This window comes from Neltuma alba, unplaced genomic scaffold (genome assembly GCF_004799145.2).
Source record: "Neltuma alba isolate B1F8T4 unplaced genomic scaffold, ASM479914v2 tig00010875_pilon, whole genome shotgun sequence".
Classification (NCBI taxonomy): Eukaryota; Viridiplantae; Streptophyta; class Magnoliopsida; order Fabales; family Fabaceae; genus Neltuma; species Neltuma alba.
This window is the reverse complement of record NW_021635666.1, coordinates 3,671-75,759: the sequence shown is the minus strand read 5'-3', so window position 1 is coordinate 75,759 and position 72,089 is coordinate 3,671. Positions and strand designations below refer to the sequence as shown.

At 33.9% G+C, this 72,089-nt stretch overlaps 2 protein-coding genes and 1 pseudogene across 3 annotated transcripts; all 3 read left to right on the top strand.

Annotated features, from left to right (window-relative positions):
• The first annotated feature begins 3,511 nt into the window (after positions 1–3,511).
• Positions 3,512–4,539, top strand: LOC114759658 (uncharacterized). Its single transcript, XM_028948875.1, has 2 exons — positions 3,512–3,760; positions 3,962–4,539. The coding sequence occupies exons 1-2, from the start codon at positions 3,660–3,662 to the stop codon at positions 4,275–4,277; spliced, it is 417 nt and encodes a 138-aa protein (XP_028804708.1). The 5' UTR covers positions 3,512–3,659; the 3' UTR covers positions 4,278–4,539.
• A 21,498-nt stretch (positions 4,540–26,037) lies between these two features.
• LOC114759664 (ATP synthase subunit alpha, chloroplastic-like) lies at positions 26,038–27,911 on the top strand (annotated as a pseudogene).
• Positions 27,912–43,763: 15,852 nt separating this feature from the next.
• On the top strand, positions 43,764–66,873 carry LOC114759600 (CCR4-NOT transcription complex subunit 1). 2 transcript variants are annotated; one of them, XM_028948802.1, is made up of 51 exons: positions 43,764–43,965; positions 45,165–45,462; positions 45,626–45,854; positions 45,967–46,306; positions 46,406–46,519; positions 46,658–46,786; positions 46,866–47,057; positions 47,147–47,341; positions 47,527–47,664; positions 47,822–47,941; positions 48,036–48,286; positions 48,999–49,102; positions 50,538–50,632; positions 50,723–50,962; positions 51,944–52,135; positions 52,241–52,322; positions 52,432–52,499; positions 52,733–52,878; positions 53,323–53,431; positions 53,520–53,666; positions 53,804–53,851; positions 53,961–54,089; positions 54,180–54,419; positions 54,495–54,626; positions 54,732–54,817; positions 54,902–55,007; positions 55,934–56,029; positions 56,143–56,295; positions 57,063–57,245; positions 57,347–57,570; positions 57,651–57,783; positions 57,860–57,982; positions 58,725–58,769; positions 58,935–59,012; positions 59,138–59,254; positions 59,885–60,011; positions 60,085–60,185; positions 60,257–60,394; positions 60,505–60,594; positions 61,567–61,713; positions 61,794–61,925; positions 62,010–62,039; positions 62,132–62,278; positions 62,954–63,015; positions 64,165–64,318; positions 64,426–64,617; positions 64,703–64,807; positions 64,982–65,116; positions 65,408–65,644; positions 66,241–66,342; positions 66,451–66,873. In XM_028948802.1, the coding sequence occupies exons 1-51, from the start codon at positions 43,867–43,869 to the stop codon at positions 66,598–66,600; spliced, it is 7,230 nt and encodes a 2,409-aa protein (XP_028804635.1). In that variant the 5' UTR covers positions 43,764–43,866; the 3' UTR covers positions 66,601–66,873. The 2 variants fall into 2 exon arrangements, with proteins under 2 accessions (XP_028804635.1, XP_028804636.1); XM_028948803.1 differs by having other exon boundaries at positions 51,947–52,135; positions 66,451–66,600.
• The last annotated feature ends 5,216 nt before the right edge of the window (positions 66,874–72,089 follow it).

Here is a 72,089-nt window from a genome sequence, read left to right as displayed (position 1 = left end):
TTAAATTTGTTTTCCGTTGCGCGTTTTTTAATTCCTTCAGGGACGGGGTCTTTACTTGCTATTTTCCAAATTGAGGGTCTCAAATCGTAATTTCACATATTGGGGTCTTTATTTGCCATTTTTCCTTATATCATTTGTGTAGATTGTTCCTGACCATTTGGCTTGAGCACAAGATCTCTATTATGATAATTTTTGTCATTGTTTTAGTAAGAGGTGATTACTTTTCGCTTATTATATGTGTTAATATATTATTTGTGTATATCTTGGTAGCATGAGAATATGAATTGCTACATGATACTTTCTACATTATAAAAACTGTCTTATGGGACATTGGACATAAATGAAGAGTTTTCATAAAGGGAGGATTTAACTCCAACTATTATTTGGTTGCATCTTTGATGACTAAATCTTGTTTAGAGTTTAATCCTACTTTGTAATAAGGCTACCATCATAATAGTTTTGTACAATTAAGGTTTACCCTTTTCTAGTTAACTTTTCAATTGAAAAATGTTTGATTAACTAATACAGATTTAAATATTAAACTCAGAAACTAATTATAATTACAAATAAAATAAAAGAAATAACCAACACTAATTACTTTAATTATTTTTCATTATTTTTAAATTAATAAAAATTCTCTTTCCTTAGGCTTTATGAATAATGAGCCTATGAAGACCATCAAATTTGGCAGTATTTTTATTTATTTATTTGGGAAAATCCTGAAAAATACTTTTTAAATTTCAAATTTTCAAATGAGAAATTATTACAAAAATGAGTTGTAATTTACTTTTAAGTATAATTAATTATTATTAAAATATAGTAGTAAAGGGAGAATCCTAATAAAATTTGACTGAAATACCTAAATCCAAATTAAGGCTTACATTTTTAACAAATTCTTAATGAGGCCATGAGGCCTAATTTAGAATTTTTGAATGTTGTCAAATGGTTAAAATACCTCCCTTTAATTAAAAATAAAAATTAATTATTTTACTCCTCCCAAGTAATCTCTCATCTCTTACGATTATTTTGTAGGAGTAAAAAAACACAAGTGATTTTATAGTTTTCAAAATTTGTATGTTTCACTAAAAGCTTTAAAAATATTCTAATAAAACATTTTAAATTACAACATAAATAGCTTGAAAATAAATATTTTTTATTTTTGTTGATAAATATTTATTTTAAGATTTTAAAATGTCTTAATTACAAGAAATATTTAATACTGAGTTATTATAAATAACCTTTTTGGGTTGGAATCGCTTAAGTAAATGAAACTAACAAAATTATGAGAACTTAGTGTTAAATATTTTTTTGTAATTAATATATTTTAAAATTTTAAAATAAATATTTACCAACAAAAAACAAAAAAAATTATTTCAAGACTATTTATGTTGTAATTTAAAATATTTTATTAGAATACTTTTGAAAGTTTTGTTTATATACACAAATTCTAAATATTGTAAAATTGCGAATATGTTTTTTAGTCCCAAAAATAATTATAAGATATGAGGGACAACTTGAAAAGATAAAAAAATCAAATTTTCTTTTTAATTAATGAGGGGCATTCTGGTTATTTAACAACATTTAGAAATTCCTAATGAGGCCTCATAGACTGATTAGAAAATTATTAACAGTGGAGGGTTTTATTTAGATTTAGGTATTTTAGCAGGATTTTATTGGGATTATCCCTATAGTAAACAAGATTGATTTAAAATTTTAAAATTCAAAAAGGTTTTTTTCCCCCAAAATTTTCCTATTTATTTCATATTCTTATTTATTGTAGGCCATTATAATCTTTTTTTTTTTGTTACATCAGGCGGGATCGAACCCGCAACACACGCACCCAACACACACACATGCCACTCGGCCAAACGGCCAGTGGCTAGGCCATTATAATCTTAATTCTTAGGATTAAATTGAATCTCATCATTAATAGAAATATAAATCTAAAAGAAAAGGAAACTAAAAAATTATTATTACTAACGCGGATTTGTCCTTGTAAATTAATTAAGTACCGAAATTTGTGTTTAAATTTTTGTAAATACTCCTCTGTTCTTTAATATGAAACCTAATTCTTGAGATGATTTTGGTCTTAAATATAAGACCTAATTTTTATATTTATCAATTTTTCTTAAATTACCCCCATGGATACTTCTTCAACCATGATCAAGTAAAAGAGGGAGGGAAAATATTAAGAAAGATGATTATAGTATTTTAGAAAAAATTTCATATTTCTTATAATTAACTAACTTACATAACTTTCTTAATCTAATCAAATTAGTTAAATAGGTCTTATATTAAAAACCAGAAAAGTATAAAATGTAAAATTGGCAGAATTACCTCTCTGAGCTTGATAAAACTTTGATGATTTGATAATACTCATAACAAGTATCGAATAGAAAAACCATTAATATGTGGTTTCCACACCAAGTTATTATATATATATATATAAATATATCATATCTTTTCTGTCTTTTTTTTTTTTGCTCTTAATGTATTGGCTGTGTTTAAAATTTTGTGGACACGAGAACTGGGGCAGCATTATATTATTAACGATGAATGAATAAATTAAGAATGGCTTAGGCAGAGACGACAAAAAGTCAATAAGTGAGAAAAAGAAAGGAAGGAAATAGGTAGAAAATGATAATCAAGCTAGCTCACCCACGGCTTCACCGTCTTTTCATCATCCTCTCATCTTAAAGCTTCCCCACTCTCTCTCTCTCACCCTGCCCCAACTGATAACGACTGCCAGCCACCTATCCTCCATCACTCTGCGTCTGTATACCGATACATATATGTTTATATATATCTTCCTCTGTGAGATCATCAATATTTATAAAAGTGTTAATATAACTTCAAGTCTCTTGAAATTTAAATTTATTTTAGTTTTGGTCCCTCAAATTTTAAATTTGTGATTTTAGTCTCTACAATTTATTTTGTCATAAAATGTTGTCATTGAATGTGTAATAACGTTAAAATCTACTGAAATATCATAAGGAGTGTACAAACAGCAATGTGGACTCACAAGGTAACACTTAATTGAAAAAGAAGAAGAAAAAGTCCTCAAAATACAGTTATTTAGCCCTTCTTTGTTAGTTATTCGTTTGAGAAGTTGTTCACCAATATTTTTAAGAACTCATTCCCCATATGTTCTCTACGTTACGTTTTAAGGATTCTATTATCCATACCAAATCCAGCTAGAGGTGATTTGGTGAGTTTACATAATCATTTTAATACAGTTGGCAACACTTTAGTAGATTTTGACACATTAACACTTTTAGGACTAACATTTTAAGACATACTAAATTTCAGATATATGCTTGAAATTAGAGGATCAAAATTAAAATAGATTTAAATTTTAGTGACAAAAAATTATATTAACTCTTTATAAAATATAAAATGAATAAATTACCATATCTTCAGATTCACAGTAGACCGACTCAAATTATTAAATAAACATAGTCCTTTTGTCTATATAAACACAAGCTCTGTGTCTGTCTCTCTCCCCCTCTCTCTCCCCCCCTCCTGATTGATGCTTCTTGTCCGCCCTTGGAGTTTCTCTCTATATCCTGAGGGTCCTTCTGAATCTCTTCCTCCTTGTTAATCTTTCTCCACTTTCTCACTTTATACATATTTTCCCGGGAAAGTAAATACGAAAGTTAATGATGGTAGATCTTCAAACAGTTTGCTGCTTGTGTGGTGATATTGGTTTCCCTGACAAGCTTTTCCGCTGCAACAGATGCCACCATCGCTTCCAGCACTCGTATATATCATCTTGTTTCTCTCTCCTACTCACAAATATATAGAAATAGCGATCTTTATCGTTCCATAAATCATATGTTTTGGGTTTCATTTCTCTGACTTGTATCAGATGAACTTCGTTTGTTTTTAATGTCTATTGTATATACAATGGGTTGATCTGATTTAAACCAAACCTAAATCTTACTGATTATAACTCTTTCAGGTACTGCAGCAACTACTATGGAGAACTCGCTGAGATTGAACTGTGCGATTGGTGCCAAACGGAAGAGAAGAACGTCGCAAGACACAGTGGTTCTTATCATCATAGTAGATCATCGGTAGTGGCCGGAAACGACATGGGATCAAGTTCCAGGCGGTCTGAATATTCCAGTGAGAAGGTCAAGCAACATCCTGATCGTGACGATCAGAGTAGTGGCGGCGGCAGCGGCTCCGATAAGGGAAAAACCGCTACCAGCGGCGTTCCTTCGCCGCGTCCTGGCACACGCAGGTACAAGCTTCTGAAGGATGTTATGTGCTAGAGATAGAAGGAAAAAGAAGAAGAAAAGTAAACAAAAGGGTCTAAGATCAAGAAGAAAATTAAGTCAGTATAGTAGTGATCGTGGATCAGTTCAATTCTCAAGCCTCAGAGATTATAGAAGAAGGTTGCAAATAATTAATAGCGTGTTTTTGAGTGGATTTTGTCAGTAAAAATAATTTCTAGTGTGAATTATAAACTATATATGTGTAACTTTTATGATAGTGAACTCTTCCATGGATAATCTATGGCATAAGTTTCAAGCTCTTTCTCATTTTGCTTTTACGATTACTTTACTTCCTCATCAATTAAGGCTAACAAATTTAGATAATGACGACTTTTCTGGTGCATGCAATAAATTGGTTTACTTACTAAAGCTATAGACAAAATGAATTTTGGGTGACAGAAACGGAAGAACAAGTTAATATTAAGTACACATGAGAGCAAAGTTTAAGTGCATGTTTGGGAGCTCTGGTAAAAAAAAAAAAAAGGTGCATGTTTGGGAGAACTTTTAAAACTAAGATCTTGGCTCAAATCATGGGATTATTTCTCAAAAGCAGAGTAGTCAAACAAGAGTTCAAAACCCAAAAGAGATTTTAACTCCTAAAATCATGGTATTTTAAACCTTAAGAGAATAAGAAAAGTTCTTAATTGAATTTCCGTTCAACCAATTGAACTAATACTTTTTTTTTTTTTTAAATGAAAGCCACCTATATCAGTGGGCTTAATTATTTTAATCTTGTTTTTTGACTTCTTTTTTCCTTTTCCATTATGTCATAGTGGTGGGAAGATAGATATGAGAGAGAAAGAGATAGAGAGAGATTGGCTTTCACACACACACATATATAAAATGAATCTTATACTTTGTGTCTAGTTGAGTCTGCGGAAGAGAATTGAATGCATTTGGTTAGCTTTTGAGGGAGAATTCATGGTACCTGAAGCCTACTTGCTTTTGCAGATTCATTGAAAGCCCTTTTAATTGCTTGGCCCTCTTCCATATCTCTATTATCGTCCATGTCAAAGGAAAGGTCTTCTTTGCAGCTACAACTTTATCTCATGTACCTTGATGGTACCTTCATGGGGAATTTTTTTTATTTTTTAATTAAAAAATAATAATATTGTAAGAAACCTAAAGAAAAATGGTTGGCGATTAAGATATGTATGTACGGAGTTGTCAAGTGCTGGCTGATTCTAAGCCATTCCTTTATTGTCATGGAACTGTATTGATATTTATATGTCAAAATTTTGTACTGTGTTTTTTGACTCCTAATTATTTTTTTTAAAAAATCTCTTCTAAAGTACAAAAGCTGATTCAGCTATCCCCATCCACTACTGTATCTGATTGATTTGGGCTATTAGTAAATTTAAATAAAACTTAATAAATGAGTGATAATATATGTAATTTGTTATTAATTTGACTTGGGATAGATTTCATATTTTATTTTGATGCATATACCAAAATTGTAGTAAATTATAGTTTTCGTAGTTCATAAATCATTTAACTTTTTAAATTTATAATATCTAGAACAGTTTTCCCCAACAGAATAGTTTACTTCTTTATATATTTTAATTCCTTCAATTTATTTTCACACATTTCAAAAAATTTTAACCTTAAAAAGATGTTTTATTACAAGAATAAGAAATACATTCTCACTCAGAATAAAAATTATATAAGAAAAACGTAAACAAAATCTTTATTTGTAATATGATTTTTGCCACAAAGAAAAATATACGTGGGATAAATGAAAAAGAAGAAACAACGATTCTAGTGTTTAGATGATCAGCCAGATGTTACATCCCCTTTAATTTCCAATTTGTCGTCAAAACTTTCTTTGTTTTGTTTCATAGTCCATTCACCATAGTTTCACTGAAAATATCTGTTTCACATGCACGCATTATAAAAGTATTAAATTTAACTTTTTAATTTTGTTTTCCCTAAAATTTTGTCTATATGTATTGCACTCTAATGGTATGATTAACTATATAATATGTTAATACTCTTATCATAGGTATAAAAGCAATAAATTAAAAAGGAAGGTACTAAATAAAATTAATTCATATATATGACAAGAAATTAGCAAAAATATAATAAAAGTATATAAACTATAAAAATATAATAACAAATTTTTAATTTTAAATATATTAACTTAAAATTGAGCGAAACTATGGAGACAAAACTATGATGTTATTTATTGATGAATCTAATAACATGCACTTAAGGATTCGAATTTCAATTTGCCCCCAACTAATTAAACTAAAACATCTAATCAACTATACATAAAAACGTACTTCGTCTGTTTGTTAGTATCCCGATCTATCGCTTTTGATGTACGTACCCGTCTTTGGTTTCATAGGAATGACCCACCTAATAGTTCATAATTTTGTTCATGATCAGCAGCCAACACTCAGAGCCAGCTAGCGAGCTAACTTTATATCGTTATCATATATATACCATGGGTTATGTCTCCAATTTAATACCAACAAAGATAGTAAGTGGTCTCATTTCTATAAGAGGTAAAACATATTCAAATTTTAGAAAGCGCACTTATTAAGAGAGTTTTAACTTTAATATTTTTGGCTCAACAGAAATTAGTCTCAAATGCAAAATAACTTGAAGATACTCTGAGCTATACCCACACAAAAAAAAAAAGAATTTAATAACTAGAAAAATTAGTTAAATTGATTAATTGTAACAAATATGTCTTAGTTTTCCTAAATTACTCTCTTTAACTATGTGTATAATTAGCCGCCTTTTCATTGGAAATCCCTTGACACACAATCAACAGGGATATTTTGAGCAAAAAAAAAAAATATAAATTTGAGAAGCAAGGAGGACTGAAATATTATATTTGAGATCAAAGTGAATTCTTTATTTAGTTCTTATATTTAGTATAGGGGATCAAAATATCTTTCATAATCAAAATCCCTTTCTTTTATTTATGGAGTTGGTCTAACTTTCATGTGATTCAAATTTGGGGATGAAGGAAAAACACATGATGACCCAACAGGTAGCGGTCTTCTTCATCATCTATGTCCACAACCTTACTTTCTTTCTAATCCATCATCAACATGAGTCACATGCATTCATCAGTTGGCTTCCCTCTTCATAAAATACCCTTCTTTCCTCTTGCCTTTCATTGTCCAACTTACAAGCAAAAGTTTTCAAGTGTAGTAGGATCTAGCATATGAGCAATAATAATAATGCTTGTCCACATGGTCCTTCTGAGTCAATTCTCTTTCTTCAATGCAAAACATTTAAAGCTTGAGAGATTTGTATTATTGAGAACAACTCGTCAAATAGCTATTTAGTTTTTTTAAGATGGGGTTGATGACTTTTGTTTTTTCCCCTCATAATGATAACGACCTTTTTTATTGGTTTAAGGTGCATCCAACATGCAAAAGTATTTTCTTAGGTACATTCAGCACTTTGAAGTATTTTTTAGGTGTGTCTAGTACTGTGAAGTATTTTTTGGTACATACAGCATGTCATAGTTTTTTTTTAAGTGCATCTAGCACCCAAAAATATTTTTAGGTACATCAAATACCAAGGAAAAAAAATACTTCAAGGTACTAGACGAGTCTAAAAAATATTTCAAGGAATTGATGCACCTAAGAAAATACTTCAAAGTGTTGTATGCACCTTAACCCTTTCTTTATTTATGGCTTCTATTCATGTCCATGCACAATGCAAAAGCCTTGCTAGAAAGGAATTATGTGGGATAGAAAATACATATACCATCAAGGGGATTGTAATGGCTTCATAAGTGCCCAGATTGAACTTTGGATTACTGGATTGAAAATCTCAAGTGAGGAGCTTGGGGACTAGACATAAGCTTAAGTTGAGGAGATAAACCAGGATAACTCACTATTTTTGTATTCTCTTTTTCCTCTTTACATTTTACACTTATCCTTAATTATCTATATTTGCTATTTTGCTATTTGCTTTATTTAACTAAGGCAAGGTAAGTATGGCATAAGCATATTATTAAGTGGGTTAACTGAATTACCTCATAGAAAACGACCTATAGGTTGTAAGTGGGTCTTTGCTAAGAAATATAACTCAAATGGTAGCTTAAACATATACAAAGGACGTTTAGTTGCTTAGGGTTATACTCACATTGAAGGTATTGATTATACTGATATTTTTTTCCTTGTAGCCAAATTAACCACTATTAGATTGTTATTTGCTCTTGCTGCTGCTCATAATTGGCATCTTAAGCAATTGTATGTCAATAATGCCTTTTTACAAAGTGAAATTTTTATGTGGTAACAGCTTGTATATTTTATTGAGAATAGAGTGTTACATATATAGGGCAAAAGAGAGGATAAAATTAGATCTGATTCTATTCCTAGAATCTCAGATAATAAATATAGATTACAAGAGAAAATAAATTGCATAATTTTAGGGATCCTAATCTCACACATAAAAGGAAAACTAGGTCACAAGATAATGGGCCCATGAAATTGACGGTAAGCCCAAACTTCCTTTAACACTCCCCTCAAGCTGATAAATAGATATTGATCATTCTCAGCTTGCTTACAAAGCCTTTAAATTTCTCTTGAGTGAGAGACTTAGTCATCACGTCAGCTGTCTGTTGTCTTGAAGGAATATAGGATAAATCAATCACCTTTGATTCTAGTTTTTCTTTGATGAAATGGCGATCAATCTCCATATGTTTTGTGTGATCATGATGGATAGAATTATTTGCTATCTTAATGGTTGACATGTTGTCACACCATACTTTGATTGGTTCATTTTCATAGATTCTGAGCTCCTTTGATAACCTAACCAACCACATTCCCTCACAAATTCAAAGTGCCGATGCTTTATATTCAGATTTAGCTGAACGTCGGGACAACACTAGTTGTTTTTTGCTTCTCCAAGTCACTAGATTACCCCATAAATAAGAGCAATACCCTGCGGTAGATCTTCGGTCTGTCTTAGATCCTTCCCAATCAGCATCAGTAAACATCTCAATACCTCTAGTATTTTTCTTTGCAAGGTACAACCCTTGTCCTGGTGTCCTTTTTAAATACCTAAGAATTCTAAAAACAGTAGTCATGTGTTCCTTTTGAGGATTGCTTGAAAATTCACTAACTACACTAACCGAATAGCATGTATCAGGTCTAGTATGAGACAAGTAAATTAATTTTCCTACTAGTTTCTGATATCTTTCTTTGTTTATTGTTGTACCATGAGGTCTTATGGTCAATATTAAGTTCCATTAGAGTGTTTGCTAGTTTTGCCCCCAACATTCCTGTCTCTTTTAGAACGTCTATAGTATACTTTCTTTGTGACACACTGATCCCTTGGTGTGTGCGAGCTACTTCCATGCCTAGCAAATACCTTAGAGGTCCTAGATCCTTGATCTCGAATTTAGCGGCTAACTTCCCTTTCAGCCTAGCAATCTCATTTGAGTCATTTCCTATTAGCACTATATCATCAACATATACAATAAGATTAGTTATCTTATCACCATAGTGCTTAACAAATAAAGTATGGTCAACTTGGCTTTGGCTATAACCCCATTTCTTAATAACTTTAGTGAAACGTTCAAACCAAGCCCTAAGAGACTGTTTTAGGCCATATAAGGATTTGTAGAGCCTGCACACTTTGTGAGAGTTTTCTAATGTTCTCAACCCCAAAGGAACTTCCATGTACACTTTTTCTTCGAGGTCGCCATTTAAAAAGGCATTTTTGACATCTAACTAGTGCAATGGCTAATCTAGATTTGTAGCAAGAGAAAGTAGGACCTTTATAGTGTTAAGTTTTGCTATAGGGGTAAATGTCTCCTAGTAATCAACACCATAAGCAAACCCTCGAGCCACTAACCGGGCTTTATACTTGTTCATACTCCCACCAAGATTATATTTGATGGTGAAAACCCACTTACTGCTTACCACAGTCTTGCCTTTAGGTAAATCAACAATTTTCCTGGTATATTTTTGTACAGAGCCCGTAGTTCTTCTTCTTTAGCTGCTTTCCATTTAGGATGAGAAATAGCCTCTTTAAAATTCTTTGGAATAGATTCTTTTTCCACATTCACCACAAACGTTTTCAACTTGGGAGATAGTTCTGATAGGAGACATACCTAGCAACTGGGTGCTAAGTGCAACTCCTCTTTTCCTTCCTCAAGCAATAGGCCAATGTAAGTCTTCAAGACTTGCCTCAGGTGCAGATTCATGACTTTGCATTGGTATTTGAGTGGGCTCTTCACCATTAAGCTACTATTTAGATGACATCCTAGACTCTTCCTCCCTAGTCTCGAATGGATCAAGTGTGGCAAGGGATTCAAAGGGATTTGTATACTGAAAGTCAGATTTGGAAGAGGGACTAGGCAAGGAATTTGGTGAGTTTCTAGGACTATTTGCTGCAGTGTTTTTGGTGGAATATTGAGAAGGGACATTTGGTGTGTGAGGAATAGAGGGTAAGAGTGGAATTGGGTGATGTCAGGGGTTCATAAGCTTGCTGTCCAGAACCAGAAAATTATTTTGATGATCATTCTTAGTGTGACAAATAAGCCATTCACTCATACCTCCTCCTCTGAATGGTCGATTTGTTGAAAAAAGGTAGTTCTTCAATAAGTTTCAAATTCATACTGACATAGACTTTGTTATTGTCAGGGACTTATAGCCTTTTTGATGTGAGGGATATCCTAGAAAAATGGTTTTAACAGCCTTATGTTCTAATTTTTCACAATTATCATTTAAAACATAAGCTATGCATCCAAAGATTTTTTGAGGAATTGTAGTAATAAGAGGTGAATTTGGATGAGTTCCCTAGAGTTTCTGAAGAGGAGTAAGGAATTTTAAAACTTTTGATGGCATTCAGTTTATGAGGTATGCAGATGTTAAAACAACATCCCCCAAAATCTATTTGGCACATTATTTTCAAGCATAATTGCTCTTGCTACCTTAAGGAGGTGCCTACTTTTTCTTTTGGACATACCATTTTACTGTGGCGTTTGTACACAAGAAGTTTGGTGATGAATTCTATTATTTTCCAAGTATGTTTGGAATGATATATTTAAATATTCCTTTCCACGGTCACTTCGAAGAACCTTTATTAAACTTTGAAATTGGTTTTGAATAAGTTTATGAAATTTTTGAAAAATCCCAAAAACCTCAGATTTCTGCCTCATGAGATAAACCCATATTAACTGAGTATGATCATCAATAAACGTTACAAACCATTTGGCCTTATAATTTGTTTTAGACTTTGATGGATCCCAAACATCACTATGTATGAGAGCAAACGGTTGAGTGGGTTTATAAGGATGAGGAGAATAGGTATTCTAAACTTGTTTTGCAAATTGGCAAGTTTCACAATGAAAATCAGAGACTGTTTTATTATCAATGCTTGGAAACAAGAATTGCATGTAGTGTAGACTAAGGTGGCCTAACCTAGAGTGCCATAACATAATATCTTTATTCCTGAAAGTAGGAAGAGCAGCTTGAGCTTGAGCCTGAGCCTTATTTGATGGTGATCCGTGAAGGTAGTAGAGCCCATTCCGCACCTTTGCATTACCAATCATCTTTCCCAAGGTCAAGTCCTGAAAATTACAGCAATGTTTGTCAAAAATAACAAGGCAATTGATCCAAAAAGCAACCTTTCTTATAGATAGCATATTGCATTTAATTTCAGGGACATATATAACATCTGCCAAGACAATCTTGTCAGATATATTAATAGTTCTAGATCCCATTACTGTAGCATATTGTCCATTGGCAACTTCAACAATGTCATGCTCAAAAAATTGAGAAAATAATTCTTTAAAACCTGAGATATGGTCTGTTGCTCTAGAATCTATAACCCAAATATTTTTGGTTTTTACCATACCACTAAGAGCCTTAGTAAGAGCTGTACCTGCTTGTGCTGAAGTGACTGAAGGGGTATTTTTCTCACTTGATTTAGCTGAGGCAGGCGCATGCTTTTCTAAGATTTTTCTCAAAACCTAAAGTTCTTCAATGCTCAAGGACGCCCTTTCGGATTCTCCTGAGCTAGCTAACAGCCCTTTCTTTTTCTGCTTCTGATTGGTAGGCTTGCCGTGGAGCTTCCAACAGGCCTCCTTGGTGTGACCACTTTTGTTACAATGGTCACACCATCTTTCTAGTTTTTTTCCCTTTGCATCTCCCTGATTCCCTTTGACAGCCATCGCTGGCATCTCACTAAGAGGCTTCGAACCAGTTTGAGTCAGCATCTTTCAACTTTCTTCACAACAGACTAGATTGAATGCCTCCTCCTCTGAGGATGGGAAGGGCTTCATGCTCATGATTCTTCTTTGTTGCTCTTCAAATCCATCATTCAAGCCAAGCAAAAAATCGTAGCACCTTTCTTTGTCAATGAGTTACTTATAGTATATTCTATCTTTGGTATAGGACCACCCATAGACCTTATAAAGGTCAATTTGCTACTAAAACTTGATTAGGGCACTACTAGAAAAAAGACTTTTAACGTCGCAAAATAACAACGGTTAAGCAGAAAAACGACGTGGAAAAAAACGTGGTGGCATTTTTGTAAATAAGTTGAAGAGGGCCTACATTTTCAACGGCGGTTTTTAAGAAAACCGCCTTTGAAAGTGTGTTCTCTTTACTTTCTCTGCTTCGACTTTGGTCACTTTCTTTCTCATTTCTTCAGTGCGCCGTGGTCCCCCTCTGCCCCACCCCGAAAAACTGCCATTACCAGCCATTCCCGCCACTATCCCACCGTTTAAACTCCTCTATTGAGCTTGTGGTGCCTTGCCGCCATCCGCCGTGGTCGAACGCCTCTCATTTCGCGTCGTTCTTGCTCAGCCGTGGTCCCCTCTGTCCCACCACCGAAAACCGGTCATACCCCCCACTATCCCACTGTTTGCCGCCGTCTGCCGTGCCTTGCCGCCGTCTACCGCCGCCCTCACTTCGTGTTTGAAGCTTCTCTGCTCTGTGAGTATCCTCTTCTTTCATTCTTTTCAATTTTTCTTGGTTTATTGAATGTTTTGGCCATGAAAATCTGTTATATATGAAATGGGTTTGTTAGTTTTACATTGTGGTTGGCTTGTATTGTTCATTTTGCATTTTTTATGTGGTTGAACCGTGGATTGGTGTTGATTGGTGGGCATTGGATGTGAGAAAACCTTAATTCTTTTTTATATACTGTATTAGAAACATGTTTAAATATTTGTAGTTGATTAGTTGTGAAGTTTTTAAATTTTTTTAATAATTTTTGATATTTATTTCGAATTTTTGTAATTTTTTTGTAATAAATATAAGAATTTAGTAATAAATAATCTGTTTGTTATTTTGTGTTTTTTTTTCTTCGTTATGAATTTTGATTGATAGTAAAGTGTTGTTTAAATAATTTGTAGAACAATGGATCATAGTTGGATGAAAGCTAAAAGAATTAGCAAGGAATATGAGGATGGGGTTGAAAAGTTTCTTGAGTTTGCTCTGAGAAATGCCCCTAGTAAAAGAGATGGATTGTACTATTGTCCTTGTGTCAAATGTTTAAATAATAGTCGACGGAGTATTTCTGAGATAAAAGAGCATCTTATCTGTGATGGGATAAATTTGAGGTATACAAATTGGATATGGCATGGAGAAATTAGAAAGACTACACTGTCTGCAAATGAAAAGGTTGTGAATGAAGACTTTGGTGATAGAATTTCGGATATGTTTCGTGATATAAGGTCTGAATCCTCTACACAGTTTTCTTCCACCTTTGAAACTTTGTGTAGTGATGCAGAGGCACCTTTATACCCGGGGTGCAAAGATGATTACACAGGATTGACAACCGTATTGAAACTGATGAATTTGAAGGCAAGAAATGGTTGGACCGATGCTAGTTTTACGGAATTGCTTGAATTGCTGAGTGATATTCTTCCCAAAGGGAATTCACTTCCGAAACGAATGTATGAGTAAAAAAGATTTTGTGTCCGATGGGTTTGGAATATGAGAAGATACATGCGTGTCCTAATGACTGCATATTATTCAGAAATGATTATGAGGGGTTGAATAAGTGCCCTAAATGTGGGACTTCAAGATACAAAATGAAGAAAGATGATGGTGATTATAATGAGATGACCAAAGGTTCTCCTTTAAAGGTTCTGTGGTATCTTCCAATAATACCATGATTTAAGCGTCTATTTGCTAATGCCACAGATGCAAAGAACTTGAGATGGCATTTCGATGAGAAAATATGTGATGGAAAGCTTCGTCATCCAGCAGATTCTCCTCAATGGAAAACAATAGATTAAAAATTTCCTCAATTTGGTGGCGAGCCAAGAAACCTTCGGCTAGGGCTTTGTATGGATGGAATTAACCCATATGGTAATCTTAGTAGCACACACAGTGCTTGGCCAGTGTTCCTAGTAATTAACAACTTGCCTTCTTGGTTATGTATGAAAAGAAAGTATATCATGCTATCTTTGATGATCTCAGGGCCAAAACAACCGGGAAACGATATCGATATGTATTTGGCACCTTTGATTGAGGATCTGAAGAAATTATGGGAGGAATGTGTTGATGTGTTTGATGCATATAAACAAGAGACCTTCAATTTACGTGTCATGATCTTCACCACGATAAATGACTTTCCAGCATATGGAAATTTGTCAGGATACAGTGTTAAGGGGCATAAAGCATGCCCGATATGCGAAGAAGGCACCCACTATATGCAACTTAAACATGGCAGGAAGACAGTATACCTTGGTCACAGAAGGTTTCTTAGTCGGTATCACCCTTACCGTAGATTGAAAAAGGCATTTAATGGCTCACAAGAATATGAAATGGCTCCAAGACCATTAACTGGAGAAGAAGTTTATCAGCGGGTGGAGGGAATTAATGTGGTCTTCAGTAAAAAGAAGAAGAAGAAGACTGTCGGTGAGAGAAATATATGAAAAAAAAGATCTGTCTTTTTTATCTTCCATATTGGCAAAGTCTTGATGTGAGGCATAGTCTAGATGTGATGCATGTGGAGAAGAATGTATGTGAGAGCCTTGTTGGTACACTTTTGCATATAAGTGGAAAGACTAAAGATGGAATCAATACAAGACGAGACTTAGTCGAAATTAGAATAAGAAATGTCCTTCACCCACAAGAAAGAGATGGTAAGAAAGCTTATTTACATCCAGCTGCGCACACATTATCAAAAGAAGAGAAAAGAAGTTTCTGTGGTTTTGTCAATAGTATTAAGGTGCCACAAGGTTATTCTTCTAATTTAAGCAAACTTGTTTCAATGCAAGATTTGAAGATAACGAGAATGAAGTCTCATGATTGTCATGTGTTGATGCAACAATTACTTCCACTTGCTATTCGAGGCATTATGAAAACCGATGTGAGAAATACTATTACAAGACTTTGTATGTTTTTTAGTGCCATTTGCAGCAAAGTCATTGATCCTGCTGAGTTGGATGAATTAGAAAATGAAGGTTATGTGATCCTCTCTCAATTGGAAATGCATTTTCCTCCATCATTTTTTGATATTATGGTCCACTTGATAGCTCATCTTGTGCGAGAGATAAGACTTTGTGGCCCTTTGTGTTTAAGATGAATGTACCCTTATGAGAGATACATGAAAATCCTAAAAGGGTACTCTAAGAATCCTTATCGGCCTGAGGCATCAATTGTTGAGAGATATGTAGCTGAGGAGGCAGTTGAGTTTTGTAACGCATATCTTGATAGGGTAAAGGCAGTTGGTCTTCCTCAATCTTGACATGATCAGGGGAGAAGAAGCAAGGGAACACGGGGTGTCATAGTGAGGTCTATGTCAAGAGAAGTTGTAATGCAGGCACATCTATACATTTTAAACAACACGGATGAAATTTTGCCTTACTTAAATGCTCACAAGAATATGCTGAGGAACTTGAATCCAAGAAAGAGTGATATGCAACTAGCTAATGAACATAATAAGTCATTTGCAGAGTGGTTCAAGCGAGAAGTGTTAAAAGATGGCAATCCTTCTGAGACAATACAGAGGCTAGCTGCAGGGCCTTCTTTTGAGGTTTTGTGTTAGGGTGGATATGATATAAATGGTTATTCTTTTTACACAAAAACCTAAGACGATAAGAGTACTATGCAGAATAATGGGGTGATGGTAGTAGCGGAAGCCATGCATTTTGTTAGTTTTAAAGACAGAAACCCAATGTTGGCAGTAATGTCCTATTATGGAATAATAGAAAAGATATGGGAGGTTAGTTATACCAAGTTTAAAGTTCCCGTCTTCAAATATAAGTGGGTTAATAGTAATGCTGTGCAAGTGGATGAAGAATTTGGATTTGTTTCGGTTGATCTTGAGAGGTTTGGATATGGAGACGAGCCATTTATTTTGGCAAGTCAAGCAAAACAAGTGTTCTTCGTTCCCGATCTAGCAAAAAAGAAATTGTCTATCGTGCGTCAAGGTAAAAGGCAAGGAGTTGGTGGAGATGATGGTGACTTAGAGCTTAATCTTGATGAAACCTCGCCTTTCACAGCTACTCGACCTAAAGCAGTTGAATTAGATTTGGTAGATGATGACTATGCTGTTAGAGATGATCATTGTGAAGGAATTTGGAAGGATAATCGTTGTAAGCCTCAAATGAATTATTTGATTTTTTTTTGCTAAATATACTTAATAATATAATGTTTTATATTAACTTGATATTTCTTATTCTTACATTTATTAATTCGTTGTTCTTTAAACAGGAAATAGACGGATCCGGTCAACAGAGTTCTGATGACGACAGCTCTTTCACTAGCCGAAGAAAGGGTAGAGGGCCAACCTATATGAGGAATTTAGCTTTACGTGATGAGAGCACACAGCCTATGAGGATTACAGTGGATTTTGATGATGATCTGAAGCCTATAGGAAAGGCTGGGGCTCAATTTACTAGTTATGTGGGTTATCTCGCACGCAGTAAGATTAGTATTGACATTCCTAGCTGGAAGAAGGTGGACAAAGATTTGAAGAAAAACCTTTGGGAGGATATATTGGTATATTGTGCATTGTTTTCTCTACTTGTTTCAATTACAGTTGCTTATTTACTTTATAACTCTATGCTATTGTTGTATTGCAGCTGACATTTGATGTTCCTGCCACTAAGCAAATGAGAGACCGTTTGTTGAAGCAAATTGATGAACGGTGGAGGGATTTTAAGGCCACGCTTACAAAACATTATATTCGTGGAAAAAGAAAGGGTGAACATCCTAAGGAACGATATTCATTTATTAGTGAAGAGGCATGGGAGAGTTTTGTGAAGCAACGTGAAGACCCTGCATTTCAGGTTTGGTTTCTTCAAACTTAATTTTTAATCATGTCATATTTTATTTAACTAAACTAATTTTGTCGATTTGGTTTCATTGTCATAGGCATTAAGTCAAAAGAACAAACAAATATCTGAGCAGAATGTATACCCACATACCATGTCTCGTGCAGGGTATGGTGGGTTGGAAAGAAGTATGATGGAGGAACGGCTGAAGAATGCACAGATGGCTGCTGCTTCAGATCCTACTGGCTACATGCCACCTATTGAGCGTCCTTCTCGCCAAGAAAAATGGAAGGCAGCGAGGATTAAAAAGGGTCAATACATTACTCCACAGTCTGCTGCTGTTGCTGAGAGGATTGTAAGTAATATTTAAGAATTATGCTTCATTAATTGCTTTTTTCAATTATTTTAAATTGAATTTGTTGCTTTAATGATATAGGATACACTTGAGGAGCAATTATCTCAAGGTACATTCATCCCTCAAGGACGGATGGATATCTTGGCCACTGCTATTGGAAAGGCTGACCATCCCGAAAGAGTCCGAGGGACCCCTAAAAGGATTGGTATTAAAGAATTTTTTGGCTCTGCATCACGAAGAAGCACTAGATCATCCTCCGCTAACATGGTATCTAAAGAAGAGCTCGACCAACGACTACAGGAAGAAACAGAGAGAGTTCGAGCTGAACTAAGTCAACAACACATGGCAGAGATGCAAAAAATACGTGACGAATTCGATGTCAAGTTTCAACAGACTCTGATGATGATGGGTACGAGCGGATTCCAGATGCCCTGAGTATCTGAACCTTCCCAGGTAATAATCACACATCTTTTTAAATCTTCTAAAGATTCATTTGATCCATTTAAATTTATTTAATGTTTCTTAACTAATTTCATATTATGTTTCAGGGTTCACCTGTGATAAAAAGCGGAAAGGGCAGTAATAATCAGACACAGCCACTGACAGTGTCTGACCCTGACCCTAGCCCTGACCCTGTCGAAGACAATGGGATGCCGTGTTCTCTCTATATGGATTATGAAAATTCACCTGTTCATGTTGCTAGTGGTCGAGCATTCATGGGCACAACGATTCACAGCAACAAAGTTCCGAGCAATCAAGCAAGGGTGACAGTGGAGAGGATTGTTCGTGGTCAGGGGGTACACCAGTACCCAATCGTATTGATGAGGTTCGACTCTTGGCCCAAGCTAAAGGACATTTCATTTTGTGGCCAAAGAGACTTATTGCAAAGCCAATGGTGAAGAAGGCGGCAGCAAAGAAGGCCACAACGAGCGCATCATCTGATCCTGTACTCTTGCCTCTTCCTGGTGATGTTGCGCTTATGTATTCCAGTTTGGAGGTTCTTCATTCCATGGTGCCAAACATGGATAAGCCTGTGACTTTCAAGATGCCGTTGGGGGTTGTGGGTTCAGATATAACATACGACTTCACCATTGACAAGAGGGACCTCGTTCAGTTCCTCAACTTTGAGGAGCTTGATATAGCCTTCATGCAGCTCGCTATTTTGTAAGTTACAATATCATTTTCTTATTACATATTATACTTCATGCATGTCCTAATGTTTTTTACTTGAACAACAGGCACTTTAATCAAATCTGTCGAAACGGAGGACTTGAAGGAACATATGGCTTTATGTGTCCTCAAAGGGTGCAGAAAGAATTTAATACTGTGGAAGCAAGGTCAATCTACATTATGACCACAATGACTCAGACCAGAAAGCTAATATATTTTGCACCTTACATGGAAGGGTAAGTGTATTATTGTATTTGAGATATACAAGTTGTATGTGTCGGGTTGTAATTAACATGGTTTGCCTTTTGCAGTTAACATTAGACTCTAATTGCTTGTGCCCCTTTTGACAACAAAGTTTACTGGTTCGATTCACTCTGTGGAAGTCCATCCGAAGAAACCAAAGATGTCATCGACACGTTAGTTTTTATTTATATATTTATTACTTGTGAAGTTTATACAAGCATGCTCTAATATCATTTTCTCTTATAATGTTGATAGGGCTTTTCATACTTTTAATGTTGTGGCGATTAAACAAAATAGACAAGCACCAACATGGATTCTTCCAAAGGTATATGTTGTTTTGAACTAACTTTTAAACATTTTTGGATGAAATAAAGTTAATATTTATAATCAATAATGTCTAATATTCAATTTATATCTTATTTTTTTAGTACCGTTGTCAACAAGGACATGTTGAGTGTGGATATTATGTCATCCGCTACATGAATGACATAATTGAGACAGGAACGACTGAGAAATTAGACGAGGTAAAGATGAGTTACGTTGCATGACGTTCTTCAATTCATTTCACATTTTTGACTAAGTTTACTATGTTATTTTTAATTAACAGATATTTCAAAATACTGCGCCATATCTCATGGATGACATCAACTTGATGAGGAACACTTTGTCAACAACATTGGTAGAAAAAATTGAAATTTAGCTTTCAAATAGATAGGTTATTTCTCAAAAAATTCATTGTTAGATGTTTTCTCTCGATTCCCTCTTATATGTACATGTTCATGATTTCCATTGTGCAGAGAAGTAGTTACTTCTATTTCAAAATTGTTGGACCTAGCCAATACGTGTTCCCTGGTCTTAATTAACCACTTAGTTCTATTATATTGGCCGGTTTCTCTATTTTCGAATTGTGTAAAAGAAATTTCAATGCTGTATATATATTAACTAGCTAATTGATCTTGTTCTGCGTGATCTGCACTGCCTACATTTATTTGGAACTGTAAACTGCAGGGTGGTAAAAATGAAAATCAAGCAGAATTTTAAAAAAAAAAATATGTATTTTTAACGGCGGTTATATATATAACCGCCGTTAAAAGTATATTCCACGGCGGTTTTAAATAAAAAACCGCCGTGGAAAATAAACTTTCACGGCGGTTCGAAACCGCCGTGTTTTCTTTACCTTTCAACGTCGCCTTTATCAACTTCGCCTTCAAAACCGCCGTGAAAAGCCTTTTTTCTGGTAGTGGGGTAGTGAAATATTGAGTGACAGTCTTGTCATCTTGAACTAACAGGCGTAGGGTACGTTTTACCTGGATAATAGCCGTTGTATTCTCTCTAACAGCATAGGTCATTTTAGCTGAATCCCAAATTTCCTTCGTTTTAAGTGCAAGCAAATAGCTTTCATTGATGTCAACCATCATTGAGTTCACCAACCAAGTCATTCCATATTGTTTTCGGAACTCCAGATTGCAATTTGAATCTGGTTAGCATCAAAAGGTGGATCTTCAGTTAGATACCTTTCTTTGTTTTTCCCTCAGGCAAATATCAAAACGCTTCTGGACTATTGTAGGTAGCTATTTCTATTTAGTCGATGTGTGATCAACATTAGGTGAAGAAAATCAGATGTCGCATTCGACATCCCAAGGTGCAACGAGTTGTGTCCACCGTGATCCTCTCCGTGTGATCCTGAACCAGTCTTGATTGAGCCCTCCTCACTTGAAGATGAGCATGTGCCCTCATCCTCAGTATGGAAGGCTCACGGCTGATTCAGTAGAGCTACCTAAAACGTTATAGATTGGACGACTGAGGCTTTGATACCATGAAATTTTTATGTGTTAACAACTTGTATATCTTATTGAGAATAGAGTGTTACATATATAGGGAAAAAGCGAGGATAAAATTAGCTCTGATTCTACTCCTAAAATCTCAAATAATAAATATAGATTACAAGAGAAAATAAATCCCATGATTTTAGGGATCCTAATCTCACACACAAAAGGAAAACTATGTCATGTGATAATAGGCCCATGAAATTGACGGTAAGCCTAAACTTCCTCCAACACATAGGGATCTCAATAAAAGAAAGTATATATGCTTCCTCTATTAGGTCATCTTGTTTCTTCTCTAACTTAGGTGTGTAAGCTTCAGAGGTCTCTCTATGGTTTCAAACAAGCGAGTCGGCAATGGTTCTTTAAACTTTCAGAAGCCCTTATATCATGTGGTTATCATCACTCACAACCAAGTCACTCTTTATTCATCTAAAATGTTGATGATTCTTTCACTGCCTTACTTGTTTATATGGATGACATAATTGTGAGTGGAACTAATTTCAATAAGATTAATTGAATCAAAGTTTTCTAGATTCTTTTTTTAAGATTAAAGATCTAGGTGATCTTAAATACTTTTTTGGGCTTAAGATTGCTAGGAGTTCCAAAGGAAGTCCTCTTTGTCAGAGAAAATTTTCCTTGGATATTTTACTTGACACTAGTTTTCTTGATTCTAAACCAGTCAAAACTCCCATGGATAGAGAAATTAAATTGACTAAAGATTATGGTATACTTCTGGATGATAGCTCTTCTTGTAGAACTTTGATTGGGAGGCTTCTATATCTTGCCAACACAAGGCTAGACATTTCTTTTGCTATCTAATAACTTAGTCACTTTGTTCATAAGCCTACTAATATTCATCTTTATGCTACTCATAGGATCCTACGTTACATTAAAGGAGCACCAGGCCATGATTTAATTTTTTTTCCTACCAATTTTGATATGAAGATAAAAGCATTTAGCGACTCAAACTAGGATGGGTGTGCTAATACAAGACGCTCCATTACTGGTTTTTGTGGTTTCATGGATCAAGCTTTGATTACATGGAAATCTAAGGAACAACAAATTGTTTCACAATCTTCTTCTGAAGTTGAATATAGGGCACTTGCAACAACTACTTGTGAGATTCAATGGCTTTATTACTTACTTCAGGACTGTGGTATTCCACATTCATCTTTGGCTGCCCTATATTGTGATAGTCAATCTGCAAGACATATTGCAGCCAATCCTACATTCCATGAATGCACCGAGCATATTAAGATAGATTGCCATATAATCTGTGAAATGCTTCAAGCTGGATTGATTCATTTACTTCTTATCGAGTCACAAGATCAACTAGCGGATATTTTTATCAAGCCCCTATCTCCTACTCCTTTTTGTACACTCATTTCCAAGTAGGGAATGATAGATATTCATTCTCCAGCTTGAGGGGGGTATTAGGGTAAAATAACTATTTTAGTTAGATTTAGTTAGATGACAACTATATTAATATTTATGTAATCCCTCTCTATATAAACACACCTGTACGTACTACTATTCAAGAATTATTATTCAGTTTTCATGTATTTTCTCTCTCCTCATCAAACTGTGTTATTAGTTGCTATGATGATAATTAAGTGGCTATAATAAATATGTTATAGAGCCTAGCAACTCTTTAATCCTCAAATTTTGAGGATTAAATTTTATTGAAAGTAAGAGAAATGTCATATCCCATATTTTAAGCTTAAAAACATAAGAATAATCCTGATTTAAGTATGTTAGATCAAGCCTAGTCAGTTGAGTAGGAGTTCGAGGAATAATACCTCAAAAAGATAAAAGGGTTTATTAGGACTAAAACAATTTGAAAGCTTTTCTAGTGCTACTGTATAAATATTTTTAGGAAAAAATTACATTCATGTCCACATAAGAAAAATTATTACTTTAAGATCATGAAATCTTCAAATTAATCTCAAAGTCTCATGGAAACTAAGGGCGAGAACTCCTAGTTGTGAAGTTACCATCTTGAACTTGTTTATTTGAAACAAAAAGTGAAAGAAAAAAAGGGGTTTAATTTGTACTCATTCAAAAATGGTTTGTTAAAATATTAGCCAATAATAATATAGTTATTCCACTCAATCTAGTGCTATGAAACACACTTATTCATTGGTAGTTTTTCTTACAAGCATCGTGTCTAGGATTGGTCTTTTTTCAACCCTTCTTGGTCACATTTATAGCTTGTGTATGAATTTTTGCTTAATTTTATTAATTTCATGTCTTGAGATTACTTGAATTGTTTGATTCAGAAGATCCAAGACAAAGAAACTACTTACAATTCTTCATATGCTTTATGGAAAGTTCACAATTCTTAGGCCCTATATTCAAAAATCTTTTTTATTTTTTGCCAACATATTGGGTTACATAGTTTGTAGTTTGTGGAAAAGGAGCCGAAGCTACCTTGTTACTTGACTTTATATAATTAAGGATATGTCATTGTCTTACTCAATATAAATCTATATTATAACATAAAGTATCAAGTCAAGGGAAAAAAAAAAGACAAAGTGTTTGTCATTACATGTATCGTCACTTGTCATTCTTTTGCCTCAACTTTTCACTGTATAAACATTAACTTGTCATTTCCATTTTGTTAAAAATCTAATATTATCTTCGGTTCTTAATATAAGAGCTAATTGATTAATTTAAATAAATAAATAAATAAATTAGTTAAGTTAGTTATTTATAATAGATATGTGGTGTTATCCTTAAAATATCTTTACTAATTATGTATATTAGCTAGAACTACCATTTGATTAAACATTTAACATGTGTAATTACTAAAATGACTACCTTGAAAAAATGGATAAATATGAGAGACAAAGTAAGTTGGGATCTTATATTTAGAACCAAATTAAATATCAAAGTAACTCATATATAAGGACTGGAGATAATAAAGTTATACATCATGATATAATATGATATAATTTAATATAAAATTAGATATGATGATATAATCTCATATCAAAGTATACTAATCCATTTTGGATTCAATTTGATACAAGATGATACACATTCATGGTGCTTGCAAATGCTTGTTACTTTGTTGTTGGCCTACAATAAATAATATCATATAATAGCATAATATATAAATTTATATCAATTTTTTCAACGTTTAAACAAATCCTTACATGACATTATTAATAGCAAAAAAATGACATGAGAGTGTATTCGTTGATGAGTTGAGGTGTCACCATTGACTTTTGCTTGAAAAAAAAGGTGTCACTATTGACAAATGAAGGTGCTAGAAATGACAACTCTCTTTGTATTAGAATATTACATTATAATTCCGTTAACTTAGTCTATAAAATAAATAGAGTTAAAAACATAAAATTCAACTAAAAGATTTTCATGGAAGGAAATAAGGTATATACTGCAAAACAAAAGTGACAAGCTATATACAAAGAAATGAGAAGCGGGTTCGTAAGGATTAGTGCGGGTGCAATACTAAAAAGTGACCAAGAGAAGGTGGAATTATTTTTTGATACTCTACCTGATATTGTTAGGAAATATTTGTATATTGTAGGGTGAGAATTTCTTATCCACAGATAGTTGTGATATAATAAAATAGGCTTAGGCCCTATATTATTCACCCAAAAAAAAAAAATCCAAATTTCCTATATATACATAACTACTTTTTTCATTAATAACCAACCATATACAACTGTTGTGGCATGTATTAATAACTAATATCAGCATGCACTATACACTAGTTATTATCAACTAAACTAAACATATTAACAACTATCATAGTATACATTAACAAATAATGTTAACCTGCACTACACACTTGTTATTGACAATTAAACTAACCATATTAATAACTGTCACAGGATATATTAATGCTTGGTGTTAACCTACACCATTGACAACTAAACTAAACATATTAACTTATTGCGGCATGTATTAATAGCTAAACTAATTAGTGAAGACAACTTGGTAATTCTATAATTAGAATCTCTCACCTTCAAGTCCCATGAGATTGAGATTAATTTGAAGATTTCATAGGACATGACAATAATAATTTCTCTTGAAACCTGAATGTAATTTTTTCTTTTTTTAGAGACTTTGGAAAAGTTACAAGGACCAACATGAAAATGTGTAAGGATCCAAATAAAGAAATAAAAGTCTAATTTAAGAAAAAGAATATAAAACATTCATAGAATCCAAATTATGATATTACAAGTTAAAGGAACTTAAGTATAAATAAGTATTATGAAATTACGTAATAATAATCAAGACAAGAAATAATCCAGAGAACATTTTAAACTGGGAGAAAAGGTATAGAGCTGTCAATAAGGGCCAACCTGGCCCTAAAAGGCTAGCCCTTGAAGGGCTAGGACTTAAAAGGGCTAGGGCTTAAAAGGGCCGGATCTTTAAAGCCCACATACCTTAAAATTATCTAATTATTAAAGCCCGGCCCTTGGACATGCGGGCTCAGGGCTTAAAAGGGCTGGCCCTTTTATATTATTTTTTTAAATTTAAATTCTTTTTAATTATTTTAAAATAAAAAATAAAACAACAAAACTTCTAAGATTTTTTATTCAAATTATAAATATAAGTAGAATAAATTAGTGGTGTATAGAAAAAAAATTAAATGCTAATAAACTATTATCCAAAATTAAAAAAAATCAAAATCTAACAAAACACGAAAAACAGAAAGATAAAACCTAGCAGTTAAAGATTAACAATATCAACATAATTATTACATTTATCTTCATCTTCATCAGTATCATCAAGATCAGCAATATTTGACTGTTCTTTACTACAAGTGAGCTCTTCTTCAGTGATAAAAATATTAAGGTTTTTGTCTTCATTTACCTTATCTAAAATAAAACTGTGCAGTAGTTATAAGTACAAATAAGAGCCTGAACATTTGTTCGAATAAGAAAAATTTTACACTTTGTCAAGATATGTAAACCGATGGTAAATGAAGATCTACTAGCTATTATGGTGATTAAAATGTTAAGAATATCAGCTACCATTCTTGAAAGAATTGAAAATTGATTTTAATTGTTCTTCCATAAGTCCAAGACATCTAATTCTTTTCAATTATCTAGCTTGAGTATTGATTCTTCTAAGTATTTTTCTAATTTAAACTTATTCATAAGAGACTAATCTATAACTTTATAAATATATTGATAATAATAAAAAAAATAGGCGGGCTTAAAAGGGCGAACCCTTGGCCCTAAAGGGTTGGCCCTTTTATTTTTTTAGCCCTATAGGGCTAGCCCTTTTAAGCTCAATTTCCTTTTAAACCACCTAAAATACAAGTCCGGCCCTCCACTTAAAAAGGCTTAAAAGGACTGGCCCGATGGGCTCGGCCCGTTTTGACGGCTCTAGAAAAGGACATATAAGATATTTTGGTACATTGAGGATATATTAAAGATAATTATATGAATGGCAAGTTATGTTAAGATTTAAAGCATAATTTCTAAAAATTTTAGGCCATTAAGCGTAGTTATGGAAACTTTTCAGGAAAATCTAGAAGATTTTCATAAATCAAAGACAAACAGAAAAATAGTCCCTAATAGAAGCTAAAAAGTGGTATTAAAGGTGAAAATAATTCAACAAAAATGTATTAAATTTAAAATTCTATTTTGACTAATTATTTACATTTAGTAAAAGTTGCATAATTTTAAATTATGCAAAGGCCCTATATAATTAGAAAAATGTGGGAATAATTATTTGAGTATTGGTATGAATTTATGAATAAATTACTTCTCATGAAATTTAATTTTAAGCTTACAATTATTTTTTGAGTGACGGTCAGAATTGCTCTGATGCTAGTAAGAGAGGCTTATTTGGATTGTGTTATAAATGCCCTAACTAAACCTACTGATAGTGGAGGAGAAATTTCAGCTTTTCAATCTTAACTAATTGAGTCTTCCACTCTTAGCATTAAATCAAAACGTTTCGTACATAAACCTCTTCAAACATGACTAAATGCTATTGATTCAATAATCTCTATAGGGTGTGGTACCAAGAAGTAATTATTGAAGACATGTAAATTGCTAAAATAGCAATAGCCATGTATACCATTCTCAATCAACAAGAATAAAATGTAATATATGTTTATGTAGCTAACAGTCAAAAAGCTTCTTTTGTGGCTCACGTGGTGACTACTTTACAAGAAAGAGGAGCAATGGAATACATTATTGTGGTAGCTAAAATGGTAGATTCTCTGCTTCGTTACAATATCTCGCTCCTTATATAAGAACAGCTCAGGTAAAATATTTTATGTATCATAAGTGACATGCTTTAACCATTTATAATGATCCCTTCAAACAAGCACATGCCTATCGACAAATATTTTTTCCAATATGAAGACCATCGGGTCACGAAGCTTATCCATGAGACTTTTTTTATATTTACATTCACGCCTTTTTGAAAGAGCTACTAAATCAAGTTCTTAGTTACATGAAGGAAGTATGGCTGCTTTACCAATAGTTAGGACCCAATCGGGAGATGTTTCAGCTTATATTCTTATTAATGTAATTTCCATTACAGATGGGCAAGTGTTCTTATCTACCAATCTATTCAATGCTAGAATCAAACCTATGATTAATGAGGGTACTTTTGTCTCCATAGTGGGATATGTGGCTCAAATTAAAGTCATGAAACAAATAGCTAGTAAATTAAAGTTAGGATTGGCACAATTCACAAAATTAGAAGCTTTTGCACAATTCACTTTTGATCTCAATAAAGCTACTCAAAATCAATTGGTAAGAGGTTAATGATTGTGCCTGTTGCTCAAAATTAGTGGTTCTTCAAAATTGAAGGAAAAAAATGATTAGGGATCAAATTTTCATATGAGAATAATAGAAAAATTATTTTATGATATGAATGAATTTTTAGAACAACTAAATTGATTTATTGGTTAAAAATTTCTTAAGATAATTTTCTGTGCCTTTTAGGATTCTACATGGGCCAATATCAGGTTGAGCTAGGATAATTTCTTGTGCCTTTTATTATTTTAGATTCCACAATTTATATCCCATCATCCTACTAGACTTTGTTTTTATAAAATTTTTATTGATCACCCAATCCATGCCCTCTAAGGTATAGTCTAATATAACATTTGGCACCAAAACAATGTCTCTTATTGCAAGTCTTAATCAACTAAGAGAAATGATGGCCTTAGTGATTGCATATTACATAAGGGAGCTTAATTATAAAAGCAAACCCCCTCTTGGGTGCCAACCTAATCTAACAATATCTATAATATTGTGATTTATATTGTTGCATGATGTTGTGGTTATGATGTTTGGGCGTGGTTTTGGCTCAATACCCCTTGGCAAACCATTAGCAATTGAGATATGATGAGGAAGGTCTCACATGCGGCTCATTATAATTGGTAACCATAAAAAATGGTAACATGCAGTTGGGGGGTATAATTCTTCGTTTGATTTGTTGGTATTAATTTGATTTACATGTCAACAGGAATAAATTACACAATACCTTGTTAAATGTACCTGAATTGAATGTGATGATGATAGGTAACAAAGTATCAAATACACTTGAATTATTTGCACATATATTAGGAAGCAAATCTCATCATTGGTTGATTTTTTCTGTTTCATATAGGCTAGCCGGACCGGTCAAATACCCAATTCATCAGTTTCTGATCCAATCCGGCCGGTCCAATCTAGTTTTCAATACAATGCTTAATAATCCACGAAGGTTGGATAACCATAATTCAACATTTATTGTTAATCAAATAATTTACTTTAAAATATTTAATAAACTATATTCATAGTTGATATTTAGATACTATTACGAAACTTGAATTCAAATCACAAAATTGCAACAATGCAATTCTAAGTACATAATTTTGACAACACATTAATAAAAGGTAGATGTACATATACATAAGTAGATATCTCATAGTTGAGATTTGTATCGTTATCTATATTAATTCTTTTATACATTCTTTTTTATATAATAATTACTTCTATTATTTTAAAATTATTAAGGCAGTAGGGAATGTTTAGTTCTTTAAATTCATATAAGGTTCATTTTGTTTTTTTTTAAAAATTTATAGTGTCTTTTGAGTTCTCTTAGTCTAATAATCTTAACAAAAGATCACTACTGTAGAAAACATCTTTTAAGATGGTTAAAAAGGGCTTTTAATGGTGATTTTAGAGGCACAATGAATACCGTCGACGTAAATAGAATAGGATTTCACAGTAGTTAATGACTGCCATGAAAAATTAACTTTCGATGATGGTTTACAATAAATACTTACCTTGAAAAGTCCTCAATCAACCGCATTTATGGGTCTATTTTCACAACGGTTATTTATTTAATTGCCGTAATCCAATTTTTTTTTATAATAATTTTGCTTCAATTTGTATGCAACTTCATTACAGTACCAAATCAAATAGACCAACTCTAGCCAGCATAAAAGAATGCAAAACCACATCAAAGCTAAAACTCAAATCTAACACTAACATAACTAAAGTTTTCAATCTTTATTCGATCATGAGCTAAAAAACTTAATCAATCCATAGTTCAACTAACCCTAATAAACAATGAACTAAAAAGCCTATATCTAACTATTAGCATTAAAATTTTGACAAAGCATATTTAACCTATATTCTCAAGTAATATTGTTGACAAGTATCCCTTATTGAGTTGATTTCTTTATAATCATACGCTGCACTATTTTGGAATGCCTGTAAATTAAAAAAACAAAGTCATCAACTGGATCAAAAATGTGAAAAAAAATTGAAGAATTAGAATGTAACTTTTATTTGCCTTGTCTAACTTTTTAGTAACCCTTGTCTTGATGATGTCATTCATATAGCAAATCATGTAAAATCCGTATTCAACATTCCTAGGTTGACAATGTAACACCTTAGCTTATAACCTTTTTACATATCAAATAGAAGTAATTGGAACCATTTATTAAGTTCTTAAGTCGAAAAATTCAAACTCCAAAATAAATGTTCTCATGTTACTATTCATTGCAACCCTAAAACTGGCCCAATTTTGAAAAATCATAACTAAAAGTGAAAAAATTAAAATGAGGTAATTTCAAGTTCTATTTGAAGCTTTCTAGAAGATCTTTAAGGGAAAAATATTTTCTGATTATGAATCCATCACATGTCCGCTTAGTTTTCACATAAACATACACTGTTCATATGGTTAATTTTTCATTTTTTTAGAATTTATGTCTAACTTTGGATAAGCATAACTTTTTTTTTACAAAACTCCAATTTTAATAAATTACCATCATTTTAAATCTAAAAATTATATCTATTAAACTGCCAAATTTCATGGTCAGACTCCTCCATTTACCCAAAATCATATGGACTCCAAGATAGGCTCATTTTAGGTCATTTCTATCCCTTTTAAGTGTCAATCTTATGTAATTATACCATATCAACTCATAGGATACCTTTACCATACTGCACACTATATGATTGTTCTTTATTTATATTACATATCATAGAGTAGTCATTGAGTCATCAAAAGATACAGTTATTACATTATTGCACAACATTGATCATTAATCCATACATGACGTATATTAATTACTCTTCATGCTAAAGCTACTTCCATGCCTTTTCCTTATGCATTTGTAGCTCCTAAATAGTGTTGATTTAAGCATAAAGGAGAGTGAGATTTCATGAAAATCTTAGTAGCAAAGAACCACAATTACAGTGTTAAACAAGTAAAGCATATCAAGCTATATATCACAGATTGCCTTCATGATAACAACCAATATTCATGCCATGGAAAGAGAGCAATATATCATATCAATGAGCAACTCAATAATGCATATATCCAAGGCATAAAATGCAAGGAGTTAAGCATATCCTCACATATCTAGCTTTACCACATCATGGCATATAAGCAAGGAATAACTCATAGCAACAAACCGTGCAAGTTAACATTAAATTGTAAGTTCTATGCTACCTCTTGACACACTTGATTCTTTGATTTCTTATCCTTATTGTTGATCCATTTCTTGATCACCAATAATGCCTATTGTCAAGCCTCAGAAATTAAGGGGCAACTGGTACGGAATATGATAACTCACATTCCCAAAGCCTTAAAACATATCAGTAAACATTTCATTTAATCATTGTAATATAAATCACAATATCCAGATTAATATAACAATCTTAAGAATGCATATACCATTTGTAATTCACATAAATAAACATATATATAAACCTCCCAAAAGAAAATTAAAGATCGTGCCTATAGACTACATGGAGCACCTAAAGTAAAATTTACAAATACATATATACAAGTCTAAAGTTTTTTTTTCTTTTACATTAAGTTAGGAATCTTTCAAAAGGACACTTCATCTTCAAGCAAGCAACCAACACAATCCTTCAGTGATCAGCGAGAGGAACATGGCTGCACTAATTGAGACCAAAATATTTTATTTTAGTGAATAGCATCCCATTTATAAAATATGATAAAACAAGTGATTAAAGGAAAAGTTATACAGATACAATTCTGTAAAATAAATGATTTATCATTGCTTTAATTTCTGAAAGAAATCATTAAAACGTAAAAACAAAATAAATACATATATATAGCACTTTTAAATACAAAATTAACTAAACAACTTATTTATAAAATCAAATCGTAAAATAGTGCAAAAAACCCTTTTTAGAGTAAGGACTTCAACAAAACAAGTAACAAGCATGGACACACATTCCACAAGGGCAAGTAACCAACAAGTATGGTTATAGCCATAAATGCAAGCATGGGAATGATACCCACGAATATCAAGCGAGCTCGAAAATATCATAGAGCACCATACAAGCGTCGCCAAAGCCACGAATACAAATGCAACTGAAGCTATAAATAACAAGCGAGCTCGATATTAACCATGGCACGCCAAGGACTAACAGTACTGCTATTAGCAACCAGCGTTCTGTGGGCAATCCTCACAAAACATGTACAAGCATGCATGGGATCAATTTACCATAAAAAACAAAAAATATCTTTTTCTAATAATGAAATCTCAAAGAATATTCTATAACAAATGATCACAGCATAAAAGTTTGCAAATAATATTTTCAAAACTTTTCTTTCAAATGCTGTCAATCAAAGAAAAAGAGCTCCTTTCCAAAAAAAAAAAATCATCAAGGGACATTTTCAAAATATATAAACCATATCTATCAAAAAGTTTACCCAAAAAAAAAATCTCAAAAGCTTTTCTTGTCAATTCCAAGTTATTTAATGGAACAATCGAAGCAAAATAATTAACAATGAATAAGTATTCAATAAAATCATATTAGAAAACTTAGTAGTTTAATTAATTAAAATATAACCTACCGTAGAGATATTATTGTAACAATTATTATGGGATGGTATTCACGCACATGTTGTACTCCAAAAGTAAAGTATAACTTACTTTTATTTACTTCCACAATATGATCAAATATCGATATCCTTAAGCCTTGAACACAAAAATATCAATATTCCAATTCATAATTTATATAAAATTCTCATGATATATCATTTAATAAAATTATCCACTTCTATGTTGCTTCCTATCTGTACCTCAATTTATCTCAAAGAAAAAACCATTTTCATTTCTTCCCATATATTATAAAACTAAATTCTTCTACGAAAAAGTGTATCCATTAACTCATGCTTATAACCTTATAATCAACCTTTTATTGTTCTAACTTAAGCTTATATCCTCTAAATTATTTATCAATAATCTCAAACAGTTTTAGCAACTACTACCATTTCTTAGGTATCTAAACAGTGGCATAACATTGACAACTAGCAAACTTAGCATTCAAATGATAATTTAACTTCCTTCCTAATAGTAACATAAAACTCCATAACATCCAGAGTTTCTATATAGATGAGCAAATAACTCTTGTTTCCTTCAAGCATCCCATAGAAACCAAAGTATAAATCATAATCAATCCAAAATAATATCTAAATTACCCTCCACTATCAAAATAGTGTATAATCACATGTCTAAATGAACCCTTATTTTGGTTGCTACTATTGCTGTGCTTGATTAAGGGAGTTTTGTCTATCTCTTTTGCTCTATATGCTGAAAAGAACTTTGCTCTTTGGTAAGTTGGAAAGTCTTTCCTCTCCCTAAAATTTGTGACCATTATGGTGGGTTTGGGAATGTGTTGAACTTCAATATTTAATTTGAGTTGAGTTGTGTGGCTTGTGTGTGATGCAGAAAGAGATGATGGGAGCTTAAGCAAGTAAAGATTGTAGATTGAGATGATTGATGAACTCGTTTGATTATGATTGCACACAATGTGTTTGTTAGAATGTCTAAGAGAAAATGGATTATATAAATAGGTATTTTATAATACTTTACGGTAAAATTTTGTGAGGCATGAGATTGATTTGGTGCTACTTATTGTTATTAGTATTACGAAATCAGTAAAATAGTAGGCTTGAGGAAATTTCCTCGGATTATAAGGGTGCTTGAAAGTTACGGTTAATGCTTATGAATTAAGATGCTTGCTTTATATGAAATGATTTTAAGATCCCTTAAGGTGTTCGATAAATTGCTTTAAAGGAAGAAAAAGAAATCCAGAAGAACCAGAGGAGAAAAACAGGGGAAAAAAGAGAATTTGCACGATCAGCAACACCCCACTTTAATCGTACATCATAACCGTAACCAGCAAAGAAGAATCAACCACGGATTGCTTCTTTCCTGAATCCATTACAGACAACATCAATGGAGAAAAACCGGAAGATGCAGCAACCCAAGGCCTTGAGCAAAGTGTTAGTGATAGCTTCAACCAAGAGCGGGGTGAATTGGGTGAAGAATAAAAATTTTAACATGATGAAACAGTGAAGTAAATAAAGCAGAGAAGGTTGAGTTAGAAGGATTTCACCTCAGAGTGAAAACACAGGATTTATACTGGTTCGGTTTTAACCACTTGACCTATGTCCAATTCTCAGAACACCTCTGAGATTTTCACTAAGATCCCAAGATTAAACGGGCTCTTGGTACCTCAGTACAGTAATTGATTTCCTCAATCACTCCCCCTTACTACCGTAAGGCTACAATCCCCTCAAGAGTCCACACTCTTGAGTTACTCTCAAAAAATGAGTAAAAAGACGTATCAAACTTTCTTACAGAGTGAATGAATATTAAACACTAAAGCTCGGTAAAAAACAGAGTATTGAATGCAACATTAAATATTTCAACAGATGGTAGCTCGTGTATTCAATAGTTCATTCAATGCCCTTCGTGCCTTTTATAGTTGGAGAAGATTAATTAACCGTTAGATTGAAGAGCTTCTAGCCGTTGGAAGTTTGGTTGCGTGTGTTCAGTAGTTGCAACGGTAGTTCACCATTAATGCTTCTGACACGGTAGGTTAAATGCTACTAAATAACTGTTGAGCTTTGTAATCTGTAACAACCTTTGAAACAAGTAAGTTCTCTTTCAGTAGGAAGCTTGTGAAGATAACTGAACAAGTGATGATCATTGATATTCATATAACAGTTAGAAAGCCAATGAGTCAATCATTTGGTACTTTAAATATAATCTGTACATGCTTGATCGATGTCTTGATCGATAAATGGTTGATTGATCAATTTATTGATTAAACATAGGGAAAAATTGGCTAGGGAGGAGAGGAAGGAGTATATATAAAATTAGCCTAAATTCTTACCACATGGTATTCACCATCCATTTTAACCCTTGGACACTTGGCATCATCTTGATCACCCTTTCTTGAGATTTTTCCATTTAAGTCCCCTAAGATGTCCTCTCATTGAATGTTAATGCCAACTCATAGGACACACAATCCACATGTGTTAGAGAACCTATTATTTTTATCTCCCTTCTAACAACAAAACACATAATTCTCTTCATGTCCTCAGCACCAAAATGGTGCAATATTGCAGCAAAAAAATAAAGAGAAAAACTGCCTCCCACAGCCTAACAACATTCCTCTATTCAATTATCCTATATCAAATGAATTTTTCCTAGATCTTGTATAATTCAATGTCTCCAAAAATAAAATTCATCCCTCTACACCAAAACCTTCCTTTTAATGTAGGAAAGTTTCATAATTTTCTCATATTTAAATTTGCTTTATAACTCTTTATAGTCAAATTTTTCCTAAAAGCGGTGTTTTACCAACAGAAATTTTATTTTAAAATATTTTAGAGCAAACCTCTTCACTTCATGAGGCTAGAAACAATTTTATAATCTGTAATAATGCTCCAAATAATTTTTCTATTTTTTTCTAAAATTATTGATACCTCTAGATATTTTAAATAATTAATTTTGGTTAACTTTACACTGTTTGACCAAAAATACCTTAAAATACAAAAAATTGTATTAATTTATTTTTATTTCTTTAACACCTTCATGGTCTCAAATACTCTTCTAGACCCTCTATTATACTTTTATGATTTTTCAGAAATTTTCTAGAATTTTGGACATACTGTCCTAGTCTATCCTATTTTGACAGGATATTTTGAAAATGACAATCTGGTCTCTCTTCAGTTTTAGTTCAAAAGTTGTTCCGTCTATCTATCTACTATGCTCCCTGACCCTCAGTCTATTTTATATTTCCCATTTCTAGGGTTAAAATTAACAGGATGTGACAAACAACGATACTAAAAAAATGAAAAATAGAATTGATTATTTAACTTTGATTATCTAAAAAAAAATTATAAACATATATTTAGTTTATAACAACATACTTGGGAAGAATTCATATTGGCAGTGGATTTTTCTTCTTGGTCACTGTGTGAAAACTTTGAAAAGCCCTACCAACAATAAGGGAAAAAAAGATATTATTGCATATTTTTGTAAACTTTATACATAATAAATTTATAAATATAAACTCACATCTCAATGACATCCTTGGTTTCATCTTATGGCACTGCGAGGAGAGAATCGAATTAATATATGTCGTTATCATGGGGGCAAGAACAAGAAGAGTCTAATGACAATAACAAAATACAAATCATGTTAATTATAATTATATATATAATCTGTGTGTGTCTCAAATACAATAGTATACTTCCCATTCAACATAAAGTGCAAAATATATTTTCTTATTCATGTGGTTCATTGTAGTCACCAAGTAGATCGACCTTGCTTCCACACTGTTTGTTATTCGCTGCACTTTTTGAGGACATATGAAGCTATATATGCCCTTAATTCCTTTATCCTTGCAGATGCGGCTAAAGTGTCCATTGTTTAAATAAGAAAATATTAGGATGTGCATAAGTATAATATAAAATAAGAGAATTATATTGTAACTTACAAAATGACCAGCTGCAGAGAGACTACATCTAGCTTTTCAAAGTTGAGGAACTCAACAAGGTCTTTCTGGTCCATGGTGAAGTGGTATGTTAGATTTGAGCTCACAACCCCCAACAACATTTTGAAACTAAGTGGTTGCTCTACTTCTGGCACCATAGAATGAAGCAACACTAAACTTTCATATATATATATATATATAGATATTTGTAAGATCGGCATCAAGGGGCTTGAGGATAGGAACTGTGTCTTTTGCCACCTTCTTTGTTGTCACCTTCTTTCCCATTGTTCCTGATTTTCCAGCAAATCTTTTTGGCCATAGAATAACACTTCCTTTAGCCTAGGCCAGTAATCGAACCTCATCAATAGGATTGGGTATCTCTGTACTATCTTGACTACTATGGACTTTATCCACCGTCACGCTCACTTGATCCTTTAAAACTTTTTTGCCATGAATTGTTGTATATGTGAATGCTCAACCATCAATAACAAGGTGAGGTGAACATTTAATGTTCACATAGAGAGCATGGGGCAGTCTATTGTCTTGGGTATGGTCAGGGTTAAGGTCAGGTTTAGACAGTGTCAGCTACAGTATCTGATTATTACTACCCTTTCTGCTTTTAACCATAGGTGAACCCAAACATAGAAAGAAATTATTTAAGACAAATTAAATAAACTTAAATAGGTTAAATGAACCTTAAGAAGATGTGATTATTACCTGCTATTGTTCAGGTACTCGAAGCATCTGAAATCCGGTTGTGCCCATCATCATCATAGCCTGTTGAAACTTGACATAGAACTCCTCACGTATCTTTTGCTTTTTCACTTTATATTCTTAGATGAGTTACGCTGGAACTTTCTTCTTTTCTTTTTGTAATCGCTGGTCGAGCTCTTCTTTAGACACCATGCCATCGAAGGATGTACTAGTGCTTTTTCATGAACTTGGGCCGAAGAACTATTTAATACTAGTCCCTTTAGGAGCCCTTCTAACTCTATTGGGATAGTTAGGATTTCCAATCACAGTCGTCAAGATATCCATCTATCCACGAGGAGTGAATGAACCTTATGATGCTTACTTCTTAAGTGTATCGCGTAACAAAAAAATAACAAATTCAATTTAAGATAACTGAAAAAGCACTTAATGAAACATAATATTTGATATTACTTACAATCCTCTTGGCAACAGCGGCAACCTCTGGTATGATGTATTTGCCCTTCTTAACCCTTGTTGCCTTCCATTTTTCTTAGTGAGAAGGACATTGGATGGAATGACTCTAGTGGGGTTTGAAGTAACAGCTATCTGCACAGCTTGTAACCACTTCTCCATCATACCCCTTTCCAAGCTATTGTACCCCCCATAAGACATGGAACGAGGATACACATTCTGCTAAGATATTTGTTTGTTCTTCCTACTCAGTGTCTATGATAATGAAACAAATTTATCAAAGTTAGTTTAGTTAATTAAAATGTAAATTTATTAATAACTAAGTTTTCTTAAAAACCAAACCTAAAATGTCAGATCTTCTTACTACTTGACAAACTTCTCCCACATCTCATCATTAATAAAGGGGAATCGAACCTTGGAATACTCACCCTTCTTTTTTTCACAAAGGTACTCCCTTGCAAGTGTGGATTTAAAATCTCTTCACCGTTTATCAGCTTGTTTTAAGATACAGTGTTTTATTTCTTTTATGGTGAAAATATCAAAAGTAAGCTATAATAAAATACAATGAAATTAGAAGCAAATAATCATTATAGTTGAAACAAGTAAAGGAAAGATAGAATTCGTAATGTACCAAAATATCTTCCTAAAGCTTTTCCTTCACATTTTTGTCTATCAACCTCCAATTAGGATTCTCAATACCAAACTTATTGCATGCTAGATAAGCCATGTAACTATTCAACTAACGCCCTTTAGGACCTATTCCCTTTAAATCATCATTAAACTATACTATTATCATTATGAGCTGTGTGGTATCATCCAGCCAAGCTAACTTTCTCATCCGAGTTGGCCCTTTGCTTCTTTTCTTGCTGACAGAGGTATTGTTGTCGCCAAAACCTTACTGACCATATCAGTCCATTTCCTATTTGTAAAAAAAGAAACAAATGTAAGAATAAGAAACATTAAATAAATTTAATTAAAAAAATAAATAATGAATAAATATTGCAAGAAAAATAAATAATAAATATCAAATAAATTTAATGGATTAAATTATTAATTTAGGCCTTACTAATGATTATCCTCCTAAATTCCTTCACAATAGTCATTCTTAATAGCATATTCATTATCTACCAAATCAAATTTAGCTGTTTTAAGTGGAGCAGATGTGAAAGGTAGGGTTTTGTTGATATTGAATTCTAAGTCATTGTCATCTCCACCAACTGCTTGCCTTTTACTTTGGAGCACGATGGATATTTTTTTTTTTGCTGGATCATTGACATAAAACACTTGTTTCGTTTGACTTGCTAAAATGAATGGCTCATCTCTATATCCAATCCTCTTAAACTGAAACAGATCCAAATTATTCATCTACTTGCATAGCATTACTATTAATCCACTTACATTTGAAGACGAGAACTTTAAATTTGGTATAACTAACCTCCAAAATCTCTTCTATTATTCCATAATAGGATATGATGTTGGGTTTTTATCTTTTGAACTAGCAACAAGCATAACTTCGATTACTACCATCACCCCACTGCTCTGCGTAGTACTCTTATAATCTTGGGTTTTTGTGTAAAATGAATAACTGTTTATGTCATATTCACCCAATACATAACCTCAAAACAAGGCCTTGCAGCTAGCCTTTGTATTGTCTCAAAAGGATTGACATCTTTTAACACTTCCTGTTTGAACTACTCTACAAATGACTTATTATGCTCATTAACCAATTGCATATTGTTCTTTCTTGGGTTCATGCTCTTCAGCATATTCTTGTGAGCATCCAAGCAAAACTTCATCCATATTGTTCAAAATGTATAAATGTGCTTGCATTACAATTTCACAGGACATGAACTTCACTATGACACCCCGTGTTCCCTTGTTTCTCCCCTGATCATGCTGAGATTGAGGAAATCCAACTAACTTTACTCTATCAAGATATTAGTTATGAAACTCAACGGCCTCCTCAAATATATATCTCTCAACAATTAATACCTCAAGCCTATAAGGATTCTTAAAGTACTTTTTTAGGATTTTCATGTATCTCTCAAACGGATACATCCACATTAAACACACAGGACCATAGAGTCTTATCTCCCTTACAAGGTGAGCTATCATGCACCATAATATCAAAAATTGATAGAGGAAAGTGCATTTCTAATTGGGAGAGGATAACATAACCTTTATTTTCTAATTCATTTAACTCAGCAGGATCAATCGCCTTGCTGCAAATAGCATTGGGGAACATATAAAGTTTCGTAATAGCCCTTCTCACATCATTTTTCATAATGTCTTGAATAGCCACTAGAAGTAATTATTGTATCAATACGTGGCAATCATGAGACTTCATTTGTATTATCTTCAAATCTTGTATTAAAACAAGCTTTTTCAAATTAGAAGAATAACTATTTGAAACCTTAATACTATTCAAAGAACCACAAAATCTTATTTTCTCTTCCTTTGACTACACTGCTGGATGCAAATAAGCCCTCCTATCCTCTCTTTCTTGTGGGTGTAGGAGTTTTTTTTATTCCAATTTTAACTAAGTCCTATCTTACATTATTCCCTCGTACTGTTTGTAAAATGGCACTCATACCTAACCACAAAAACCTCTCTATTGCTAGTATTTAGGTCCCAACCTTAACGGGATTAGGCTTAATCCTCTAAGGTTGGATTAGCCATAATTCAACATCTATTTTAAATCATATAATTTACTGTAAAATATTTAATATATTACCTTCATAATTGGTTTCTTAATTTTATAAAGGGTTAATATAATTTTTAGTCTTCTAAATATGCCCTCATTTTGGTTTTGGTCCTTTAAGTTTTAAACTATAGGTTTTGGTCCCTCAAGTTTCTTTTCATTTAAAATATTGGTCTTGATAATTCAATAAAAACTTGGACCATTTTACTCCTAAGGGACCAAAATCTATGTTTAAAATTTGAGGGATCAAAACTAAAATGAGGACAAATTTAAGAGACCAAAAATTATATTAATCTTTTTATAAAATATCTTTTCAATCCTCTTACTCAAACACTGTTAACAAAAGATGCTAATATTGAAATTTTTAATATTGATATCTCAAATACTAATGTATTAACTTTGAAAAATAACAATGATTGGCACCAAAAATATCATTTGAAACTAAAATTGTTGGGATTCATTAAGAGGTAAAAATATTTTATAAAATTATTCATATGATTATTAATGAAATTAATAATGTTCAAGATTAGAAATCCAATACAAAGAGATGATGTAAAGTGGCCAGGATCCCACTTTTTCTCTTCAAAATTTTCTTTGGCTCCTCCAAACTTAGTGAATATTTAGGAAAAATAATTTTTTTAGTACTTATAGTTTTGACTGACTTACAACTCATTTTCTCATGTATAGCTTAATGATCTAGTCTCTATACTCTTAATTCACTTATAACTCAATTACTAATCTTTTCATCGTTATAATTTTGTCTTTGTCTAGTCATCCTATACATGGCTTCCAACTTAGTTTCATGTGGATTTTGTAAAAACAAATAAGGCGTCTTGCTCAAAAATGCTCCTGGATTCAGTTTCTTCACCAACTTCCCATTGAACTCCAAAGTCATCTCCTCGTGTTCCTTCATTGCTCCACGCTTCCATACCAGTCCTCCAGATACTTATGTAGAATTTAGAAGTCACTCTCTCTCTCCACCCCTCGTCTCGCTTACACCACTTTCAGGTCTCAACTTGTGCTGGTTCATGATTCTCTCTCTCCCCTCTGTTTTGTATTTTCTAAGGTCAAATGATATTCCTTGAATGGGTCTCTCAACGCAGGTTAAAGCGTTCTTTATTCTTTGTGGGTTTGTCAGAGAATGACAGAGACGCTAAAGAAGGCTTCTTGAAGTGGATCTCTCTGATACTGCTTTTAGAGATTAACGCTATCATTTTGTGGCTTCTAACGGATACACTAACCTCATGCTTGGCATGGGGGAAATGGTCTGGCAAAAAAGGGTACGGGGGAAATAGAAGTGCTGGAAAATTTTAATGAGTTCAGTTAAAAAAAGAATTTAAAAAGTGAAATTATAAAATTTCATTAAAAAGAAGATGTAAGATAAAAGAGTAAAAAAATTAGGGTTAAGGTGTAAATTTGAGTCGGAAGTTTTAAATTATGAGTGCTAGGCACATTGAAGATTTTTTGTGTGCAAATTTGTCCTTAAAATTTAAAATAATAACAAATTTGTCCCTTATCATTAAAAATATTAATGGTTAATGTCACTATTTTAACAGTCAATGTTAGTTTTTTAAAGATATGGAGTAATACTGCTACAATTTTATAAATTTGGGGGACAAATTTGCATAACAAAGTTATGAGTGAGTGAAAAGTTTGAGAATAAATTTGCACCTTGACTCTAAAAAATTATTTAAAAGTTCCTAACCCAACTTTTTCAATTTTTTAAGCTGAACTTACTAAAATTTTTTCCTCCACTCCTATTTGTTCTATTTGTCTTATTCCAAATAGACACTTAGTGAGATTTGTCGTTGGGTCACATGATAGGAATGAATTCAAATTCTCATCAACGCCGATGAGATTGCAAGATCACTGGCTTTTTAAATGTATGTTAACTTTTGTAGCTTGCTTCTAAAGAAATTGCAGCTTCAAACATGTTACCTTTCTCGTTCAGCTGCTTTCCTTCTTGTTCTCAACCCTTCTTTTTGAATAAAAAACTGAATTACACTTGGCAAACAATAGAAAATAAAAGAAACAAGAACTTAGTGGCCTTTATCAACCTTCCCTTGTAAGCAGCAGGGAGGAGATTGATTCAGATGTAAAAATTACCTTCTAAATTATGTGAGAGTCTCACTAAATGATCAGCAATAAAAATGTTTTCCCTAAAAGAATGAACTGGCACAATATGCCAATTCCTATGAAATATTAATCTAGCATAATCTACCATGTCTTTGAACGAGTGGCTGACATCACTGCCTCTACAGAAAAGGGAGACAGGTTCAATATAATCACTACGCAGAACAATATGTCTATAGCCTTTTAACCCACGCACCCATTTTCTTAAACTACACAAGTTGTGTTGAAAAGGATCATATAAGAAGTTGATGAAAAGAGCCTTCGTCCGTCTAATGGATTTCTTTTTCATTTTTTCGCTTTGCTTCACTGTTATGACCTTCTTATTCCTCCATTTCAATCGTCTATTTCCTTTTCATATGTAGACAGACTTGTCATTAAGCGTACTTGTTTGTGAAGTTCTGGAAATTTTTCTGTTTAGGCTTCTCCATTTTCTTGTTTATACCTCTTCAACTCCAGAGTTCTCAAAATGGAAGTGACGTTGAAAAAGTGGAGAATTACAATTAGACTCTAAAGAAGGAAAATAATTATAAAACAATTTCCAAAATTGTTATTTTCTACTTTGGAACTTCTTATCATAGGTTGTTTAGATTCTTATTGAAATTTTTTAGCAATTATTTTCTTTTCTTGGGATCTCATTATAATTCTTCTTGAAAAAAATTACTATTTTGATATAGTGCTTTGAATTGGATTGAATGTCAATGGCACACTTAGCAAGGAGGAAAAAGCACAAGGCTTCCAACAAGATGCCTTACTTCTTTTTTTTTTTTTTTTTTGAAAAAAATTTATTTATTCATATTTCTTTTTAACATTTCAAATTGTATAGGCAATGATGAGTTTAAAGCCAAATAGAGTAATTTTTTTTAATGACGTTAATAAATATTTTTGAAAAATACTTATGTCAAGTTGTTTATACTCCTCTGGTCCAATGTCGAGTTCCCATCACAAAGTCATATGTGCTAATTTTTTTATGTGAATTTATAATTAAATACTATTAAATACAAATATTTCAAAAATGATATACATGAATGTGTGACTGAAAAATTTAATATTATGGATAGAAGTACTTTTTTTTTGGGGTAATGTAACATGGATCAATAACAATTAACAACTCAACATGAGTTATAAGTGGCAATAACAAAATTATAAATAATAAAATAATTAGGAATTGAGCTTTTTTTTTTGTTGTTGCCAGTTTTAGGAATGAGTGAAAACTAAAATATTAATTTTTCGGAATGTTTATTTTTTTCGTCAAAATCGTAGTGTATGCCAGAATCCCGCAAAGCTCTGAGTTCATAATTTATCGCGGGACGGGCTGGATGATCTTGGGCCCACGAGAGCGAAATGACGAATAAAACCTTGCTCAGACTCGACCACTTTCTTCTCCGCAAAACCTCACATCTCAAAAAGTTTCATCTCTGCTTTGAAACCCTACTCTAATTATAATCAAATCGATTGCTCGATTTCCTCATCATCGTTGCTCCTGAAAACCCTACCGCCCAATCTGTGGTCACCATGACGAAGTTTTCGTCTCTTGTTTCGAATCAGATTCGGTTCCTGCTTCAGAGCTTGAACGAAGTCAACTTCGACTCTATCTTCCAGGAACTTTGTCAGGTACCCTTTTCATATGAGAGATGTGATTGCATTTTCGCCGATTGATTTACGTTATCTTCTTATTTCTTTGTATGACTTACTTGTACTCGTTGTTATTCGACGTTACGCTGTAATCTTTTTCTCCATTGCGTAGAAGGGGTAAAGTTTTTATCTGTTGGTGTGGGGCTGGAGGAAAATTCGAACCTACCACGTTGAAATCAGCTTGTTATTCGTGGTGAAAAGAAAATACAGTTAGTCCTGATCTGGAAGTTTTTATGTTTCTTTTGGTGATAGGCCAAGTGTGACATCAAAATAATTTGCTGGCGAGTTGTTTGGTTTAATGTTGATCCCGCTCTGTACATTAGTAGAATTGTTGTTTCTTCGGCATTAGTTCAATTGAACAAGACATTGTTGCTTGTCTCGCAAATTCACCTAACTATAGTTGACAGAAGCAACTGGTCTAGTCAAACTTTTAAAAAAAAAAAGGTTAATATAGTCATTACACACTTTATTGTGTACCATGATCTTGATACGGAAAGGAGAAGCAGTCTAGGGTTTCATAAAGATCTTCCATTTGACATGATGGAGAAGGTGATGCTTAAATCATGAGCTAGGTGTTAGAGAGGCAGCTAGCCTTGAGCTGTTTGGACTGGAGCCCTTTATCCGGTATACATGCTGTTGTGTATGGATTTTGGAGAGGAGGGCCAGTAAGTCCTTGACTTGAAGGAGTTATTCATTGGAGGTTAGCCTTTCGGTAATTTATTGAGGAAAAACCTTAGAAGTTAATGTTGCTTGCTCAGAGGGGAATGCTGAAGAATACTATAGCCTATAGCTTTCTGTGTGACTGTTGAAGGGTTTGTCAATGGTAAGGAGTTAAATATGGAATATCTGGAGGTTTTACTCTTTGAACTCCTTGCTGCTTTACCAGAGGGCAAACTAATAAGGTTTCTGGTATACATTATACCCCATCTTGAATGGTATCTGTTTTCATGTTCTTATCATCTTATTTATTTTAATTTCAAACACGACCAGTGCATTATGCATTCTTTTAACATCTTATGCGGTTCTGTTATTTTATATATATTTCATTTTCCCTTTAAAATTCGTTTCCCTGGAGGACTTGAGTAGAATTGCTTCCTCTTATGCCCTTTTCTTTTCTGTTTGTATTTTGGTTGAACCATCTGACTGGATCAGTTTTATAAATTGTTTCCTGCGTTCAGTTCACTGAATATGGAACCGATGGAAGCATTTTACTCCTACAAACATGCTTGGATCACCTGAATTTTGTCAGAAGTGATCTAGAGGACATGCCTCAGGTGCCTATTCTTGCGGCAGTCACCAAGTACCTCTTGGACAAACCTAACTTCAGTACAGTGTTTTCTGAGTCACTAAAGACTATGGAAATCAGTGAAAGCTTCCTAGAAAAGTTTTCTAGTGGATTGCAGTTGTCGTTATTGGAGAAAATAACCATTGGTCTTGCTTTATCTGATTCTGACAATGTTGACACTAGGCTTTGTGGTGAGTATAAAGTTAATTCCTATTTTGGTTTTCTGCCTAACTTTTTCCTCTGTGCATATAATGACAGAAATCTGTTAGCAATATAAGTTTGATGGGAATTTTCTTTGTTTTCCATTTATTGTTGGTTATCAAGGATGCTACTTGACATCTTGTTTTTCTTTAGGGAAAAACTTTTGTGTGGCTCAGATTGAGGAACTTTGTGCCAGTCCTACCTCTTTGAGTTGTTCTGAGCAAATTCAAGATGTTGTCATGTTTCTTAATCGAAGCGAGGGCCTTTCCAAGCATGTGGATTCCTTTATGCAGATGTTATCACTAGTCCAGTTAAAAGAAACTCCACCTTTTGTTTTGACTCCATTGCTACCTGATGAGGTGCATGACCCCAACTTCTTAAGGTGGTAACCTATTTAGTTATCTTGCGCTGTTCAAGCTCTTGATGATGATGATCCTTTATTTATATAGAATATAGCTACATGTATGCTTAATAGCTTCCCCTATGCTTTACAGGAATATGGAGCTGTTCCACAAGGGTGAAGAGAATGACTTTGATGCTATTTTAGCTGACATACAGAGGGAAATGAACATGGGAGATATTGTGAAGGAACTGGGATATGGGTGCACTGTTAGCACCTCACAGTGCAGGGATATTTTCTCACTTTTCTTACCTTTAACTGAGGATACGCTTGCTAAATTACTTGGTTCTATTGCTCGGACTCATTCTGGGATGGAGGACAATCAGAGTTCATTCTTAAATTTTAGCATGGCCCTTGGTTATAGCACTTTGTCTGAGTTGCCACCACTGAATTCTTGGAATATTGATGTGCTGATAGATACGATCAAGCATCTGGTGAATAACTATGTCTTTTCTTGGTATCTTTTATTGTAATTATGTGTGCGTAAATTTATGAAGTCAAACGTTTTTCTTCTTCTGTTCCACTGTATACAGGCACCTGGAATTAATTGGACAAGTATAGTTGAGAATCTTGATCATGAAGGATTTTTTGTTCCCAGTGAAGAAGCTTTTTCCTTTCTCATGTCTGTATATAAGCATGCCTGTAAGGTATGTTATCAAAATGTGGACAATTGCTTGCAATCCCCCCCCCCCCCCACCCCCAAAAAAACAAAGAAAAAGGGCTGTCAATTTCAGTACCAAAATCTTTCATAGGGAAATCTGACTGCTTGAATTTGAGTATTGCAGGAGCCTTTTCCTCTTAATGCCATTTGTGGGTCTGTCTGGAAGAATACTGAGGGCCAGCTATCTTTCCTAAAATTTGCTGTATCAGCACCACCAGAAGTATTTACCTTTGCCCACTCTGCCAGGCAGTTGGTATGATGCTCTGTGTACTTGGTTTCTGCTTCTTGTTTCTATCTCTATAGGTTTCTATGAGTAACAGATTTTTGTGTAGGAGTATGTTGATGCAATTCATGGTCACAAGCTTCAATCTGGACACGCAAATCATGCATGGTTGTGTCTGGACTTGTTGGATGTATTATGCCAGCTAGCTGAAAGGGGTCATGCCAGTTCCGTTAGATCAATCCTTGATTATCCTCTCAAACACTGTCCTGAAATCTTGCTTCTTGGGTTGGCACATATTAATGTACAATTTACTGGATTTTTTTCTTTGGTTTGTACGTATTCATTTTCATACGTTTATTCTTGGTGTTAAGTCTGTATTTCTTGTTGCAGACTACGTACAACCTTCTCCAACATGAAGTATCTTTGATTGTTTTCCCAATGATATTAAAAAATGCGGTTGGCAGTGGTATGATTCTGCATCTTTGGCATGTTAATGCCAATCTGGTCTTGCGGGGTATCATAGATTCTCAAAACAATGACACAGAGAGCACTGCAAGAATTGTGGACAACTGCCAAGAGCTAAAGGTAGGGATAATGTCTAGTATGGATTTCTCATATTGATTATTTTGTTGGGCGGCAGATTATATTGATTTGTGAATTTTTTCCCCCCCTCATCTAAAGCCAAATTTTGTTCCCCTTGAGAAGTTTGAATTTTGAGTGTTAATCTGCAGCTTTGCTATTTTTGTTGTTAATTATAATTTGTTTTGTAGATCCTACAGTCAATATTGGAGATCATCCCCGCTTTTTCTAGTATAAGGTTGGCTGCTCTTGCCTCAAGAAAAGAATTTCTTGATCTTGAGAAGTGGTTGATTAACAATCTAACTGTTCACAAAGATGTCTTCTTTGAGGTAAATTCTGCCCTGTTACACATTGTACTCCCACTGTTTCTGTTTTATGGACAGCACGACTGCTGTTTTCTGTTTCTTGTGTTCGTGTTTTATAATTTGCTAATGTGTGTAATTAATTTAGATGGAAAGGGTTCATGCTGGTTGGTATGTTTTTCAGGAGTGCCTCAAGTTCTTGAAAGATACCCATTTTGGGGGATCACAGAACTTGTCTAGCAAATCTTTTCGTCAGTCTACTGTTCTGAATCTGTATGCCGAGGCGACACCTACTTTCTTGAAGGTTCTGTGTTAATTTGCCCTTTATTTTTTCCCTGTTGGTTTCCATACCTTATTCAATTCTGCTAAGCTGGGAACCTGACTAAGTTCATCTTCAGGTTCTTAAAAGTCATTCTGGCTTGATTTCCTCTAGCCAACTTTCTGAGGAGCTGGAAAGGTTGCGTGCATCTATTATGGACTCAAATCCAAGGTTGCAAAGCAGTGGGGCTGCTGATTCATCTTCTGATGGATATGCAGAGGACATTGAGACAGAAGCAAACTCATACTTCCATCAGATGTTTTCTAGTCAGTTAACCATTGATGCAATGGTTCAGATGCTTGCTCGATTCAAAGAATCTTCTGTGAAGAGGTGATTCCTGTTAATGATATGACACATGGTTGATTGGACATAGTACATGTACTTAACTGATCCAATATGTTTTGGGAAAGAATTTCACTGGATATTTATGGAGGCATACTTTTTGGGGGGTTTTCTCATCATTGCTTTTTACTCTGTTTATAATATATTCTCTTATCCTTTATTTGGGGAAGAAGAAACTTTCAGATTTCATATTTTAATTGAGTCCCTGTTCGTTCATTTTAAAATTTTTCCCTGTGAATTGCTTCTCTAGTATTTCGTATAATAAGTTTGTTAGTTATGGTAATTTTGTGGTATGTGTTGCTTTGTCATTGTTGCAGAGCTTATAAATTTACAATGTGCTGTAATTTTTAACCTTTTGTTTTGACGGCCACCTTTTAGAGGTGTTAGAAGTTGTATCTTCAAGTCTTGTTGACTTACTGGTGTCATCTAACTTATGATATTACCTTTTGCATTTGTGAAAATAACATTCGCCTCTTGCCAATTGGTTTGTTGAAAAAAATTTAAACATGTTTATAGTATGTTAAACGCAACTCTACCTGACGTCAGTTTTAATGATTTAAGCATGTCATGAATATTCTTTTCAGTAAATTGAATTTGTCTCTGGAGCTACAATCTACTAATTAGCATTACTTTAATGTTGAGATGTTATCTGGTCAGTGGTTAATCACTAATGGCCCGGACACTTTTGCGTGAACTACAGGGAGCAATCAATTTTTGAGTGTATGATAGCTAATTTGTTTGAGGAGTATAGGTTTTTCCCAAAGTATCCTGAGAGGCAACTCAAAATTGCAGCCGTTCTCTTTGGTGAGTTTTACGTTTGATTCTGCATATGATGAAATTGACTCTAGTCTATTCATTAGGGGTTTGAAGTTCATCATTATCAATTGATTTGTTTGTGGTACGTGACAACCGTAGGATTCATTTGTAATCTACATTTTATGGAATAGCTATTTGCCAGACATTGAATTGGGCCTGTGTGACAATTTGTTATGCCACTCATGATGACATTGTTTTGCAGTTTCTTAACCTTTTTTCCAAGGTGATTCATTAACCAGTCTTGCATTGTGTTTGGTTATTTATTAATAGCATGTTTATGTATGTGTATTGTGAGAGAAGAGGCATCCAATACAACAAGAGTGAGGCTAAATGAATAAAGGGAAATGCTTAACTTGTAGGAAAAATCGTTTTGGCAGTGATAATGGATTTAATTCCCTGGAATATGATTGTAGTTCCTTTTAGTAGAGTTTTTGATGAAGACCTAAGGAAGCATGGAAAACACCCACTCTTGGAAAGGAAAATACAAACGATACTTTTAGTTTATTCGTTTTAATGATGCTGCACAAGCCTTTATTGATTAGTAGCAACAATGTTACCTGGTGCACGAGAGAGAAGAAAATTGAGGATAGAATATAGGAAACTAAAGTGGCAATATTGCTACTTCCTGTAAATCCAGAAGAATTAGTGAATAACAGAAACATAAAAAACAGCCAATGCTAATACTGGCGAAAGGTCCCCTCAAGCTGTGTAGTAGATGTTTAGTATTCCCAGCTTGCTACTTGGTGCTTCAAATCTTATCCATGACATTAGTTAATGAGTTTGCATTTTGCTCGCCAGTTGTTACATAAGCTAGATCGATCATGGCCTAGTTAATGAGCATGGTTGCTCCTGTCACTTCAAGCGTGTGTTTTGTTTCTTCTTTCAGCAATACCAATATGTTGTGGGACGTTACACACAGTTTGGTATAGGATTCCATTGTTGTTAGGATTAGTTTTCAAAGGATGTACTGTGGTGTTCTTTTTTCCTTTGTCACTTTGTAGATCTTTATATTGGATTAGAAGTGATTTTGTATCAAGGTATGGAAGCTTTTGAAAATCTGGGCAACATTCAATTTTCTCTAATGAATAAGGTAGATAAGCATGTCTGGTCATCAGTAATGGTCAAACCACGGTTCCCCCCCCCCCCCCGGTCTTTATTATTGAGGTCCCAACCTATCACTATAAATAATTGTGAATGGTTCTGCCAGAGGAAATTTTGGGGGGAAAAAAATCCAGGATTAGGAACTATCTAATAACTCCTTAAACCTGGAAAAATGAACAAATAGCAGAAATAATAGATCTTCCAAAGTTGTAGATTTCTTTGAGTGGGCAGAGGCTTGCATAAGGCTCTTCTTTTTGGAAATGTATTTCTGTTTTAATATTAGTTTTCTATCATTTTACTAAAAGGCTTTGACCATGACCAGGTTCTTTGATCAAGCATCAGCTTGTAACTCATCTCAGTCTTGGGATTGCTCTTCGTTGTGTTCTTGATGCATTGCGCAAACCTGCTGATTCAAAGGTTGTATTGGGTTGCTGAGTATTTTGCTAGTTTTCATTGCATGTAAGAAAGAACAGTCTTTAAGGACAAAAAAATTGTGTTTATATGCAGATGTTTCTATTTGGAAGTTTGGCATTGGAACAATTTGTTGATCGGCTGATTGAGTGGCCGCAGTACTGCAATCATATTCTTCAAATCTCTCATTTGCGCAGTACACATGCAGAAATAGTAGCTTTCATTGAGCAGGCTCTTGCCAGAATTTCATCAGGTCATGCAGACGCAGAGGGGATCAACCATCCTTCTGCTGTTAATAATCATAATTCTATTCCATCTACATCGGGGCACATGGAGGTAAGCAGTGAATTCTCTCTCTCCTCTCTTTTATGATTATTTAGAATTACGTATTGTGATGAATGAGTTGTGGTTGTCTAACGAACTGGCACCTCTAACTTGAAAAATTTCAGAAACCAGTAATCATCATCTGTTAATTTTTTTATGACAATATTGATGATTTAAGTAAATGGTTTTGTTTTGTTTTGTTTTTTGACTTTCAAATGCCACCTCAATCTGAAGAGGCACAAGCTTCGGGATCCCTAGATTGTTTCCCCTGCACAGACTGACTGTTCAGCTAATTTGATTTATTAATGTATGGTCTGTGAATATGGGTCTGGTTGTTTTCAGTATGGCTTTTTTAGTAGGTGTATTTGATTGTTGTCCTTTAAAATTAGGTTGCGTCCTTATTATAAATAGAATGTTGGGGTTTTATTATTGACTGTAAATGAGTGATAGCTTAATGATCGTTTTCACTTCTCCCAACTGTGATGAGACTGAGCTGTTCTCGCTACCTGTGTTAGTCATTTGCTTGTGTGGGAGGCAGATGGATGGCCGGTGCCTTAGTTCTCTGTTGCCTTTATTTGCCATTTATGTCTGAGAGTTTCTGGTACAGGTTGCTAAATGCTTATTTGTTGGACGCCTATTTAAACACTTTCAGTCTACATTGGATCTGGATGCTCTACATTTATCAAGTAGATGCATTATGAGTATTTATAGAGAGAGAGAGAGAGAGAGAGAGAGAGAATAAGCATTCGGTGGCAACAGAACAAATGGTGCCCTCTTTTATCACTCTCCAAAATGAATGTTGTATTTCTGAATTGCATCATAATCCATGTGGATATAAATAAAATAGCTTACTGATGAGATTATTTGAGAAGTTCAGTAAGTTTTAATGTGACTGTTTCTTTAATAAAGAAGCTGTTTGCTTCTCCGTTCAACCATTTTTCTTATCTCTTTATGCTATTGCAGTTGACATTTTTCTTTGCTATGTCCTTACAGCAGTTTAATGGTTCTGGTGTGATACAACCTGGACAGCAACTTGCATTACAACCGCTTCAACAAAGACGTGAAATTGCCTTAGATGATCGTCATAAAGCCTCTGCTGTTTCATCAAATGATGTTAAACCTCTGTTATCCTCTGTTGGGCCATCTTCAGCTGTTACATCTGGTGATACTTCTGGAACTAATAAGGTACTGCCCTTCTATACACTGTTCATATCTTTAAACTTGTGTGTTGTGATCTGTCTTTAGTATCTTATACCATTACCCTGGTTTGTTTTGTTGCCATATTTGCAGATACATAGCACAGTCAGTACCCCATCAATGCTATCATCTTCTCCTGGTTTTGTCCGCCCTTCACGTGGAGCTACATCTACAAGTATGTTTCTGTTACTTAAGGATGACTCGTGCTTGTTTTGTATGAATCTTATAGCCTGTTCTTAATTTTAGAAGTTGTGATTTTATTCTCTGGTTTTCCTTATTTGTAGGATTTGGTTCTGCTTTGAACATTGAAACGCTTGTTGCTGCAGCTGAGAAAAGAGAAACTCCCATTGAGGTGCTCTGCCCTATTGCTTATTGCTCATTATAGAAAATTGTTGACAACGACTTATCTTTTTGTGTTTTGCATTGAGATATGTCATTCATTTGGATGCTTGAATGTCCCACTATCTGACTGTAAGAATTGTCATAGGTTTCAAGCTTCCCTTCCTGCTGTCTGCTTTAGTTTTTATTTAATTACTGTAGGTTAGGGATTATTTGTCATTCATTGTTTCTGAATTCTGTTATCAGGCTCCAGGATCAGAGGTTCAGGACAAAATATCATTCATAATCAACAATATTTCTGTTGCTAATATTGAAGCCAAAGCAAAAGAATTTACTGAAGTTTTGAAAGAGCAGTACTATCCCTGGTTTGCCCAGTATATGGTTATGAAAAGGTTAGCATATTTAAGAAATCCACATTATGCGATTTCTGACTGTGTTTTATGTTGATTTAATGTGCATGGGTATAGGGTACAGATAGGACCAGTGTACTTGAGTTAATTGATAAAATACAGTACAGCCTGGGAATACAGAATGATTTGTTGTATCAGTTGATAGTTTGGTAGGTTTAATGGTGTTTATTTTTTAGAATGCAAGGGTGCAATATCTGAAATTAGAGCTAAATGGGAGGGGAGAGAATTTTCTAAAATTCGGATGTGATTGCTTAGGGTGAATGGTTTGTGATGGAATATGGAGATTTCTGTTGATTTTATGCTTATACTGGACGTCTTTTTTGGGGATCTATAATCATTCATGTGCATTATATAGATACCATATTTTGCTTGGATTTGTACTTTTAATATGTTTACTTATATTATTTTCCACTAACATCTTGCCAGAGCAAGCATCGAGCCCAATTTCCATGACTTATACCTGAAATTCTTGGACAAAATTAATTCAAAGCCTTTGATTAGAGAAATTGTCCAAGCAACTTATGAGAATTGCAAGGTTCGAGGAGCTCTTTTCTTTTCTTGAAAGTAATGAATTATTGAAATTGAAAATCTAAACCAATAATTGGCCTTTATGTCCTCTTCAGGTTCTATTAGGATCAGAGCTTATAAAGTCAAGTTCAGAAGAACGCTCTTTGCTGAAAAATCTGGGTAGCTGGCTAGGAAAGCTAACAATCGGAAGGAATCAAGTTTTGAGGGCTCGTGAAATAGACCCTAAGTCTTTGATTATAGAGGTAATATCTATATTATGTAATCACTAATGTCTGATGGTACTTCGGTTTACTGTCTGCTTTTTCCTTTTTGGAATATTTTGTGGATGAAGCAACATGTGTTATATCAAATTTTTTCAGCTGACTTCCAAATTTTGCAGGCTTATGAGAAGGGACTGATGATTGCAGTAATTCCATTTACTTCAAAGGTATATTTTATAGCCGTTGGTACTACATAATGATAGTTAAATATAATGCCTTATTTTATTCATTTTCTTAAAAAAATCTTGTTATTTTATGTTCTATTGGATGTCGTAGATCCTGGAGCCGTGCCAAAGCAGTCTTGCTTATCAACCTCCTAATCCTTGGACCATGGGAATTCTTGGATTACTTGCTGAGATATATTCAATGCCCAACTTGAAAATGAACCTCAAGTTTGACATTGAGGTAGATGTGGTGTTCCTTTTATTGACCTGGACTAGTGTTTATTAGCTTAAATTTCTGTCACCTACAATTTCAAGCTGTTTTGGTATCCAGGTTTTATTAAAAAATCTTGGGGTAGATATGAAAGATATCACACCAACTTCTCTCCTGAAGGACCGTAAAAGAGAAGTTGATGGAAATCCTGATTTCTCTAATAAAGATGTGGGGGCATCCCAAGCGCAAATAATGACTGATCTTAAATCAGGCCTTGTGCCCCCAGTAAATCAAGTTGAACTGCCGCTTGAGGTCACCAATCCATCTAATACTGGGGCACATACCCACTTACTGTCACAGGTTTGTTCTCTAAATACTTTGTGGTGTTTGGAAGTACAATAGTATTTTTAACATTTTTGTTATTTGATGGAATAGTATGCAGCGCCTCTTCATCTATCTACTGGGTCATTAATGGAAGAAGAGAAGGTAGCAGCTTTGGGCTTGTCTGATCAACTTCCTGTTGCACAAGGACTCTCTTCATCCTCAATGCCTTTCTCTATCAGCCAGGTTTGGAACCACTGATCCAGGGCCTTCTTTTCTATTGGTCCATGTGCAACTTCACAGTATACTCCTTTTATGCCCAAATGACTTAGCTTCTTCTTGTGCTTGTAGGTTCCAACGGCAATACCTAATATTGGGACTCATGTTATTATCAATCAGAAGCTTAGTGGTTTGGGTTTGCAAATGCATTTCCAGAGGTTTGACATTCTCACTATTGTTTACTTCTCTTGTGAATCTCAGAAGATCTGACCTGTTTGTGCCTATATGTATACACACAACAGAGTGGTTCCAATTGCAATGGATAGGGCTATCAAAGAAATCGTGCCTGGTATTGTGCAGCGTAGCGTCTCGATAGCAACACAAACAACAAAAGAGCTTGTTTTAAAGGTTGGCATCTCAATGGAGCCTTAATGATACATTCTTGGTTTAGAAATTCCATGTCTTTGTGCTGGCGTCGGAAAAAAATCCATTCTTTTATTAGTTTTAGCTCGTTTTTGTGTTTTACACCTTGCCAGTTTTACCCAATTCTTATTATTTACTCCTTTCAATGTTAAATACTTATTCTTGGATATGAAGTATGAAATTCATGTTAACAATTGTGTTTTGAAGTCGGAAAGGATAAATATATGTTGAATGTTTATCAACCGTTTTGGAGGAAAAAAAATAATGCTGACATAAGAAATAAAACAGTTATAGGTCATGAAATACCTAATGAAATGAAAGGAAGTTAACTGAGCAATAAGTTAATTGAATCACAGACAGAATAGAAGAAGTCAGCTTTGATTCACGAAGCACTGATTTCAGGACAACAGAATATGGAAATCTTATGCTTCTTTTTGTAGGAACAGAAGCTAAGAAACCAGCAGCACAAGGTGTATACGATGAGAATGGCTGATATGAGTCTATCATGTGGTTAGAAGTTCCATAGTCTATAATCCATGTAGTATTAGTGTGAGTAGTTTTTGGAGCTCATGAAAAATCACCTGTATGTGCTGAAGTTGTTATAGACATGGTTTTTGAAGTCTGGTCACAATAGCATGGGAGATGTGACAAGGTTAGAAGAGGCTTCCTTGAGAGATAAATCAGGGGTTGACACTAGTTAATGGGCTCTTGCATTTGTTTAAGGCTGTAGCTGGTTCATATATGTGGAAGGACAGATGTTATTTGGAAGCAACTGAGTCTCTTATTCATGTCCTTTGCAGTAGATAGAACAAAGCTATTTTGATCTTCCCTTAAACTGGAAGCCTTTAACAGCAACCTTGTCCTGACTTCTCTTTTATCTGTTTTCATTTATTGAATTCACTTAATCATAGGACTATGCCATGGAATCAGATGAGACACGTATATTAAATGCTGCACACCTGATGGTTGCTAGTTTGGCTGGGAGTCTGGCTCATGTCACGTGCAAGGTAAAGCTTGGAAATATCACTATTCATTTTAACTTGCTGTCAAAATAAATACATTATTGTTCTATGGTTGAATTACTTGTTCCATTTTGCTACTTGTTTTTTTCTTTTCCCAGGAACCTTTACGTGCATCAATATCAACTCAACTGAGGACTTCACTTCAGGGCTTAAATATTGCAAATGAGATTCTCGACCAAGCAGTACAACTTGTTACCAATGATAATCTTGATCTTGGTTGTGCTGTCATTGAACAGGCTGCTACTGAGAAGGTTAGTTCTGCTGGTTGTATAGCAGTTGTGGTACCCTTTTTAGCTTATAGTCTGTTGCGAACTATTGTTAAATTTCTGATTATGATGAAATATTCTAACTTGGATTAAATGTCAAACCAATTCCTGAGTCAAACCAGAATGATCTTGATGTATTTTCACTTACAATTTGGTGCTGTATAATGCATAAACCATAAATTGTTAGAGAAAAAATAAAGTTAAAATGATAAAGCAACAGACTTGTAATTTGTATCTGCTTCGAGAAATCTCTTAAAAATATTGAATTATATGTACTTATTTGTACATGATAGGAAAAGTGGCCTTTTTAATTTGATTGAGAAGCTTTCCGTTCATGTTTAACTATGTTGAAATCTTAGCAGGAAATTGATCCCGTGTTGTATATCAAAGCTTTATAGAAAAATGAAAAACTTAGCTGTATAATTGAAATTTGTGTGTGCTTAGGGTGAAAATGTTCTAGATCCCTGTAGAAGTTTAGAAAATTAATGGTGCAGCATTGTTGTGCCTTGTTTGGAGATGTCATACTTTGGATGCGTACTATTTGTTTTTCCACCATTGATGAAAACTGAAGTATAAGTTAATCAAATGGGGAAGAAAGACAGCACAGTGATTAGTGCTATACATAAATCTAGCTAATAAGCCTTGGTGAATGTCTTCCTTACTGTGGAGAATTCTTTTTTATGCATGAAAATTTTTATTTATTCACAACGTGGTATAATGGTCTGGCCTTTCGGTGGTATACACCCCTGCAGGCAATAAACACCATTGATGCGGAGATAGGTCAGCAGCTTTCTTTGAGAAGGAAGCATCGAGAGGGTATGGGTCCAACGTTTTTTGATGCAAACTTGTATACACAAGGTTCTATGGGTGGTGTGCCAGAGCCACTTCGTCCAAAACCCGGTCAGTTGTCAATGCAACAGCAACGTGTTTATGAGGTATTTAACCTGCTAACCTCTGTATTCTAAATTGTTGGTAGAGTGGTTGTATGTTATGAATAACTTACCCAAATTCTGGTTTCTTACTATTATTATACTAGGACTTTGTTCGGCTTCCGTGGCAAAACCAGTCTAGTCAGAGCTCTCATTCTATGGGTGCTGGTGTTGGTGTTCAGTCAGGCAGTGCTGGGCTCACTGGAACCTATGGTCCTGGGTCAGGACAGGTTAATCCAGGTTACTCAGGGGGCCCTGGAAGCACAGGATATGAAGCAGTCTCTCGATTGTCAGAGGATGTTGCAGAGTCAAATTTGGCTTCACACTTCAGGTTCTTAATTGTTATTTATTTTATTTCTTTTCCAATCTTTATCTGAAATTGTTTTTATGGTAATTCTGTTCATGTTTCAGTGCTCCTCCGGCAATTCACCTCAGAGCAGCTGATGGTGTTTCCCAGCATAGTGTGGAGAGTGATTCCGTTGCCGCCTCATTTCCTTTAGCTGCATCTACCCCCGAGTTGCATGATTCTTCTGATGTTGTGAAAGTAAGATGCATCCTTAATGGATGTGCTTCTGATGCATAATATTTTGGCATCTAATGTTCTTTTTATGTGCTGCAAGGAATCTGGAGCCTCTTCACAGCCACAAGCTTCGTCAGTAGTGGAGCGCCTTGGAAGTAGTGTCTCTGAGCCTTCTCTCACAACAAGGGATGCCCTTGATAAATACCAAGTTGTTGCACAAAAGGTTGTGATTTGCCGTTATTTCTTTTCATACTGCATATCTTTTAACAGTTAAATTTAGGCACATAGTATTTCTGTAACAGACTAATGGGTCATTTTCTTTTTTATATCATGCTTTATGGTTCTTTAGTATATCCTTGGCTTTACAAGTTCACAGGAAATTTAACTCACAGCAGTTAAATAATTATCCAGGATAGAGATATCTAATATCCAAACACCAAGAAAATTACGAACTATAAACCTAATCCCAAATATTTAATCTCAGTCAAGATAGAACATCTAACAACTAACACCAAAGTGTCTGTATTACCAGTTTGTAACAATTTAAAGCAATTTTACATGCTGATAATTCTTTATGAAAAAATTCATTGGCACTTGAAATGAGTATTCAAGTTGGTAGACTTTGATCTAGTTTTTAAGCGGCTTGGTGTTGGTCCTATTAGTTTAGGCTTTTAAAATAATCCATCATGTGACAAATGCATGGGTAGGATGTTGTGTAGGTTGAAGACCAAATTAACTGAGGGAATGATGATAGTTCTATATGTAGATATTTTAAGTCAAACTCGTGGAATTGTGTTGCTTTTCTTTCAACTTTTATTTCCCTTTTCGGGGGAGGGTCTCTGGAAATCACTATCTCTTGAGGCCTGCTGTGCTATGCATTGTTTGTGATTTGTTTTGGGCCCTATTATCAGAATTTGAAGTTTGTTCCTGATGTTTATCGATGCCCTTCATTTAATTGTTTTCAGTTGGAAGCTTTGATTTGTAATGATTCTGGAGAAGCTGAAATTCAGGTATATTTTTAAATTATCGAATTTCTGCTCTTCTGTCAAAGATGAGTTGATATCTTTCTTTTGTGTTCTCCTTTGTCCGCACTAATTAAAAAGAAGCATTAAAAATTTTCTTTCCTGCATATTGTAACTTTTTTGTTTTTGGCTTGGGTTTTGACTTTTCTTTAGGGAGCCATTTCTGAGGTTCCTGAAATCATTCTGAGATGTGTTAGTCGAGATGAGGCGGCCTTAGCTGTGGCTCAAAAGGTGTGCTGTCTTTTACTGGGAGTATGATTGTTCTTGAATTCTATTCTCTGCTTTCGTAGTCCTCTCATCTGCCTTATGTATGTTGTCTTTCATTAAGGAGAATGACCAGACGTTATTTCTATCAGGTTTTTAAAGGTTTATATGATAACGCTTCAAACAACATTCACGTGGGTGCTCATCTTGCAATTCTGATTGCGATTCGTGATGTTTGCAAGCTTGCTGTGAAGGAACTTACTAGTTGGGTATGACTTCTTCTCTTTTTAAAATTATAATATAAGGTTTTGTTTGCACCAAGAGGGTTGAATTTTGGATGCCATCCATACCTTCTACTCTTATCACATGAGCTAATCCCCGGTGGCTGAGTTTTGGGTATGATATAGCGAACCTACAGATTACATAGATATCTGTTGGATTGACATTTATGCTGTTAAGCATCGTTTCAGTTCTTCATTCTTATGTTTGAAGGAAAGAAAAAATGTTGACTTTGTTTAAATGAATGAAATGATCAAAGGATTCCATATATTCATTGATATTTGTTGGATTGGCATTTATTCCTACTATTTGTAGTATATTCTATCTACCTTTCTTGGAAATAAAGCTTGATGTCTGACTATCCAACTATCTTTCATGCCAATGATTGTCTCGGCATGTTGTATTGTACCTTGACCTGAGAACTGGCTTTCTTCTTGTGTTTTTTTGCTTTCTTTTAGTAGATACTTCAAGAGATGTCTCTTGTTTACTGGCTTTCTTCTTGTGTTTTTTTGCTTTCTTTTAGTAGATACTTCAAGAGATGCCTCTTGTTTTCTTTTTGTGACTGTTTATAAAATCTGTTGTTTTTGCATTTGCCCCATGATTTGTTATATTTGTTGCAGGTAATTTATTCCGAAGAAGAAAGGAAATTTAATAAAGATATTACCATTGGTCTCATTCGTAGTGAATTGCTAAACCTTGCTGAATACAATGTACATATGGCAAAACTGACAGATGGGGGCAGGAACAGTAAGTTGACTGACTATATCGTTTTATTATTAATGTTTTATTTAATGCAACTAACACATTGAATGATATGCAGAGGCTGCAATGGAGTTTTCTATTTCTCTTCTTCAAACGTTGGTCATTGAGGAACCCAAAGTTATCTCGGAATTTCACAATCTTGTTGATGCTTTGGCAAAGGTTTGTATTTGTTTTTGTGTTGGTTTTCAGATGGTCAGTGCCTGAGGCCCATACCATTTCATATTTTGCAGCTTTCTACAAAACCTGGATCGCCTGAATCATTACAGCAGCTGGTAGAGATGATCAAGAATCCAGCTGCTAATGCTGCTTCGTTATCTGCCATTGGTACTGGAAAAGAAGACAAGAATAAACAGTCAAGAGATAAAAAGGTTTGAGGAAACGCATAATTCAACACTCACTGTTGTCTTGTTGATATGAAATTATTTTACTTCTAACTGTCCTGAACCTTTTTTTCATATTATTCCCTTGTCAAAAACAGAGTCCTGGTGCACTTGCTAGCAGGGAGGAATTTAACAGTGTTGAATCTGTTGAACCAGATCCTGCTGGATTCCGTGAGTTCCGTGAGCAGGTATGATGTCCTATAAATTGCCAGATTGTTTCATTTTCTGTTGCTTATCTTTACGGCATCCCTTTTTATTGCTTTTGTCGATAACTTCTTTTATATATGTCTATATATGTTATTACTTGAACTAAGTAGAACCACCTTAACTTGTTTCTTAATTTAGTTTGGGCTCCCTGAAGTTCAACTGTCTGGGACTTTTAACGTATCTGCTAAAGCTTTAACTGGTTGTATGACATCAAAGGTTTAGCCTTTGGGGAGTTGGATGTTAAGCAAGATGTTCAGTAGTGATAATGCTTTTTTTTTTTTTTTTTTTTTTGGGGTGAAGTAGACGCCAAGGAGGTGTATTATACGCATCTCACTGTGAATAGTTGACTGACTAATGGGTTATGTAATGAATTTTTCATTTTTGAACTTTATAATGAACATAAATATGCCGAACACCTTTTATTTCTTTGATTATGATGAGATATCTGTACATTGTTTCATCTGTGTGTGGTAGTATAAGTGGACTGAAATGTGTCTAAACTTTTGCTATTGAGCGGGGTTGTTGAGAAACTTATCTGAGCAGAGTTTATTATTATTTACGAATATCAATTAGGTAGTTAGCTTCTATTTTCAAATTGTTGTATAGAACAATAGGAGGAGCTGCTTCAAGGCGGCTGAGTTTTACTTCTGTGTAAGGCTCATCAAAACTCCATTCCTATTCTTATCCTAAAATTTATAGCGTGGCCTAATATGAAATATAGTTTGTAGTTTAATTGTATATTAGTTAGGGAATGATATTTGAAATGAAGTATATTCTATTTTTTGTCGATGGTGAATTTTATTTCCTGTGGGCAGCATTGAATTGGGTGGGATAAGCGTTGTATGTGGGATTTTAGAATATTTGTATATGTATAGATGCTTTAAAATTATTTTCACAGTACTTGTTGTTAACATTATTTTCAAAGTGCTGACCTGCTGCCAAATTCATTGTAGGTGTCCATGTTGTTTGCAGACTGGTACAGGATATGTGACCTTCCTGGTGCAAATGATGCGGCTGCTACCCATTTCATCTTACAGTTGCATCAGAATGGTCTACTCAAGGGCGATGATATAACTGATCGTTTTTTCAGGGTTTTGATGGTAGCACCTCATTCTTCATGCAATCTATATTTCTGCTAAATGAGGGTTACGATAATTAAACTTTTCTCTTTCTCCCTCAGGAACTAGCTGTTGCACATTGCCTCTCTTCTGAGGTGATTAATTCAGGGGCACTGCAATCTCCTCAACAAATGCACACAATGTCATTTCTTGCAATTGATATTTTTGCTAAGCTTGTCTATACAATATTAAAGGTCAAAACCATGCTCCCCCCTTTTTTTTTTCTTGTTACAAGGTTATAATAAACTATTGAGTAATTTGACTTTTGTGTGAAGCAGGGATCGAGCAAAATCTTTCTTCTTTCCAAGGTTTGTAACATAAAAATTTGCATCTAATCATTCATCCTCCTTGAGTATTCATTTTTAAAAAGGTGGTTTATTATTTCCATGGTCTGTGTCAGATTTTGGCAGTGACTGTCAGATTCATTCGAAAAGATGCTGAGGAAAAGAAAGCATCTTTCAATCCTAGGCCATTTTTCAGATTGTTCATTAATTGGCTTCATGACCTGGGCTCACTTGAGCCTGTTACTGATGGTGCAAACCTTCAGGTATTTGTCACTTTTTCCCCTTTGGCAAAATCCATGTATAGAATAGCATCACCAAAAAGAAAAAAAAAAAAAATCCATTTATAGAATAGGAATGTCATGTATGATTTATCACATGAATCTGAACCATTTATATTTTAGGTAATTATATAAAAGAAGTGCAATCATTAATCCAAAATTTTTCATTCCGCCACGCTTCTTCATTCAAAGGATTTCAAAGAAGCTGTTTCAAGTGAAAATGAGAAATAAAGTTTAGAAGTAAATTATGTTGGGCCAATATATGTTTTAAACTTAGCAAATTGTCTTCTATGAACCTCTATCTTTCTTGTCTCTAAATATCGTGAAGTAATTGGAATAAATAGTATGATCTTTAGAAACGGGATGGTGGTGGGGGATGAGTGCACAAGGTAAATATGAATATTACAGAATAGACGTCATGGAACTTTTTTGTGTTATATGATGTCAGCTGCGTTGTCAGTTTATATGAAGCACTCAGTTTGAATTTTTATTAGCAAAGGATTTTATGGAAAGCTTTTGTGACTTTGGTCGGTTTTACCCTTCTTTAGTTGTTTTGATTGGTTGGGCAATTTGTCATTTTGTAGCTTTTAGCAACTCAGCCTTGCTAACATTATTTTCAAGACAATCATGCATGGTCAACTAATACTTTCTGTCGTGCAGATCTTGACTGCTTTTGCCAACGCATTTCATGCTTTGCAGCCCATCAACGTTCCTGGATTCAGGTTTGACTTAAAATATATTAATTATTTATAGGTTGTTGGAACTTTGCTGTTCTGGAAGAGCTTTTGTTATGGAATATTATTTGCTTGTATGCATGCATTTGTTTCTGCATCATGCTTGTATGTTCTTTCTCACTGAGTTGTCATCAACATTTGCTGTTTCTGAATCAATGATTAGCGAGTCAGTAATTATTTGCCTGATAGTGTTGTCTCTGCCAGTTTTTTCTTCTACAAAATCATGTATTTGTCTTGTTTTGAGGTCATTAAAGGGTATGGTTCATGCTTGGTGGCTTAAATTTAACCAGGAGTTTGTCATTCAATATGCAAATTATGCCTGCAGTGATATGAAATGGCTGTTCTACTAAAATGGCCATCATTTAGGTATGTCATGAAATGGAAATTTGAGAGGTAGGGGCTCATGGTCCCTCAAATGTTGGCATGTGAGTGGACTGGGATTTTTTGATCTGCGCATGTTAATGCATGGTGGTAGGTCTGGAGCTCTGGCTTCTTGGGTTGGTCCAGAAGATGATGTCTGGAGGTTCCTGATTATTTGGTCTGATCTGAAGCCAATACAATAGGATCAGAGCCATATGTGATGTTTAATGGGGAACAAGTTCCGGATTTTGTACAGAACAGAGGCGATTGGAGGTCTCTGAATATGAGTGAGAGGTCTCTGAATATGAGTGAGAAACTTCATACTTAACACCAAAGACCATAAAACAAAGGCTGAGAGAAATTTTCTATTGAATGAAGCTCTCTAATTCCTTGACAAGTGAGGAGACTCTGTAGGCCTAAGGCTTAGGAGAATTTACATTAGCATCCCTAGAGCTGATGAGAATATGTACAAAAGCGTCCCTAGGAGTTAACTTATATAGAATAGACCCACAAATATTGGGGAAAAACATTGCTCAGTAGTTCCCAGTAACTATAGGCATAGTTTGTTCTCTGTAGGATCACACGTCTCCTTGTTTTTCAGGATCGTTAATATTTGCTCAGTTTGTTAATAATGTTATATATATCTTTCGTTTGGAACAACTGCTTGTTTATTAAATAACAGTTTTTATGTTATTCTTTTTGCAACTTTCGGATTCTGTTAGTATGAGGCTGTGAGGGTATGTTTCTGATCTAATTTTTTTAAAACATTTTTTACAGCTTTGTATGGCTTGAGTTGATAAGTCACAGGAGTTTCTTACCAAAGATGTTGACTGGTAATGGTCAGAAAGGTTGGCCTTACATTCAAAGGTTGCTTGTAGATTTGTTCCAATTCATGGAGCCTTTTTTGAGGCATGCTGAACTTGGAGCACCGGTTTGTAACTGTATCCCTCTCGTTGTTTGCTGTCTATATGGTGAAAGCATGGTAACGAGTCTTATTTGTATATATTTTCTGTCTTCTTTTCCCTTTATGTTCTTCAGGTTCATTTTCTCTATAAAGGCACACTTAGGGTGCTCCTAGTGCTGCTTCATGACTTCCCCGAGTTCTTGTGTGATTACCATTTTACCTTCTGTGATGTTATTCCTCCTAGCTGCATACAAATGCGAAATATTATTCTAAGTGCTTTTCCTCGTAGTATGAGGCTGCCAGATCCATCCACGCCTAACTTGAAGGTCTTTGGAATCTCCCTGTCTACGTTTTCTTTTTTGGTAGTACTGAGTATTGGCGTGACAGCTACCTTTTTGCTTTCCTTTGCAGATTGATTTGCTTCAAGAAATAACTTTATCCCCTCGAATCTTTTCGGAGGTTGATGCAGCACTTAAGGCTAAGCAGATGAAGGCTGATGTAGATGAATATTTGAAGGTAAATATCCCACCTTGTGATTTTATTTTATGGTGAATTAGTGATGATAATGACATTTTGGGATGCTTCCATTGAGGTATTTATAGGATACCCTACCCCCGACCCCAAAAAGTGCTTCAAAGTTTTTAATTTTCTATATTATCGGCTCACTCATGATTGATCAAATATATGCAGACAAAGCAGCAGGGTTCTCAATTTTTGTCCGAGCTAAAGCAGAAGGTGCTCCTCTCACCTAATGAAGCTGTCTCTGCTGGGACCCGTTACAATGTTCCATTGATAAACTCACTTGTGTTATATGTTGGAATGCAGGTATGTTTTAAAATTTCGGTTTGATAAACTCTTCCGCTGATTTTCAAGAGTATGTAGGATTTTGTTAAAGCGTCTTCAACTGTTTAATTGTTTATGTATCAACTACTTAATATAGATCTGTACCGTTTAAATTTCTTCCCCTCTTGTTTTAAAATTTCTAATGTAAAGCAGTTGTGTCTTTGAGGCAGCTGCTTGTTTCAAGTTTTGGGGATCTTGTGAATCTTTGTTATAGCCAATATCATGCGTTGAGTAAATTACTTCTTTGTTTCTTTTTGGGCTATTATCTTGCAGGCCATCCAGCAATTGCAGGGACGAACTCCACATGCACAATCAGCTGCGGGGGCATTTCCTTTGTCTGTATTTTCTGTCGGTGCTGCATTGGATATTTTCAAGACTCTAATTGTGGACTTGGACACTGAGGGGCGCTACCTTTTCCTGAATGCTATTGCAAATCAACTACGTTACCCAAATACTCATACACACTACTTTTCATTCATCCTTCTGTATTTGTTTGCTGAATCAAACCAGGTGAACATATATTTCTGACACTTTTTTTATGCTAAACTTAATCGAGTACAATACTTTGGACAAAATGCTCATGGTATAGGTACTGTCGTCAGTTGTCATATCTGAAATCGTGGACCTGCACTTTGCTATTCATTCAGATGGTTGTGGAATGACAATTTCTTAGGACTTTTTTCTTTTTAAAAAAAAAAAAAACCCTTGTTCCAGTATCTGGCTTTGGGTAGGGCTAAACGACACTTTGCCCCCTTGATTTTAAAATTACTGACATTCATGTTTTGGGAGCCATTCTCATCTGTCAAGATTTCTGGAATTTTGAAATTATTCTCGTCATTGTTCTCTTTACACATGCGATATGCAATGGCAACATCTTAACAGAATAGTTCAGTCAACTTTCTTGTGAAAGGTTATATTTGCCCAAATCACTTGCTTAGTGTCCGACAGTTGGTTTTCTGTTTCTTTTTGCCCTCGACAAGCTGTGGTATTATTAGCTAATAATGTTTGTGAAGTATGTTCATATGGTAAATGATCAGACTCGGAATCCTTCTTATTAGGGATCAGTGCATGTTTAGGTAACTGAATGTTTTGTTTTGACATGGCAGGAAATTATTCAAGAACAAATTACCAGAGTCTTGTTAGAACGCCTTATTGTTAATCGACCCCATCCATGGGGCCTGCTCATCACTTTCATTGAGCTGATCAAGGTATTCTTTTCTTGTTTCTTTTTTTTTTTTTTGGTTTTTTTTGTTTGGGTATACTCATTCCAATATGATCGGTTCAAAATTTTAATCTGCGTTTGTTGTCATTTCCAGAACCCTAGATATAACTTCTGGAATAGGTCCTTCATAAGATGTGCCCCAGAAATCGAAAAGCTTTTTGAGTCAGTCTCAAGGTCTTGCGGTGGTCCGAAACCGGTAGATGATGGTATTGTCTCAGGCTGGGTTTCTGACAGTTCACACTGAGTTTTTCGTTCTTACAGGTTTTCTTTCTCTTTTTGACCAACCATAGGTTGTGTAAATTTTTGTCTCTTAGGCTTTTGCTATTTCATATTTTCCATTTGCATCCTTGCTAATATGTTAAACAATGTCCTGAGTTTTCTTGTAAATGTTATCAACAGAAATATGGCCCAAAAAAAACAAAAGTCATCTTCTGATAGATTTTTATAACTGATGAATTTTATGTAAATAAGTGAACATGCCTTCGAAGTTGAACCCAGTTAGCTTTATTCTATCTTGATGTACTTTTCTCTGGTTTCTCGTCTCATTTTTGTTCGATGGCTATGCTGCTGAAATAAATAAATCGTATACTTTGCAAATTAAATTATATTCATGGCAATATGCTCCGGAAGGAGTCTTTCCTTCCCAAAATCGGTTCAGACGTTAATTTTTTTAAAATTATTATTGAAATGTAAAATTATAAAAGTAAATTAATAAGAAAACGCAAACTATTAAAATTTAATTTAATGACTTTATAAATGTACTAAATATCTCAAAATATTTATAGACCAGTTTTAGAAACATCAAAATGTCAAATGTGTTGACAATTAGATGAGAGGCTCCTTTCTCAATATATTCGTCATTGAGATTGAATGGTCTCCTTTACGTCTAATATCTTTCTTTTTAAAAGGGTATTGTTAAAGACAGCTACGCTACGGTTTCATATTTTGTACATAGAAACTATCAAATTAAGAGGGTGTTTGAATACAGACTAAATTATGATTTTAAAAGTAAAGTAAATATATGAAGAAGTTGGTTAGAAAATATTTTTTAAAAAATCCAAATGCCCCCCTCAACGTTTGACGAACTCCGTGCCCGTGGATTTCAACAAACATGCTCCTGTGAACTCCTACTGGTCTCCTAAATGGGCCAGGGATTGTGAAGACGGAACGTCCCTTGATTGTTACGTGTTAGATTTTTCATGTGGAAAAGGGTCGAGACGATTTGGACTTTCAAAAGTTACTTTTTTAAAGATCATTAATCTTGTAAACGACTAGCAAGTCCCCCAAAAAAAAAAGTAGTGAATATTGTAAAATTGGTTGTAGAGTAAATTATTTTGCGCATAAAAAACCAAGTGTAGATTCTTATTCTTTGACTTGTAAAGTTTTTAGAATAGGTTTTTTCTGTTTTGTTCAAAAGTATTAAAAAAAATGAATTTTGCCCCATAAATGTCTTGAAGTGTTAGTTAGCTTTGCGGTTGTAGAAGTTTTTAGCAAAAGGAGGGGAGGATCAGAAAAGAGGAAAAGCATTTATGCAAATTTATCTTAAATTTCAATTTCATTGAGGTCCCTTACTTCTTAAATAATATTTTCCTAATTTAACAGACTTTACGAAATAAATAGCTTGATTTTATTTCATTTAATGCAATTAAATAGAAACACATAAATAAGTTAATGCTGCGTTCAAACCTGAGAAAGTATCCAAGCATGGTGGACGGTATTATTACTTGAGCAATTAGCCATTAACATAGCATCATTCTCCCAATCATAAATAAATCACAAGTTATAAATAATATGACTCATCTTGATTTTAATTTTTTTGAAATTTAATACCAAGCCAGAGAAGAACACAAAAAAAAAAAAACATAAAGCACTTCTTATTTGGTGTAATCAAGTATTGACATGATTTTAACCAAAAAAAAAAAAATTGCAGGCAGCTGGATCTAATTTTTTCTATGGTTTAAAATTATAAATATGTAGCTGGAAGTGGAAGTTAAAATCGCCAACTTTAGGTAAACCATATACGTTTTTAATTAACATCAATGTGATCGAATTATGGAGTACTTCTAAGTTCTACCAGCCTTTTTTGTCTAATTCTTGATAACTTGCGATGGCTACTTCCTTACGTTGGATTTCAATTAGGATGTATTTTCACTTTAAGCAGAACTTGCACGCAATAATTTTCTTTTCTCTCAAGCATAATTTTCTGTGTCTTCTTAAAGTGATTAGACTTTATTGTATAGGATAAGTGCGCTACACCTTGGGAAGGTTCCTCTATAGAAAATGCCGTTAGAAGTATTTAACTTTGTCTAGCATTTGTATATTTAATAAAAGGAGAATGACACAAAAATATCATTGAAATATGCATATCCTATATTAGCTCCATTAAATGCCCTATTTTCCATGAAGTCCCTTGTCTATAATTAAGTTATTTTTGTCAAATGACCACATTACTTTTGTATATTTGTTTTCTTTAAAAAGAATTCTTAATTGCTGAAAATTTTGTGACTTGTTTAGGAGGAAAAATAGACTAGGCCCTTATCAGAAACATATGACTTAATTTATTTAAAGCCTTTTAAATATGGCAGACTTATATTCATGCCCATTTAGTAAGACCTAGTCTATGGCCTATTTAGTTTTTTTTTACCTGCACTATTATATATAATATAATAATTACTAGCTTTGACTTGACCCTAAGTTTCACATCACAACATTCATATATAAAATCAATCCTTTCATTTACCTCTACATCTTCTCTTTTTGATCACTCAAGATGAAAATGCTAGCTCACTCACTCTCTCCTGATTTGCATTGTTCGTTACACCATTATAATTATTGTAAATTTATTTTAGTGATGCCTAAATGAAATATTATATCCTCAATGGAAAGAGTTTGCTCTAGTTTATGTAGAAAAACCAAATTAGAGTAAAATATAGTTTTACATACTACTTGTTGTGCTTGGTTAGTTTTAGAAAATATATTTCTTTAGTCAACAGATGACTGGTTTTTTTTTATTCCTGCTTTCTCAGACAATTGTTGTTAACACGCATTCTTTTTTTTTCTTCCCTTACTGAACTCTTATATTGCAATTGAGAGTGGATTTTAAATTTTTAAGACATAATATAAGCCTTTTAATAGGTTTGAAAAGTTATATATAAATTTTTAAACCTATTTAAAGATCTATGTTTTACGTAGGCCTTTAAAATTTTAAAGGCTCAAACTCTAGCCTAAAAAAAAGCATATATGCAAACTTATACCTTAGATATCTGTTACAAGCTTAGACCTATTTAACTAAAAATTAACCTGGTATATCCTATTTTTATCTCTAATTTATTTGGGATGCTAAAACCTTCATATTCTTTAGAGTTAAGGATATACAATTTCACTGTACAAAAACACACATATATTATGTGACAATTTTAATTATTAATATAGCAAAATAATACTATAAATCTAATTATTATAGTGTTCCATCATATAAAATTACCATATCGAATAACATGTCAATGCTATCATAAAAGTGGTTATTTAAGTGTTGCACTATTGTTGTTTTCCCCCACCCCTTTTTGTCCATGAAGTGCCACCCATTTTACGTCATTAATTTGAAGTAGAGTCTAAATGTATTGCAAGGCTTTCTTAAGAGCTGGGTACTCCTCAGTTGATGGAACCCCAATCACTCAGAACACCATTGTCGTTTATGATCTCTTGTGTGAACCATGTTTAGGGTATCTCAGAGAAATAAAAAGCATATGGTGATGGCTAGGGTTAGTGCAAATTGAACTAAAAGGGTCTTGTTGCGTAATAACAAAGCCGGTATTCCCAAGACATCATCGTAGGAAGAACTTCATAAAAGAGAAGCTTGAATATGGAATTGCAAATTTGGAAGAGAAGCTTGAATACGGAATTGCAAATTTGGAATATGTTCATATAAAGAAGTAAATGGGGGATATATGCTAACTGAGGACCCACCAAGTGTCAAGTTTGATAAGCTACAAGTTGGTTGGAAAATCCTCAACATCCATTCTCCAACTTGTATGATTGTGTAGTTACTTTTGATCATATAATCTTGTAGTTCTTAATCTTAGTTATAATATGTGTCACCTAATCTCCAAGGATAATGCCGCTTAACATTAGATTATAATTCCTCTATCCTTTTTTGCAGTATAAGATTAAAAAAAGTAAGTTAAAATTGGTTAAAGACAATAAATATGTAAAGATTGAGTTTTTTCTTCAAAATATCTTTATTTATGGGATAAAAAGTATAAGAAAGAAAGTAAAAAAAATTATTATAATAAAAAGAATTATGAAAGAGAGAGATTGTGTGATGGATAGGGATTATATTAAAATTTAATCTTCAGAACATTTATTATTTAAGAAATGAGATTTTGGGGAACAAAATAAATACATTAACTATTAAAATAAGTCTTTAATAGGAGTAAAATAGAAAATTTGCTATAAAAATTTAAGACAACTTGTAAATGTTACTTATATTTAGAGATGGTGGTTGTTGCCTATAAAAAGGGATAGAGGGAGTAAATTGATTTATAAGTTAGGTAAATTAGTTTGAAAAACTAATAAATATAAAAATTAAAATGAATTAAAATTTTATATTTAAAATCAAAATTCACCCCTAGCTATATTCTACATTTAGGACCAGAAGGATAATTAGATAAGCAAGTAAAAGTGTGCTAATTAGCTTGGCCATTAGGCTTATTACTTGAACGCAGGCCATGAGGTTCTCTTTGTTAATGTGACTTAATTTTGTTTTCCTTCTACAGGACTCTTGACTTGTATTCGAAAGAAAAAAAATGCTTATTTGTTCAACAATATTGTTAGAAAAATATTGTAACAAACAGTATTTTTTTAATATACTTTTTCAAAGCCCTTTGTTCAAAACTTTGTATTACACAAGTAATCAATATAATATATGCTTAACTAATTTGGCTAGATTAAACAAACTAATTAAATTAATTATTTGTCAAAAATATATATTGGTTTTTCTGAAATACTTTATTAAATTACTTGCATTGAAATTACCCTTTAATGCGTACTCTCTTAACACATACAATTAATTTGGATAGTTTGAGGGGGGAAAAAGATAAATACAAAAGATAAAATGTATATTATGATCAAACTTAACCCCCAATTAGCTCTTAAAATAGGAACTAAAGGTAGTAATATACTTCCTTTAGTCCTTATTATACTTTTCAAGCACATTTAATGATATAACTGTCATTTGTCATTTTTTGGTTTATGTAAATTAGCTTGTTAACCTTTTATCATATAAAACATTAGCCCCTATAATCTAATAAAAATATGGATCATTTTGCCCTTGAGGGACCAAAACCAAAATGAGGACAAATTTGAGGGACCAAAGTTTATATTAACCCTTTTGAGAAACTAGTAAAAGATTACTTACATGAGTAATAATAATTTGTAACTAAGGGAAATTAGGAAAATTTTCATTAATCACCTTGTTGACCCCTCAAAATAAGGATCAAAATTTTCTTCCACGCAATCCCTTATAATAAAGACCAGAGGGAGTATATATTCATATTAATGTCAAAAATCAAAATATCCATATATTTTTATGTCAAATATGTTCGGAATGATGATATCATTGCCAGACCAAACTCAAATTTCATCATCACAACCATATAACCTTTTTTTTTTTTGGTCATCACAACTATATAACCCTAACTCCCTCATAATCAACTTCATTTGATTTTCTTTTTC

Bases quoted from the DNA above. Each gene is read 5' to 3' on its own strand.
- LOC114759658 (XM_028948875.1), top strand. From the start codon at position 3,660: ATGATGGTAGATCTTCAAACAGTTTGCTGCTTGTGTGGTGATATTGGT. The intron at 3,761-3,961 runs GTATATATCATC...TAACTCTTTCAG, and splicing joins CACCATCGCTTCCAGCACTC to GTACTGCAGCAACTACTATG.
- LOC114759600 (XM_028948802.1), top strand. From the start codon at position 43,867: ATGACGAAGTTTTCGTCTCTTGTTTCGAATCAGATTCGGTTCCTGCTT. The intron at 57,784-57,859 runs GTAAGATGCATC...ATGTGCTGCAAG, and splicing joins ATTCTTCTGATGTTGTGAAA to GAATCTGGAGCCTCTTCACA. The intron at 61,714-61,793 runs GTAGCACCTCAT...TTTCTCCCTCAG, and splicing joins GTTTTTTCAGGGTTTTGATG to GAACTAGCTGTTGCACATTG.